Below are 72,089 nucleotides of genomic sequence, written 5' to 3'. Positions count from 1 at the left end.
CTTAAATTTACTGGTGGCCTTTAAATAAGACCAGTTCCATAGTTAACCTTTCTTTTCCCCATCTGGGCTCAGTTATCGTTCAGGTTCAATTTTTTTTTTTTTTTTTTTTTTTTTTTTCAAATTGGTTTTCTCATTCTTGGTCTGTGGCTGGCTTCCCTCTGGGAGGTTGGCGATACCGCCCAGTAACTGGAATGAACTCCTGATTAAAGATTACAGCTAATGACATTTGGGATGGGCACAATGTTGTTATGCTTTCATGTCTCTCTTTTTTTCTTCTAATAGTTTCTTATTAGTTAAAACCTTAAGTAATGCATGTGCATTTCTTGGAAATGTTAAAACATTTCTTTTTATCTGCTCTACTTTAATGCCAGATTGTGTGTAGGCTAGTGACCCAGAAAAGCCATTTACTGATATATGGTGTGTAATTTAGCCAAACTGGTTTGATTACATTACTGGGTATGATTTAAACCCATAGAGGAGTCAACCAGCAATTTGATTGAAGCCACACTCTGCCTTGTCATCCAAAGACCAGAACAGAAGCCTTAATTAACCTTGTTGATTAAGCAAAAATCCAATTTTAGACAGTTACTAGGAGGACTATAACACAAGAGTCAATATGAACTTGAACATTTTTTAAGACAATGATAATCAGGGAAATGTCTATAGTTCCTCTCTTAGTTTTTAGTTGGGTTTGTAATGGCACAGCAAATCATGGTCACTGCCATAGAATCATTTGTAGGATAAGAATGAACTGAAATTCACTGAGTCATGCTTCTAGTGAGAAGGCACATACTTTGGAAAAAAGATTGTGTTTTTTAACCTTGGGGTTTGGGACATTGAGCAAGCATTGGAAGGTAGCTCTCAGAGATTGAAAAGGAGGCTTGAACAAGCCAGAGTTCATTCCAGTGAAATCTTTGGGAGAATGATCTTCTCTGCTAACATTTGTTTTCCAAAGAATTGAAATGATAGTCTAGATCATAAAAATGTCTCATATTAAAATGAAATAATTTATGAAATGATATCTATTTGCAATTGGAAGATATGAAATAGAGGACTTTTTTCATATCTTCCAATCTTCCAACCTTAATTAATTACTTTCCTCTACAATATTTCCTTTTCCTACTAATGCCTTTAGCTTTTCGTCTTTGGACTCTTTTGCAATAACCTTTGCCAACTTGATATTGACAGCTGTGTTTTGGATTTGCCTATTTCAATTTTTATTGGAGGTATTGGTGGAGTGTGATCCTTTGTCAATCACTTGTTAAGAAAATAACCAGATTACTTTGCATATGATATGAAATAGGAGATCAGCTGTTCAATAACAGGATCAACTGTCACCTTTTAGTAAGTACTTTATTCTGAAGGCTTAACTCTAAAATCTTTATTTTTGATAAAAGAAGAATCTTTTCTGCTTGCAGGGACTTTATGAGTTGCTTCACTTGGAACTTTGGTTTGGTTTCGTGATTGGGGGGAGAATAAGATGTGGGGGGAAAGAATTATCTCTGTCTACTTTTTCCTGAAAATGTCTATGTTTTGGTAGATAAAATCTGGAATACTCAAAAAGATAAACTGATTAGTCTCTTACAGAAAGAAGAAAAGGAAATATCAAATGTATTAGTAAGACATATTCCTTGAACCTTTGTGGAAATATACATACTTCATGTTTATTGTATTTAATGCTATAGTATTAAAATAATGGAACATATTGAGATAGCATAAAGAAGCTGGGTCTTAGAAATTTCATGACAACATTTTAATTTAGGCTAATCATTTTAATTTAGTACAATTTAGACTAATAATCTTCATTTAGTTTAATTTAGGCTAATCATTTTGCTTCTTTTCAAATAAAATGTCAGCAGGAAAGATGGCTTTTTCTCCTAAAGATATCACTAAAATAAACTTTTATTTATTCTAGACTTCAACTTGATTGAATTGAGCACCTCCCACCTTGCTTAATCAGGGATTTTTACCAACAATTTCCTTCAAAATAAGAGATTTTCCATAAAGATATTTAGGAAATGCTGAGATTGATGGTTCCCTTGGTTCTGATTTAACATTTATGATCCCATGTTTCTATATAGTAGCTAAAGTCAGAAAACATTTCAAATTGTTTCAGTTTAGTCACCTTTATCTGTTTACAGAATTAAATGGATGTAAGAGAAAGGATTTTAGACATGGGCCTTGGGCTAGCAAAGATGGGAAGAGTCAGCATTCTTCATTTAGCTCCATTTTCTGAATATTGATGTTAAATTATATTATTCCTAATTAGAGAATGACTTACAAATCAGAGTTTGAATAATTATTGATCTCTTATGAGAACAAATAGGTTTTAACTTGTCTTGGAAATTTTCTTGAATATTATTTTAGAGGAATTTTACATATTCAACAAAACCCTAAACTTCCAAAAAAATTTCAGGAATACTAGAGTTTCTTCTCTTAGTGTTCGCTGACTCTGGGAACATAGGTATCATAGGATGAGTTTTCTTTTTAATCCATGTTAAAGCAATCATGAGAATGAGCCATCATGAAGCCTTTTAAAAGCAGGAGAGGTGATGGGTCTCATAAAGGTGAGTGGGTGGAGGAAGGAGCTGAGTAATGCTGACCATAATTCAGTTAGGTTTGTAATCAAGACTCAATAGAGATCAAAAAGGAGGAAATGGGGAGTTAGTCTTCACACAAAGAAAATGTTTCAGAAACAAGGGACAACTGGATGAAATTGAATAGGCTACAGAGAAGGGGTAAGGAAATGGCAAGAGTGGAGACAGATGTAAAGGGTGGAATTCTAAGAAATCAATTACTGGCTTTGTGTTGGTGGGATGTACTTGCTCCCTAATTTTAAGTGAAACATTAAAAACATTTCAATAGTATTGAGTATTGGAGCATCCAAGAAGTTTAATAAGAGATTAAAACAGATTTTTTAAAAAGAAAAGAGTCAGGCACTGTGTTGCACACCTATAATCCTAGCAACTGAGAAGGCTGAGGCAGGAGGATAGTAAGTTCTAAGCTAGCCTCAACAAATTAGTGATACCCTAAACAATTTAGTGAGATCCTGTCTCAAAATAAAAAATAAAAAGGATTTGGGATGTGACTCAGTGGTTATGCACCCCTGGGTTGAATCCTAGTAAAAAAACAAACAACAGCAACTTAAAAACAAAAACCCCAAATAGAACTACTGAGAACTTGTTAATGCTACTTTCCTCCTACTTTTTCGCATTTATACAGCCCCAATCCTTAAGTTCTGAACAATATTAAGTTCTGATTATAAAAATTTCATCTCATTTTCTATAATTGAATAGTTGGATACCTAACTATTCAACTGTGAGTTCCTGAGTATAACTTTATTCTATTAATTTAATTTCACAGATAAATTAAGTAATTATGACAATGCTTTATCTTTATTTCTAAATGTTATTTATATAGACATTTGACTACAGAATATTCAGAACAATTCCTAAGGACATATGAAAAGGAGTCTCCTCACACACAATAATTTAGTACCCTGTTGTTTTTGACCATAGCAAATTTGAAAGAATTTTACACAGCCCATGTAAACTCACCACAGAGCCTGCCATTAACACTTTACTGTGAGGTAGATGTCTCCAGAGGAGGTCTACAGTGTTCCCAGTATGTGATGGAAAAGCATTTCAGCACATGTCCATCAAAGATACAGACAGATTTATTTAGGAAAACAGATACACATTCAAGGGAGAATGTGGGCTATCTTTGGAGTGAGCTGCTTTGGGAAAAGCAGGGAATATTTATTCAAGGGAGACTGTGGACCATCTTGAGAGTGAGAGATGCTTTGGGGGTTGTCAGGCTCTTCTTTAAAGGAAACTTGGTGACAGATAGGCATGGGAAGATGTGGGGATGACATCAATCTGGTGATCACAAGACAGTTTATGGTGGTCTTGTCATTCTCAGGATTCTTAGGCAGAAGTCTTCTCCATTAACTATTTGATCAGATAATGTTGGAAAGTACCCTAGATTATGGGTTTCTTAAATATTGTACCTCTCTGCTTAATCTATTTTTCACATAAGCTAATTAACAGTGCACAATGAAATTTTTATATATAAGTGAATTTATACCAATTTGAAGATTTACAGAGTTCTCAGAAATTTGGGAGGACAGGCCTGGAAAAGCGAACTGGCTTGGAGAGTGACAGACCTGGAAAGATTTACAGAATGTCAGATGAAAATTATAATTACTTATGCTTCCTTTTGTCTCCTATTCTTTTTTTAATTGCACCTTGCTCTCTTAAGCTTGCATTTATCTATCTTTCTATCATCTCTGCTCCTATTAATCCACTTTATTTAAATGTATTTTGAAGTAAATGGTAGATATCAGTAACACCACCCTTTGAATATTTTAGGATTATTAGCTAGCTTTTGATATTATTTCTAGTTTTTTTCTTTTGTGTAGAGTTTATATACAATGAACTACATAAGCATTAATATACATTTGCTGGTTTTTGACAAATGTATCAACTATTAATCCAAACTTGTTTCCAGACATAAATAATTCCCAGAAGCCAGAAAATTTCTTTGTGGCTCTTTCCAGTCAATCTTCACTCCTATCCTCTTTGAGGTACTGATCTTGTTTCTGACATTTTAGAAATTCACTATGGAATTTCATGTGAATGAAATCATACAGAATGCTCTGTCTTATGTATGAGTTAGTCTGCATTCAGTGCATAAATAATTTGTTTTCCTTTATGGCTCAGTAGTGCTGAACTTATCAGTTTGCTCATCCATTCCTTTATTGGTGAATACTTGGTTGTTTCCTGATTTTGGAAATTATCAACACAGCTTCTATGTTCTAAATTTTTGTAAATGTATACTTTCATTTCTTTTAGGTGGATATCAAGAACTGAATTGCTCTTCATAGAGTAGATATAGGCTTAATTTTATAAGAAACTGTGAAACCTTTTCCCAAGTGATTTTAACATTTTGCATTCTTGTCAAAAATGTGAAAGAAGTCCAGGTGATCCAATGACATTTGTCTCCATAGATTCTTTAATTTTGGTCATTCTGGTGAGTGTCTAGTGGTATTTTGCTTTTACTTGTCATTTTCCTAATAATTAAGGAGATTGAACATTTTTTTATGGGTTTGTTGAACATTCCTTGTTCTTACTTTAAATGATTTATGTATTATTGACTTGGAATAGTTATTTATTTACACTGGATGCCCCTCATTTGTCAGATTTATATTTTACAAATATCTTTTCTCAATCAATGAGATGCCTGTTCATTTCCAATTTATTTTGGTATGTAGTATTTACAATAGAAGAGCATTAAATTTATGGACCTTTTAAAGAAATGGTTATTGCTTTCTTTGACCTAAAATACTTACATAAAGAGCCCCGATTCATAAAGAGATTTTCCTACATCTCTGTCTAAAAGTATTCTAGTTTTTGGTTGTCATTGTTTTATAATTGGTTCTAGGATCTATCTTGCATTATTTTTTTGTATGGTGAAGCAGAAACCCTATATTTAACATGTTCATTTTGACTTAGGCTCACAATCTATCTTGCATTATATTATGTAGTACAAAAGCTCACCAGATATTCCTTCCTTAGTGATATGATTTGGTTTTCTTCTACACTTATTATCTCCTTTCATTCTGTAGAGTGTAGACTCCTGTGACCTGCGAGACCAGATGGTTATGCTTAGGAAAATTGTTTATTCATCCCACACATGTTTATTGAGTACCTATGCTGTGTAGTCTGTTGTGACAGATGGTATAGATAAGAAAAGGAATAAGATCCTCTGTGTTTGCCTCAATAGAGCAATGTCTAGTGGAGACACAGATAAATAGACAATTGCAGTAGAATTTCAAAAGAGGTGTCTGTGAGGTGTCATATGAAGAACACTCAATGCAGAGTTTTAGAATCAGAAGGCTTCTTGTAACATATGATTTCAGAGCTTTGACAAGAAGATTAAGTATAACAATTGAAGTGCGCAAAAAGGGGTAAACAAGACTCTTGACTGAAAACTTCATTACAGAGAAAGTGAAGTTAAAATGAATTCATAAAGCTCTATTGTAAGGAAAAAGTTATTTCGTACCGTAAAAGGTATAATCTTTTGAGAATTGAGAATGAAAAAATAATGACTCCATAGTTGACATGTGTGCATATAGATGGCTTCATGAAAGAGGCTGAAGATCATGGGGTTGTTTTAGAGATTTAGTGCATTAATTTTAGAATTTAGGATAGAGTCTGAAATATTGTGCTGATAATAGTTATTTTGTTGAAGACATATGATTTGAATATTTGCACTGAAAATATGTTTTTGGTAATATGTAAGTGTGACAAAACTTTTTAGCTGTTCATGAGATCTGTGGAGTGAAAACTGGACAGAGAATAAGCATTCAGGAAGTATGTAAGAATTGGAGGGCTGGGGTTTTAACTCATGGTAAAGCACTCGTGTAGCATGTGTGAGGCACTGGGTTCAGTTCTTAGCACTGCATATAAATAAATAAATTAAAAGTTTATCAACAACTAAAAAAAATTTTGAAAATAGTTGAATTTGAGTAGGACTAAGAATAAAAAGAGACCAAGTTTCCATACTATGTGTTATGGTTTGAATGTGAGGTGTCTCCCAAAAACTCACATGTGAGACAAGGCAGGAAGTTTCAGAGGAGAAATGATTGGGTTGTAAGAGATTTAATTCAATTGGTGAATTAATTCCTGATGGATTAATTGAAGTGGAGGGTGTGACTGGAGGAGGTAGGAATTGGGGCCTGGCTATGGGTTTATATTTTGTATCTGGAGAGTCAAAATCTCTTTCTTTTTCTGCTTCCTGATGCAGTGTGAGCTGTTTCCCTTTGCTGTATTCTCTCACTGTGATGTTCAGCCTCACCTCAAACCTGGAGGAATGGAGCCAGCCATCTATGGACTAAGACTTCTGAAACTGTGAGCCCTCAAATAAACTTTTCCTCCTCTACAGTTGTGCCTGTCAGGTCTTTTAGTCACAGCAGCAAATAAGCTGCAAATATGGGAAAGGTAAAGATGAGTACAACATCTTGTTTTGGAAAAGCAAGTTAAGCATTTGACTTTCTGTGTTTGTAATAGGAGCCATTGTCAATTGATTTATTTGATTTTGGATCCAAGGAAGGAGGACCAATAAAAAAATACATAGAACCTGTGCAATGCATAAGTTTAGTGGGTGATGAGAGCCACAAAGATACAAGGAGTAATTCTATGCTTAGAAGAACCAAAAGAGTATGATCCAGAAGGAATTGGTCAGTAGTCCTTGATGTCACACAGGTGCTGAAAAAGATGAAAAAAAAAAAAAAAACAAAAAAAAAACCAAAACCAACTAAACTTTATAGTTGTCAGTTTGTCTATACTTCAATGACTGTTAAAAGAGCAGTTTCAGCAGAGTAATGAAGTCAGATTTCAAGGAATTCACAATGGTTTAGGGGTGGAAACTAACACCACAAGTATAGTTTATTTGAAAAAAGTTGGATGGCAAAAATAAAAGTAAGGTAGATGTGATAAAGGTTTAAAGGCTAGCATAAGTGATCTTATAATGTTTAGGTGTAACAATATTTGTGGATTGAGTCGGGAGGAAGAGAGAAATTTATGCAAATAGAAGAGAGACATTTTCTGAGGAAACAGAAGTCTAGAGAAAACAGGAAGAAAAGAAAGCAAAAGCTTAAGTGTGAGCATTGCCACTGGAGGGACATATCATTCTCTGTAACAGGAAGGAGGACGAAAACACAATAGGTGAAGACAAAATTATAAAAACATGCTCTCGACGAGGAAGGAATTTGAAGAAAGACAACTCATAAATTCGGAGGCAAAGCCATCCTGAGGGGAAATGTAATCAGAACTCAGCACTGAGAAAGTGGGACTTGCATTGAAATGAATTCTGTGGTAAATGAATTAGAAGATTTATTTGTTTTTTATTGCTGTGTAGCAATTACCACAAACTTAGTGGATTAAAGCAGCACACATTTATCATGGGTCCAGACCTGGCTTCACAGGACACTATACTCTGGGGCTCAGGAGGCTGTAATCAAGGTGTCTGTTGTGGCATCTTAGGGAAGAATCCGCTTCCCTGGACAGAGCAGTTCACAGGCAGGTTCTTCATCACCTAGAACATTCATCTTCATTCTTTATGTCCTTGCTTTAGCAGTGATAGCTTTTCTCTTTCCTCATATAAGAGCCAAAGTTTTTAGAAAAGTATAAAAATAAATTGAGCTGCCCTGACTTCGCAGGATATGGAGGATATGATCTATCCAGTCAGAATGAAGATGCTCACTGGGCACATTAAAAACCATTGATATGGAAGACTCAGTCCAAGTGCCCGTGACAGCCCACGAAGCCCTTGGGACATGCTAGCCCAACTCTTCCCTTCTGGCCTCATATCTCACATCATTTCCTGCTACAAAATGTAAAAGCTAGAGATTATAAACAACATTTGGAAGCTCACATCATGATTTCCATCACATGGCTTGTTCATTGCTTCCTGTCTGGAATTCTTTACCCAGTTGCCCTTTAACTACTTCAGTGTCAGAACCCATTAATGGCTTCCCTGGAGCCCTGAGGTGGATGAAGGCCCACTTTCCTGTACTTCTGTAGTCTGCTGAGCACTTGACTCTCACAGCTTTCTTAACAACATTTTTAATAATATGACTGAAGTATATATTATTCTGATGTACATGTAAGTATGTTTATAATGATTAAAGATAGAAAAGGATTGATTAAAACTGTAAGTAAAGAAGACATCATGACAAAGGAATTAACGTTTTAAAAATATACCAGTAGAACTTCTAGATAGAAATATAGTGATTGGAAAGAATATTTCATTTATTAAAATTTAGACACAGTTAATGAAATAATTGATAAATTGAGAAAATTGCCAAAGATGCTGCACAATGAAATAGCATTCAAAAATATGGTGAGATTTGAGAGCAGGGGCTGGGATTGTAGCTCAGTGGTAGAGTGTGTGCCTAACATGTGTGAGGCACTGGGTTCTACCCTCAGCACCACATAACAATAAGTGAATAAAATAAAGGCATTATGTCCATTCATAACTAAAAATGTTTGAAAGAAAAAGAGATACTGAGAACAGAAGTAAAAGATTCAGCATTCAACTAATAACAGTGTTGAAGAAATGAGAGATTGGTGAAAAGCAGTATGTGAAAATACTGACTGGTCAAACATAATTTCTCAGATTAAAGAGTTACAGCAGGCAGGATGAAAAAAATCCATCGTAAAACTTTTACTCTTTGTTATGCAACTATACATTATCAAAGATGAATAGAAGACCTTTAAAACAACCGAAAATAAAAGATCTATCACTTTTGAAAGGAACAATGGTTTGCTTGAGATCAAGTTCCACAAAAATAAACTGAAAGACAAAACAATATTTTGAAGATGATAAGAAAATTCTGTATGCAACTGATATTATTACTCAAGAGTTAGGGTGACAAAAAGAACCTTTTGCATTAGAATAAAGCTATGGTATATTCCAAAATTCATGTTGAAATTTAATTTCCATTTCATCATTATTTAAGGGAAGACTTTTAGGAGGTAATTAGGTCATGAGTACAGACCTTGACAGGATTGAGAAGAGTGGGCTAATGATAAAAAGGTGGAATTCAGCCCCCTTCCTTCCTCTCTCTGTCTTACTCATGCTCACTTATCCATTAGCCATTATGACTCAGGAAGGAGACCCTCACTAAGTATGCTCCCTCAAATTTGGAATTCCCTGTCTCTGGAACCATGAACCAAATAAATTTTCATCATTTACAATATACTGAGTGTGTGGTATCCTGTCATAGAGCAGAAAACTAACTAACACAGGGGGATCAGTATTTTTATTATTCAAAGACCCTCTCTGAAGAACAACTTAAGGATTTACATCAGGAAGAGATAAAGAGAATAAAGTAGGAAGATATAAAATACAGAAAGCAATTCTGAGCCAAGATACCGGTAAATAATCATGTAAATCCCAACACATATGAATTGTATAAAATGATAACAACAGAAGTGACCTATCTGGTGGTATTTTAAAAAAATGAAACTAAAATGATGGACATCATTTTTGTGTCATGTAGGAGGAAGTGACCGAAGGCAGCCAATTCCATAGCTCTGGGCCCATGGAGAGGCAGAAATCATGGCAGAAGGTGTGGCGGAGAAAAGTTTTTTGGGACATGGCAGCCAGGCAGTAAAGCAGCTATGATCACTAGGGAAAAATATAAACCCAAAGGCTCAGCTACGGTGACCTATTTCCTCCAACCCTACCCTGCCTGCCTACAGTTACTGCCCACTTACTCTATGCAGTGGATTAATCCACTGATTGGGTTTCAACACTTGTAATGTGATCACTTCACTTCAAAAATTCTTGCATTTTCTCACATGTGAGCTTATAGGGGACATCTCCTATTTGAACCATAAAACTGGGAATATGTAATTTTCAAACTAACTGAGAATATAAAAATTAATAAGGGAAACTCAGTTCAACAGAAGACAGAATAACTAAAAGCAAAAAAAAACATAATAAAATAACAAAATAAAAATAAATGACTGTCAGAAAGTCTGAGTGTATCAAAGATTTCAATAAATGGAAAAGTACTAAATTTCATCAGTTAAAAAGTTTTTGATTGGATTTTAAAGAAATCCTTCCCTCCTTCCTGGACAGTAAAACCAAAAGCCAGTAGATAAAATCAAGAAAGAGAAGAATTTGCAGTGTGCTGTTTATGGAGAGGTAGGGGCAGGGGTAGTATCAGAGTCCAAATAATAAATGGGCCTTCTACAAAGAGTGACAGGGCAGACATGGTGCTGGGTGTGAGAATCTGGGGCAGAAGTATGCCTGCTTTGGTAGCAGGTATGATGGTGATTGCAGCAGGCTAGCATGGAGTGTTGGAACCTGCTGGGTCTGGTGGGGTAGTGGTGATGGCCTGGCATGACTGAACCTGAGCAAGATAAAGAATGTTGAGTGTCTATAAGGAAGGCATGTGAACAGCAGCAATTGACTGGGTAAAAAAAATGTCACAGATAATGTGTTACTATGGACTAAATGTTTGTGTCTTCCTAAAATTTATATATTGGACCTCTAACCTCAGCATGTTGGTATTTGGAGATAAGACCCGTGGCAGGTAATTAGGGGTAGTTGAGGTTATAAGGGTAGGGACCCCATGATGAGACTGGTTCCTTTATAAGAAGAGATACCAGAGTATTATCTATCTATCTATATCATCTATCATCCAAATCCATAAACCAGAAAGAAAGTACTTAGACATCCCAGCTTCTAGAATTGTGAGAAAATGAATTTCTGTTGTTTAAGTAACACATTGTGTGGCATTTTGTTATGGCATCTTAAACAGACTAATGCAATGGGAATTGCATTTCTCACTGTGAGAGGAGATTATAGATTCAAAAGTGGAAAAAAATCCCCTGTGAACTTAATTCTTTGGTGTTAGATTAGAACTGTAGATACTGGTGTTTTCCAATATGAATAGACAGACAAATATGCAAACAGATGTATATGTATATGTTATCTTCAAATGTAGGTTTGTAACATATTTTTGTATATATTCCCTGGTTATGTCCAGTGAGAGGCCTGCATATTCCCAATATCAATAGATCCCTAGTACACCATCTTGCTTTTTAAATATAACTCTCAGCTATTCAGAACTAAGGTTCCCTGGAGAAATGGCTATTTCCAAGACTGGGCAGGCACAATCTCAGATGAGGTTGTACTATTTCACTGTACTAGAGAGTGAAGATATGCTCAGAAAATTGTGCAAACAAAATCAGTTTGACGATGGGCCTGGGGTTGTGGCTCAGTGGTAAAGCACTTGCCTAGGATGTGTGAGGCATTGGCTTCGATTCTCAGCATCACATAAAAATAAATGAATAAAATAAAGGCCTATCAAATTAAAAAAAAATATTTTAATAAAAGCAGTTTGATGAGTCCCCCATTAGCCAAATATTGAAAGTATTTGAGCATCAAAATGAGTAAACATAAGACAAATCAATTTTAGAGAATTATACAAAATAATTGTCTTAATTTTTAAAATGTCAAAGTCATAAATGTCAAGAAAAGTCTGTAGAACTATTTTATACTGAAGGAAAAGAACAGACATTTCTAAATGTAATATGTAGCTGTGAATTATATAATTTTGTTATAAGAAAATTTTTGGTACAACTGCTGAATTCTGAATGGCACTTATAGATTATATCATAGCATGTATGATAGCTAATTTTCTGGTTTCAATGTTAACATTGTGTTTATTCAGGTGAATACTTTTATTCATAGGAATTACATCCTAAAGTATTATGGGGTAATGGGACATGATGTCTACAATTTATTTTCACATGCTTCAGAAAAAAATTCTTCAAGTATAGTTCCAAATTTTCTTTTATAATTTAGAAATATTTCAAAATAAAAATTAGGAAAAACCCAGCTTTATTTTATGGGAGGCTTCCACAAAACAAAAAAAGTTAACATTTGGTGGATTAGATAAAGATTTAGGGGGACAATATTCATCAAAATAAAATTGATGCAGTATTTGTACTGTATGCAATATACTTCATGGAAAAAATTTCCATTAGGGATAAGGTAGACCATATTCACAAGGAATATATAATAATTATGAAGGTACACATGCCTAAAAACAACCACTAAGTACAAGTTAATAGTATGTATGTATTTACTTACTTATCTACTTATTTGTTTACTGTTGTGGTGGTGGGGATTAAACCCAGGGCCTTGTGCATGCTAGGCAAGCACTCTTATCACTGAGCCATTTCCTTAGCTTCAAGCTAATATAATAGTGTTGGAATAAGTTTATAGTTTTCTACTTATACTGACATTTTTAACACAAACCTCGGTATTTGATAGATGAAAATGGTAATTAGTATGATATGGAAGATTTGAGCCATACAATTAACTAACACTAAAAAATGTATACCTACAGAGCTCCCCATTTGCAAATTCGAGTTTACATGTAGAAACTTTATGAAGATTGAGCTCTTGAAGGACACAAAACAGGCTCAGTAAACACAAATGAGTATTATACAATGCTATATTCTACTAATACTATGTAAAATGTAATCAATAACTAAGCCAATTACATACACTAAACAGTTATACAAGTTCATCTTTCACCTATAAATCATTGTAGATATTCAGAAGCAAACAATGTTATTAAAGGAGTGTTCACAGAATAATTTGAAGCATAGGTTAAGAAAAAAATAATTTAATAGTTGTTAAAGCATTTTTTCTTTGTCGCTTTTAATTTTTATTGGGGTATAATTGATATACAAAGTAATGTACATATTAATATGCACAATTTGGTGAATTTGGACATGTGGAAAACCTGTCATGCTGTCACCACAAAGTAATAGACATGCACTATATCTCCAGAGTTGTTTCCTTGTATTCCTTTGTTTTGTTTTTTGCTTTTTTATTTGTTTATTTTGTGATGAGAACACTTAATGTGAGATTACTCTTATCAAATTTTGAAGTGCAAAAATACAGTGTTGCTAACCACAGGCATCATATTGTGTAATAGATTTCAAGAACATATTCATCTTGCTTAACTGAAATGTAATACCAGTTAGAAACAACTCCACATTTCCCACAATACTTCTGATCTGGAAACCTCTGTTTACTCTCTAATTCTGTGAGTATGACTATTGTGGAAACCCCATATATGTGGAAACATGTAGTATTTGTACTTTTGTGACTGGCTTATTTCACTTAGCATAATGTTCTCCATGTCCATCCATCTTGATGCAAAGAACAGAATTTCCTTCTTTTAAAAACTAAGTAATATTCCATTTTCTATCTTTATTCACCATATTTTTTTTATTCATGTGGTGAATAAACTTAAGTTGATTCCATATTTTGGCTACTTCGAACAGTGCTGCAATAATTATGGGTGTACAGATATTTCTTGGAAGTCCTGATTTCAGTATTTTAGTTATATGATAAGAAGTGGAATTGCTGGTTTGTGTAGGGATAAATTAAGTAAAAAAGAATTTTGAGGCAGATTTTGAAAGCAAAATGGGCATAACTTTGCAGAGAAAAGAGTTTTTAAGAAAGTATTATAGCATCGTTTCTAGTTTGTGTAGTTTGTTGTGTACAATTCCTCAATATTATGGTCTTTGAGCTTCTGAATACAGTTCATATATATTGTGATATATAAGTGGAAGGTCTTACTGGGCTCAGTGGTACACACCTGTAATCCCAACAACTCAGAAATCTGAGACAGGAAGAGGTCAACCTCAGCAACTTAGCAAGACCCTGTCTCAAAATAAAAACTAAAAAAGAACTGAGGATGTTACTTAGTGATAAAGCACCCCTGGATTCAATCACCAGAACAGCAACAACAAAAAAAGGTCTCACAAAACAGCATCTATCTTTTCAGCGGTAGCTAATGTCTGATATTTTCTATTTTACTCTATTCCATATAGTTCTTTTACTTCATTTTTAAAAATTATATTTATTTCATGACTACAGTTTGATACTTGGTTTATAAATAAGTATCTCTTATCCATATCTTTTTAGAAGAAAACTCCAGTGAAAACAACTTTTTAAATTTAATGGGATGGGGCCCAAGCAAGTCAAACATTTCTTCTGTTGGAGTGCAGAACAAGAAGTACTAAAAATTTATGTTCTGCAGTCAAGAAGTTCTGATTGTGTTGCATCCAGACTTTTAAAATTGTATCACAAAAAGTTGGTTAGAATAAAGCCGCCAGACTTTCTAGTTTCCTTCCAGTGACCTTTAGTAGGAATAATGACTGAAGGGAATTCTTAAGGATGAGCTCACATGTAAGATGGGAGGAGGTTCTATCTTTTCGAGTGTGAACTTATTAAATCCAGCTGAATTTTTTGGACTATTATCTCTGTTCATTTAAAAAGGGAAATTACCAACAAAATATATATGCAATTAAAGTCTGTGATACCACCACATTTTCTCAATCATTTTAACCTTTAGTATATTCAAGTGATGAAAATAAGAGTTCATAATAATATAAAGTACTTTCTTTTGGAAAGTGAGATGGTTGCGTTTGTTGAGATATAATTAATTTTTTTTACATTTGATATTGAATTTCAAAAGTAATTTTAATATATCTTGAGCTAGAAAGCAGGGTATTCTGCTTTTAAAAACAACTTTATAAATTATAATACAAATATATATTTATATTTAAATATATAAAACAATTGAGTACAAAATAATTCAATTGGGAGGTACTTGTTACAGTTTAAAATATCATTTATAAAAGACTTTATTAGTGCATACATCAGAATTCTTTAGAGAAACAGAACCAAGAGGATATAAAAAGAGATGTATGGTAATAATTGACTCAAGATGTTATTGAAGCTGATAGATTCCATCTCTGTCATCTGCAAGGTGGAGAACCTGGAAGATGGGGGGGTGCAATTTAGTCTGAGTCTGAAGTCTTAAGAACCAGGGAAGACCAAGACTGTAATCCGCAGTATGAGTTCAAATGTCCAAGAATCAGGAGCACTGCAGGAGAAGATGAACATCTGGGCTCAGAGAGAGTGAATTCACTTCTTCTCTTTTTGTTCCATGTAGACCTTCAATGGATAATTGAAAACCCAGTCACATTGGTGAGGATGAATCTTCTTTACTTAGTTACCAAGTCAAATACTAATCTCCAAAACAGTCTCACAGACACAATCCAATATAATGTTTATCAGCTACCTGGGCATCCCTTAGCCCAGTCAATTTGACATATGATTTGATGTATGAAATTATCCATTGCCAACAAAATAATTAGGTGAAGATTTACTTTGAGCATTTTGAAAGGTTAAAATGTATAATTAGTAGGTTCCTTCTATACACTAGGTACCATGCTTGCTAGTTTACACATCTTTTATTTATCTTTGCAGAATTATATATTATAGATAATAATAGATGGGAAAGATGAAGCTTTCATGATTAAGTAGAGATAAATCCATTATGCAAACTCTGACTTCTGTCTCTTTATCTAAAACCTTAGCTCTTAACTTCAAAGTATAATCAGTTTTCAGAAACCCAAATATTATTATTGCAAATAATCCCCAAATGTTACTATCTCAGATATTTTTCTTGGGTCATAAACTCTGCAGATGTAATGATGGTTCTAACTCAAAATGTCCCCACATTAATACTTATCTTCTCACCCCTGTTCACCTCCACTCACGCCCACCCTTCCCTAAACCCCTGCCTGTCTGACTTCCTTGCAATCTCCTGTTTCCTCTTTTTAATGAATAGCTTCCTTTAGTTAACACTCCATCCACATCCACTCATGATCAGTTGTCACTATCTGGTCAATCAGGAGTGTTCTCACCTGTTTATTCATGTGTATGATCATGGTCTCTCACTTATTTGTGACTTTAGTTTCCCTCTGCTCCTATTTTCTCTACTGCAGCCACAGTGATTGCCATGAAATGCAAACTTGATTATATCATTTTTGCTTAGATTCCTTCTACGGCTCCTCATTTTCAGCAGAAAGCCTATGATCCTTGGCCTGACAGGCAAAGCCACTTCTCTATAATCTTGTCTCTTTCTAGTCTCTCAACTCTCTCTGTACCTAGACTTTCCAAATTACGACCAATTTCTTGAGCAGCTACACCCTCAATTACTAATCTTTGTATTGGCTTCTAACTCAGTCTAAAATGCTCCCCTCTATTTTAGGAATTCCTTATTATTTTTTTTCAAACATCCTGGGCTTACAAGTGCAATAGCATATTTTCCCCTACATTATAATAATCTATCTCCTTACAAGCATTGTGCCATGAGCTCCTTTAGAGAAAAATGCCATGTTCCATTCACTGTTGCATCTCTAGGGTTCAGCATTACATTAAAACATACAAAAGGAAAACAATGTATTATGTGAAGCACTATAGTACAGAATATGCCTTATAAGCAAGCTTATTCAGAAACCTAAAGAGTAATGACTGGCTTGATGATTCAAATATCTTCCAAAATGTTCCTGATTTATTATAGGACTCTAAGACAAACACTTATTCTCAAAACCTCCTATGCCTGGGAAAGATTTGACTTAAAATTAGAATAACTGATTATTTTACCTTGTGATGAGAATAAGTTGGAACAGAATAAAGGTCAAAGAAAAATAAATATATTGGACATTCTCTTTACTATTTGTTTTAGTCAGCTTTTTCACTGCTTGTGACCAAAAGCTCAACCAGAACAATTGTAGAGGAGGAAACATTTATTTGGAGGCTTACATTTGGCTCCAGGTGAGACAGGACATCATGGCAGAAAAGTGTGGCAGAGGGAACCAGCTCACACAATGACCAGGAAGCAGAGAGACTCCACTCTCCAGGTACAAGATATACACCCCATAGCCACGCCCCAGTGAACCACTTCGTCAAGCCACACCCCACCTGCCTCTGGTTACCACTCGGTTAATCCCATCAGGGATTAATTAACTGATTAGGTTAAGGCTACAACCCAATCATTTCTCCTCCAAACCTTGTTGCATTGTCTCACATGTGAACTTTTGGGGGACGCCACATCTAAACCATAACAACTATCGTGAAATAATGGAATATTTACAGGATGTGTTTGACAAGACTTCCACCTAGGAAGGTATGAAGTAGTAGAAAGAAGACAAAAACAGGAGCTCTGAAGACATGACATAACTCTTTAGGTCTTAGTCTAACGGATGCAACTTTCATCCGTATCATGGGAATGAAGAGTTTCCCAATCTAACTTTATAAGCTCCTTGTGAGGTTTGGATATGAAAAACTATATGAAACCATTTTGTGAGCCACACAACCATAACAGATATAGATTTGTGAGCACCAGGTTAAAAGATATTTTATGGAGCTCCTCTGGAGCACACATCACTGGGTATTTTGGTCAGTTTTTTCATCACTGTGGTGAGGACCACTAAGAACAACTTAGAGGAGGAAAAGTTTATTTTGGCTCTTGGTTTCAGAAATTCAGTCCATGTTCAGGTGACTCTGGTGGACCTGAGGTGAAGCAGAGCATCAAGACAGAAGAGTGTGGCAGAGAAAAGCAGTATAGGACACGAAAAACAGGAAACAGAGTGAGAGAACGAGAGTGTCTGACCAGGAACAAAATATAAACCTCACAGGTATGCCCCTACCCCATGGCCTGTTGCCTCCAGTCACACGCTACCTGCTTATGGCTACCACCCAGTTAATCCATCATTGGAGTAAACCACTGAATTTCAGAAAACTTTGAGAAGAGGAAGATAAATATTTAATGCTTAATAAAGTTTGGGGATAACCTATAAGTTACTCCAATAGATCATCTATGTTCTTCTTTTCAAATCCTATGTATTTTTATCTTTTACCACTACTTGATTCCTTCTAAAAATGCCATAGACCTTGCTTTATTTTATTAACACTTTTATTTTGGAAAAATTTTAGTTTTACCTAAAATTTGCAAAAACAGTACAGAGAGTTTTTGTATGCCCTTTAACCTGCATTGTGTTTCCCTATGCTAAAAATCTAAATTCATTTATTTGTATTTACAATGAAAGGTATTTTGATCAACTTTTTGGTGGGAATATCAGAGGGAATTTTATGATACCTGTTGGAATAGAATAAAATATTTTAGTTACAATGCCAAAATTAGGAATCACCAAGCCAATCATAGTTTGTAGAGAAAACTTTGACTTTGTAGGGAAAAATACTAGTCTGAGAGTAACCTGTGTGAATATGTCATTTGAAGTAAATCTTATAGATATTTGATTATTCTCCAGAAAATACTGGGGAAAAGGTTAAATAATTATATTCATTTTTGTAGAAAATGATTGAAGCAATTCTATATACATAGAGGTCAAGATTAAAATCAAACAGTATTAAACTATACATGCTTCTTGATGGGAAATTATGTAAATTTGCACAGTGTTTAATTGTAAGAGTCTTCATTTTATTCGAATTGAATACAATTTTTCCCTGTTACCCAGTTTTGCTTACTGTAACTGTTACCCACAGTCATCAGTAGCACAAAAACATTAAATGGAAAATTCCCAAAAGACATTTTATTTTAATTGTGTTTTAATTGTACAGTGTTCTGAGTAGCATGATGAAATCTTGCATTGTCCTGTCCTATCTCACCTACAACATTAATCATCCCTTTGTCCAATGTATCTGTGCTGTATATGTTACCCTGTTGGTCACTTATAGCTATTTTGATTATCAGGATGATGTTCATGATATTGCAATGTTCCTGTTCAAGTAACCTTTATTTTACTTAATAATGGCCTCAAAGTGCTACTTTATTATTAGATATTTTTGTTCATTTCTTATTCTGCCTAATTTACAAATTGAAATTTATCTTAAGTATGTATGTATAGGAAAATACTTGGTAATATAGGGTTTGGTGCTTTCCATGATTTCAGGTATCCACTGGGGGGCTTATGTCACATGGATAAGAAAGGACTACTCCACGTGTAGATTTGTTCTTATATTTTGGAAGAGTTAATTTCTTTGAAATATAATTGTTGGGATTTACTGCGAACTTAAATATTATTTGTGTTTATTTGTAATGAGTAAATGCTTTATCTAGTATAAACAGTGAAGAATCCAAGCAAGAATTATTACTTATAAAGTTTTTCATAGTACACAAAAGAGCAAAATATACTCTTTTATATGAAATAGGTTTATATGGATTTTTCAAGGTTTTCTTTTTTATCATTTAATATACTCCATAAATATTCCTTTTCTTTACTACATTCTTTCTGTGTTATACAAAGTGTATATGATTATCTGTGGATCTAATACTCAAACATTTTAGGTAAGGTTGCATCTGGAGTCAGAATATATAATTTCATGGTGAAGACCTGCTGATCATATTCAATTCCATGGGATTTTTCCTGTCTTGCTAATACACTTAAAATATTAAGATACCACTCAATGGACTATGATTTCCAAGTGGATCTAAGTGTATCACTGTTCTCCGCACCAGCAAACTTTTTTTTTTTTTTAACCAAGATATCTATCTACTCCTCGAGGGAGAACGGCTGCTTGCCCTGGATTCACTGTGTGCTCTTGAGCAAGTCACCTCACATTCTTGAACCTCAGTCAACCCATTTGGAGAATTAGGTGAAAGCTAAGCCTTAGTGAGAAACAGATGCTACATCTGAGATGAGTTTTCTTGTGTAAACAAGTAATTCCAAAGTTTAATACCAAAGAAAGTTGCTGTGTGGATGGCCATGATACATGGCTTACAAGAGGTAGATAATTGAGTTAAGGCTTTAGAATAAATGTTTCCTAACAAAAATCAAGAGCATCATAATATTACATTTGCATTCCTTAAAAATATTTTCACCTAATTTTTATTGCCTCCTACTCTGTTGTTAGATACGTGGTGTTAGGATTTAAGATTTATTTAAGACTTATTTACTGCTTTTTGAAGCATATTATGAATTTAAAATGTCAAATTATACTTTTAACAGGTCAATTAAATTTCAAGGTAGGAGGAAATATAACCCAAAAGAGTTCAGTGATTCCCTAGTGAAAGTCAGTGAAAGTTAAGACTTCTTCTTTTGGGGATGAAAGGTAACAATCAAGAGATTTAAAGACATGTGGTTTTAAAGACGGCAGCTAAGTTTGCATTTTGATTTAAGTCCCAGTAGATTACTTGTCACTTGGGTAAGTCCTCACATTCTAAAACACTTTGCTGCTAACGGGATCAATAATTTAATAAATTGAAAAGAATTCCTCAGAGGAAAGAAACCCCCTCCTGACGGACGCTGGTCTAAGTTGTATGATTGCCTGTTCTCTGCAACTCTGCTGATTGAAATAGCTGTGAACATCAAAGAGCAGTGGTTCCAGAAACTCTCTAGCTTGCCATAGCTCTAAACTTATATTTCCTGTGTTGACTCCATGTATTGCTATCATCGGTGCACATTTCAAAGCTGCAGGTTAAATGTGCTGTGGTTTCCCATTGCGTAACATTTCTGTATTTTAAGCTGGGAATAAGTAACATGTGAATCAGCAAGTTAATGGATACTGTTGAGAATTGTGTCGGCTAGTTTGTGATTCTCTGGTTTGGTTTTTGGCAGCTGTGGTGTTCCTGCTTTTGACATTAGCTAAAGGAGCAGTAGCTTGGCCTTTGAGTGGAAAACAATCCAGGAATTTCAGAGGAGAGGAACTCAGTAACAAGAGGCCTGGAGCTATTCTCTTCTGAAGAGAGATGAAAGCACTCTTGTCCCTGCGCTTTCCTCGGTTGCCTGCACAGAACTCTTTTGACTTCAGTGTGAGAAGAACATATCTGTGGTAGAATTTGGCCCTCGGTTTCTTTAGTAACTGAGCAAAGTCCAACTGAATGAGATGCAAAATAACAATTGCCTAGAGTAGGATCGCCATGGAAAACCAAGAATACAATTGACATAAATCTAAAGTGTTAGGGGGAAAGCAGAAAAGCTGAATTTAGACTTAGTATCTAGAAAACTCATCCAGGGGAATTATCCAGTTCTGCACACATAGAAGCTGGCTGGATGAAAGCAATAGAAGGTACATTATTTTGACATTTAAAATTCTTTTGAATGATTATCTTTTCAAAGAAGCTTATACTGGACTTATCTAGAGCAGCAGTGGAATTATATTTTCCCCTCTAAAATTGTTCTATGAATGGTGTGAACTCTAGAAGCAAAGAATAATAATTCTTCATATATAGATACATGTTATTCATATATATGTATTATAATATGTAAATAACATACCCTCAAATGCACATACAATATCTTTCAGCTTTTGACAAAGAACATTATTTTGATCAGTAAAAAGGAGCAATAGTGCTCATTCCTGAGAGGCTACTTCCTCCTCGAGCGCATCCTGACTCACCTGCTGACCTTGGAACTCTGACATCCTTGCCATTTCCAGGAACTGAAAGTGAGATTGCTGAACACAAAATAGGAGGTACATGTAGGAACTCTTATGAATTGGAAATATATGAAAATAATTCATATATTATTCCACTTCATTATTATTCCACTTCATCTGGCATTGAGTTCAGATTCTACTGTTACTCTATAATGTAAGCATGTTTAAATAAGGAGTTATAACTGTAGGAAAAATTTGGGGAAGATGAATTGATGAGCTAAACTTCATCCCAGGAGGTTACAAGAGGTGGATCAATGGTATAAAATTTCCCCTTTTCAACTTCAGGGTATAAAATTTCTCTTCTGGGACTACTTCCAGTGAGATTGACTTGTATGTTTGAACAGCATGAAACCTGAAAGGTCCAAAAGGTTTGTCAAATATGTGATTCACAAATGTTGTTCATGTAAAAATTTAACAGACAATAAACCCTTAGAGGACACTTGTTCAACAGTCCCCTCTTTTAAGACAGATTAGAAAAAATAAAAATAAAAAAATAGAACACAACAGAAGTTTAATTTTCTACTGGAATCTTTGGCAGAAGTTTAAGGCAATTTAATGTCAGATTTTGAAACATGCCTGCATATTTATAAACCTATTTTTGATGAAAACCTTTTTCTTTCTACACACGTCTCTAAATCAACATTTACTATGTTTGGAGCATATACAATATTCCAGAGTAAAGCAGCATACATTTTAATTTCATAAAATGTAAGTCATAAGAAAATTGCTGATTTTTTAAGAAATCAATGAATTTAATCTGTTAAATTTGTGACTGCAAATGTGGCTGCAAAATTCTATTGCTTTTGCTTATGGTGCACAATACCTAAATAGCTTTGCATTTCTTAACTTTGATTTTTTTTCATACAGAGAGACTTTTATGTGATGAGTTCAAAGCTCCTTGATCAGCATCCTGTCCAAACATTTGTAAGTTGGGGAATTTTAACACAAATGTATGGTATGGCAAGCCAAGATATTTCTCCCTTAAGAAAAAGTAGTCTTTCCAAAGCAAGAACTTATTTTTACTTTTCTCCTTCTCTAACATTAATATTGACCACCTCTATGATTTTCAGAATTAATAAAATATGGAAAAACCATTTTTTCAATGAATAACAGTTTCATCTCTGCACTGAATTGAGAGGGATTTTGCTATTTCCATTCAGAGTTTCAGTGAGTACTTCCTATGCCTTTGAGCGGGTTTGGGGTACAAAGTGACCTCCACTGAAGGCATTATATTTCCATGTCTTGGCTATTGTGAATGGCAGTGCACTGCACATCTCTCTTTAAAATACTGATATTGTGTCCTTTGTATATATACCAAGAAGTGGGGTTGCTGGGTAATAAGGTGGTTTTATTTTGATTTAAAGAATGAGGAAACTCCATACTATTTTTCCTAATAGCCATACCATTTTCTTATACATCCTCACCAGCACTTGTCTTTTGTCTTTGGATGCTAGTCATCCTAATAGATGTGAAGTGATACCTCATTGCAGTTTTGATTTTAATTTCCTGAAGATTAATGATGGTGAGAATTTCTATGTATCCCAGTTGCTGCTTGTATATCTTCTTTCAAAAAATGTCTATTCAGATCATTTTAAAAGTGGATTATTTAGGGTTTTTTTTTTTTTTTGCTGTTGAGTTATATGAGTTCTTGTAATTTTAGATATTAACCTCTTTTTAGTGTATGGTTCGCAAATATTTTCTCCCTATTCTGTATTTTGTTGATTGTTTCCTCAGTTGTACAAAAACTTTTTAGTTTGATGTAGTGCCACTTTTTAAAAGTGAGACATAATATTTGTACATATTTATGGGGTACACTATAAAAATTTGACTCATGTATTCAATGTATAATAATCAAATAATCCTAATAAGTATTTCCATCTCTTCCAACATTAATAATTTCCATGTGTTGGGAATCTTGTACTCTTCCAGTCGTTTTGAAATACATCATAGATTGCTTTAACCCTTCTGTGCTATAGAAAAACCAGAACTAATCCCTCCTGTCTGTGTTGGGTGCCTCTAATTGAACTTCTCTGTCTTCACTCCTCCCTGCCCTTCCAGTCTCTAGTGACCCTTATTCCATTCCATTTTTTTCTATAATACCGACTTATTAATTTCCACAAATGAGTGAGAATGTGTGGTATTTGTATTTGTGTCTGGCTTTTTCACCTAATATAATAAACTCCAGTTCTACCCATGTTGTTGCAAATGACAAGAATTATTATTATTATTTTTTTTGCTGAACAATATAATACACTCACACGCACACACACACTCACATTTCCTTTATTAATTCATGCACTGGTACATATGTAGGTCGATGTGATAGTTTATCTGAATAGGCTGCTGTAAACACAGGAGCAAAAGTATCTTTTTGGTATGATGACTTCATCTTTGGATGTATATCAAGTCCTCTGCTCTTAGTGAGCAGACTATTGCCAAAGTCAATGTCAAGGAACTTTTCTCTATGTTTTCTAGAAATTTTGGGCTCTCAGATCTTACATTCAAGTCTTTTTTTTTTTTTTTTCCATTCTGAGTTAATTTATTAGTTGCTTAAGACAGGGGTCCAGTTTCATTCTTTTTCATGTGGATATTCAGTTTTCCTAATACCATTTGTTGACAAAATTACACTTTCCTCATTGTGTGATCCTAGTGTTCTTGTTAAATATTAGTTGACTGTGTATGAGTGATTCTAGTCTTGGTTCTCTGTTCTGTAACATTGGCCTTTGTGTCTGTAATAAAAATTCTAGAACTATTCTGTCTTGATTACTGTAGCTTTGTAATATATTTTGGGAATCAATAAGTATGGTGCCTCTAGCTTTATTCATTTTGTTCAAGATTTATTTGACTTGCTTATGTTTAAGTAACCTTCATTTTATTTAACAATGGCATCCAAAACACCATTATAATACAATATCAACATAGGACTCAGTAGTACTTGAAGATTCATGTACCCACCAGGTACCTTGGAACATATTTTCTATGGTTGGGAAGGAGGATGTTGTATTTGGAAAACTGGTAAATAAAACAAAGGAGTAAACTTCTGTTCTAATTGTCTTATACAAACTTCCACAGGTTTATCAACTCTTACTGAAAAAAGAAAGATTTTCTCCAATAATGTCTAAGCAACAAAATATTACAGAATAAAGAAGAAAGTATTATAAAATTTTGACATCACTCTTTTGTAACCTCTGAGAGAATAGTGTCTGGGAAATCAGAACCAATGACTGCTAACATGATAACATAGATGACAATCACAAATTATGTGCCTCTTGGTAGAAGAGCACACCACTTGTGAAATATTCTCCACCCAAACCATCAAGCCTCAATGTATTCAAGGTTTTAAATCTAGTTGCTGTTTTACAGGAAATAAAGGGGACAAAGAAGAATATGACACAGCACCAGAGTAATGAAGCCATCGAAATCCACAGTAGGAGGTACCACAGGATTGATAAGTCAGTTTCTTCAACAAATACATTGAATTTGACAAAAGTAAGAGGCAGAAAGAACTTGTAGATTAAAGACACTTAGGAGTCACATTCACCAGTTAGATGACATGAATCTTATTGAGATTTAAATAGTCCATAAAAAATAATATGGCAAATCAGAGACATTTGAATACTTATTAGGTATTTGCTAATATGAAAGATTATTGCTAAAATTTTAAAGTGGAATAATGAATCCATACTAAAATGTATGTGTATGGAATGGTATGAGGTCTAAGAGTTTACTTCAAAGTAATCAAGGGTGGCGAGGATGAGTTGGAACATAATTGACAGTGAATTGACAAATGTTGAAGTTGGGCAAGAAATAACTAGGGCATTGTTTTGCTATTTTCTCATTCTTCTTGTGTGCTTTAAATTTTTAAATTTTTCCTGACTGAAAGGTTGTTGGAAACCTACTCCATTATAATTTTTACCAAAACTGTAGGAAACTCTGATAGTTAAAAATAGTCTGCTCACTGTTACGAACTTGAGCTCAGCATCGGATTACCTGTGCTTGAATTCTCTTTCCTTCATTCATTACTTGAGGGACTTTGGACAGATTGTCTAACCTTTTGTCACCTCAATTTATAGTCATGCCCTGCATAACAACATTTCAACAAATGATGAATGACAGTAGTCCCATAAACTTATGCTAGAAAAAAAAAATTCCTATCACTTAATATTTAACTGAAACTTTTCTGTGTTTAGATATGTTTAGATACACAAATGCTTGCCATTGTGTTAGAATTACCTACAGTATTCAGTACAGCAACACACTGTGTGTTTATAGTCTAGGGAAATAGGCTCTACAATGCAGCCTGGTGTAGGGGACTGTATATCACTTAGGTTTGTGTAAGTACATTCTATGATGTTCGCACAATGATGAAATCACCTAACAATGTACTTCTCAGAACATATCATCAATATTTCAGCAACATGTGACTGTACTTACCTATAAAACGAGAGTATTGATACTGTAGAAAGTATAGGGCTGTTATACAAAATTTAAGTAAAAAAAGTAATTAGCACAACGTGAGGCACACAGTGATCATGATCACTATCATTACTGTCTTAATTGATGTTATCATATATGTCTAGTTGAATACACAGATAAATGTCTGAGAGGTTTATGTAAACTTGTAATATTGCTTACCTCTAAGGCGAAGAGTTGAAGTAGAGTGAGAAAGGGAAAAAGTTATATTCCTTTCAACCTATATATTTGGCCTTATAATGCAAATATTATTGAAATGCTAGCACAATAATTTTAAAATTGCTAGATATTGTCATTGCAAGAAGTATTTCCTGAGCAATTACCTTTTAAATGGTCCAGTACCTTTCTTGATACCCAACAACTGTCCAAAGCTCAGTAATGAATAAAACATTTTTTTCATTATCAAAAAACCTTAATCTGGACTAGAGTTGTGGCTCCAGTGGTAGAGCATTCGCCTAGCATGTGTGAGGCACTGGGTTTGATTCTCAGCACCACATATAGATAAATGAATAAAATAAAGGTTCATCAACAACTAAAAAAATTAAAAAGACTAAATCTGGGGCCGGAGTTGTAGCTCAGTGGTAGAGCGCTTGCCTGGCATGTGTGAGGCCTTGGGTTCGTTACTTGGTACTGCATATAAAAAATAAATAAATAAATAAATAAATATCCACTGAAAACTAAAAAAAATATTTTTTTAAAAAGCCTAAATCTAATAGAGGGACAGGTACAAAAATAGTTAAGATGTAACAGGACTAGATATGTGTTCAAACAATTTCTAAACATAGCAATACCAGGGTATTGCTGCACCAAGTTCTACTTTCAGAAAACTACCAACTTAAGTTTATGAAAAATGTTTATAAGGTACAGAAGTACCTAAGTTATAAAATAAAGAGCATGAGCTAATAGGACATCCTTTTGTGAATGAAGGTTGCTGCTACCTTATTATGAAAACACAAATTGCCACCATCTTATTATAACTGTGAATTTATTTGAGTAAAAATCAGGGTAATGTCAGCTTGTCTTGGATATTTCTAAGAGATGCTACTTATTAGGCATGTCCTATGAAAATTTTCTTAGAATGCCCTAGCATGAACCCTATATAGCATTGTGAGGTTTCAATATATGATCATACCACAAAATGATGCTTTGTTCAATAATGTTTTGTATATATCATAATGGTCCCATAGATTATAATGGAGTTGAAAGGATCCTGCAATTTAGTGATGTTGTATATGTCATATGTTGTTGTACACTGCATTGTTCGTGTTTGTGGTGATTCTGGTATTAGTCAACCCAGCGCACTGTCACTTGTATTAAAGTATAGCACACGCAATTATGTATAATAAAGAATACTCGATAAGAGGTGACTGGTATTGGAGTATGTATTTACTATACTATATTTTTATCATTAGAATATTCTTGTGCTTATTTTTTAAAAAGCTAATTGTAGCACAGCCACAGGTAGGTCATTCAGGAGGTATCCCACTGTTATCATGGAGTGTGTTATTGCCCTCAGGACCTTCTGGTGGGACAGATTGGAAGTGGAAGACAGTGATATAAAAAATCCTGACACTGTGTGGGCCAACCCTAATGTATGTCTTTGTGTCTTAGTTTTTAACAAAAATATTTAAGAAATAAAATAATCAAAAAATAGAAAAAATAGTTTACAGAATAGGGAATTAAATAAATATTTTTGCATAATTATAGGATATATTTTCAGTTGTGTTACCACAAGAGTCAAAAAGTTAAAAATTAAAATTTTATAAAGTAAAAAAGTTATAGTAACTTTTATTATTGAAGAAAATTTTAAATGTTTAGGGTAGCTTACGTATACAGTGTTTGCAAAGTTTGTAGTAACATATAGCAACTTCCCAGGCCTTCAAGTTCACTTACCACTCACTCACTGACTCACCCAGAGCAACTTCCAGTCCTGAAGACTCCATGCATAGATATACCGCACATAGGTACATTTTTGATCTTTTGTATTGCATTTTTCCTATACTCTTTCTATGTTTAGAAAAACAAATTCTTATCATGGCGTTACACTTGTCTATATATTCAGTACAGTCTCTTGCAGTACATGTTTGTGGCTTCGACCTAGGGACATTGTAGGCTGAATCATCTGGTAGGTCAGTACGCTCTAATAGTTCACACAGTGATGAAATCATCAAACAACGTATTTCTCAGTGTGTGCTTGCTATTAGGCAGCTCACCACTGATTTTATATTACCACATTTTACTAAAAGAAAGTTAAGATTTAAATACCACTGTCATTGCTCCTATTGTCACATTTAAATTAAAACTGGCAAGGGTCAATTTGCAGCCAGTATGCATTCCATCCTGTGGATCTGGATGTACCAGAGAGAACTCCTGCATTCCCTATTCCCAAATGGGGCACCATCATAACTTTCAAACCTGGCTCTAGTAGTCCCTGCTTCATAGGGGTTGAGGTGTGGGTTATAGGACATAATGTCTGGGAAGAACTAAGCCTAGTGGCTTACCTGACTCATCAGTGCTTAGTGATGTCAGCAATCATGCAATCATGTCAATGCTGACTCTACCTCCTTTGAATAGGAATTCTTTTTTTTTTTTTTCTTTTTGGCACCAGGGATTAAACCCAGTGACTTTACCACAGAGCCACATCCCCAGTCCTTTTTATTATTTTATTTTGAGACAGGGTCTCCTAAGTTGCTTAGAGCAAATTGCTGAGACTGGCCTTAAACGTGTGATCCTCCTGCCACAGCCTCCCTCCGCACTACTGGGATTACAGGCGTGCTCCACCACACCTGACTTGAATTCTTTGAGGACAGTGATGGCGCCATGTGTGTTTCTATATCCTTGGAACCCAGTTCTATGAGAATATGAATTGAGTACTTATTTCCACATACAGTGTTCAAAAGTACTGTCACTTCACCCTCATGGAAGAATTCCACAGACTATGGGAAATCCTGGGTCCTGGCAACCATGCTCTTTCCTCCTTGCACAGTTGAATTCAGCTGAAAAAGCATTGTCCTCCCTCACTGGAGACTTTACTAAAAGTACTTCTACTGCATTTATAAGGGGGATTGAAATTAAGCAAAATGTAGCATGCATCAAGGGACCGTTTTTCCTGAAGGATAATAAAGGTAAAGTAAGTCAAAGAACCACTTTAAATACATGCTTGTCTTTCTCTTAAAATGCTCAGTCTTTTGTCTGAGGAATATTCAAAAAGAAATGATTCACTGCAGGGAGGTCAGCCTGGTCTTTATCGACTTCCTAAACAACTGACTTATTTCAGATAAAAGGCAGGGGTTTTCTTTAAAAACATAAAATGTCAGGCATTAACAGGGTTTTTATTATTTATTTTCGGAGCTCTGTTATGGTTGATGCTGTCTCATTTTTTCCATTATAAATCCCTTCTTCTCAAGGGGCTGAAACTCCCCCAATAAAAAAGAATGGCTTCAGGCAAACACTTGAAGCATTTGCTCTCAGCTTAAGAGGACTTTTGTTTTTCCAGGTCTTGAAAATAAAAATCCATTAAATTCTTTTAAAATTATAGGAGTGTTAAAGTGAAAAAAAAAAAAAAAAAAAACCCACACAGGAATTACTGCTTTCATATGTGCATTCTTATTACCTACGTTCTGAATTATTTTTTAAAACAGAAATTTTGCAGACTCCTTCTGCTTGCATAAGCAGCCCCTGTATTACATGAGATAATTCAGTGTTGCTCATCTGTGCTGAGACCATTGGTATCCTCAGAGATGCTTGTTGGGGATCTGGGCTTGGTGGGTAGTTTGTACGAGGTCATTTTTCTCTCCTGATGGATGATCCAGTATGTTCCAGAAGAAGCCAGTGAAACACTACAGTGAATGGTCATCCCGAAGTCAATGGAGCGGTGAAGGAGCGGTGAACAACAAAACATGTCACCCTGCAGATGGAGGCACCATAGAAACAACTTCAAAATGCCCCTCCTTAATTTGCTCCCACAGTGCTAGTGGCTATTGTGGGCTTCTGGGTCACAGACCAAAGACAAGTTCGGGCTAAAGATGAGGACGTGCACACATTTCAGAGGCTCCCTACAAGTCTGAGGTATACCCATGGCAAAAGGTGGACACTGGTTATACCAGAGTAGCCTTAGGTTCAAGAAGTGGTTGGGGAAGCCCTCTGTGGTCTGGTAACACCTGAGGGGCTCAGTATATCTAATATTCTTTTCTTTACCCTTTGTTCTCTATTCAGGACTATTTCATAGTGAATTCTTTCTGTAAATTTATTTTTTGGTATTGGGGATTGAACCCAGGGGTCCCACTAAGTTGTTGAGGCTGGCTTTGAACTTGCAATCCTCCTGTCACAGTCTCCTAAGACTCTGGGATTACAGCCATGTTCAGACTCAGGGATACTTTAAAAAGATTTCCAGAAGGTCAAAGTCCCTGGAATTCTCTCTCTCTCTCTCTCTCTCTCTCTCTCTCACACACACACACACACACACATACACACACACAATTTCTTCTTGTTACTTCCATCCAAAAGGTAACCAAAAAGAGAATATTTCCTTTAGAATATGTTGCAGTTGTCTGGAAAGATTCCTTCTAATGATACATTGGAGACAGAATTATAAAGTGGTGACAATGAATAGTTTTGCAAAATTTGTTCATATAGAAAAAGGAAATTAGATTCCTGTGTCATACTATACAAAGACACAGGTGAGTTTTAGAAGAAAATATAGGGAGGCACTCTCAATGAGGAAAAAACACTCCTAATCTATGAAGTAAACATTGGCAAATATGACTACATCAAAGTGAAAAGGTTTTAAATAAACATAAACCTCATAAACAAAGTTAAAAGATAAACAATAGTTATTTGAACTGGATATAATCAGCAAGATATTATTACATAGGAAATATAAAGAATCCTTACAAATCAACAGAAAACCAATAAACGAAACAATTGAAACAATATGTGAAGGATATACTATTGAATTCATAGAAGAGGAACAAACAATAAACTTAAGAAAAAAATGTGCTACTTTACAATCACTGAGTATAAATAAAAACAAAAGAGAAATACGATCCTACAATCATTAGATTGAAAAATGTCATATCATCAAACGTAGCTAGGATGCAAAGAAGTGGAAACTTTCATATGCTATTAATGGAGGTGTCAAAAAACTTGGAGAGATTTTGACAATGTCTATTGAGGCTGAATATATGCATATGTTTCAATAGCAACAAAATTTCACTTCTGCATACATATATATATTTTGAGAAACTTTTGCATATGTGCATAAGTAAATATTTCCATGAATATTTATTTAAACAATTTTTGTGGTGGTAAACAATTGGAATCAATCTAAATGTTCACTTGCAGATGGATGGGTAAAATTTATTGAGATACAGTCATATTGTGGAATACTCTACAGATGTTAAAAGAAATAAAATAAATACTTTTCAACAAGGATAAAATTTTAAAACATAAAGCACAAAAAGCAAGTTGTAGAAATTTATGATATATATGTATATTTATTACATGTGTATATATATATATATATATCCATGACATTTATACATGACTTAAAACAAAAATAAAAGCTATATACTGTATAATTATAATTCTGGGTTACCTGGATTAGTAACTATAGGTTTTTTACTTGCTAAAATAAAAATATATGGGAGTAAATACATAGGAAAATAAAAAACACATGGGAATGATTAATACTGAATTATAAAGGTTATCTATGGGGAATGGTGAAGGAGAATGAGGTAAAGATCACAGGACCTACCTTTGTATTTGTCCTTCATTATGTCCTAAAAGTAAAGATGTGGGGAAGAGTAAGGGCTAGTGTTAAGTGTGGTACAGCTGGTGGTGGACGTGTGGAGGGGGCTCCACAGGATGGCCCATTCCCTGGCTCTTACTCATCTGGATCATCCACAGTGCACTTTCTCCTCTCCTCAGGAGTCCAGTTTTGTCTAATCCACTTACAAATCCTGCTTAACTTTCAAACATTTGGAAACACTCCATTTATTCTATATGGATTTGAACTTGTTGATTTGTTATTATTTAAGCGTTTTAGTCAAAGATGGATGGAGTTAGAAAGATCCACTCTTCTTTAAAATTTTTATTTATTTTTATTTTTACAGACTGCGTTTTGATTCATTGTACACAAAGGGGGTACAACTTTTCAGCTCTCTGATTGTACATGATGTAGATTCACATCATTTGTGTAATCATACATGTACATAAGGTAATGATGCCTGTCTCATTCTATCATCTTTCCTTCCCCTGTCCCCCCTCCCCATTTCCCTCTTCACAATCCAAACTTCCTCCATTCTTCTCTTACCCACTTCCTCCTCCCTGTTATGTATCATCATCCACTAATCAGTGAAAACTTTTGGCGTTGATTTTTTGGGATTGGCTTCTTTCACTTATCATGATATTCTCCAACTTCATCCATTTACCTGCAAATGTCATAATTTTATTCTTCTTTATGGCTGAATAGTTGGATATATATACATTGGGTATATATAACAGAAAGATCCACTATTTTTTATTTTTTTGTAAACAAATGGTGTACAACTTATTTCTCTGGTTGCACATGAAGTAGAGGCATACCATTTGTGTAATCATACATTTATATAGGGTAATAATGTTTGATTAATTCTGTTATTTTTCCTTCACCCCATGCCTCCCACACCTTTTTTTCCTGTATAGTCCATCCTTCCTCCATTCTTGCCTCCCTCCCACTCCCCCCCTTATGTATCATCATCTGCTTATCAACAAGATCATTTGTCCTTTGGTTTTTTGGGATTAGCTATCTCACTTAGCATGATATTTCCAACTTCATCCATTTGCCTGCAAATGCCATAGTTTTATTCTTCTTTAAGGCTTAGTAATATTCCATTGTGTGTGTGTATATATCTATATATATATATCACAGTTTCTTTATTCGTTCATCTGTTGAAGGGCATCTAGGTTGGTTCCACAATCTAGCTATTGTGAATTGAGCAGCTATGAACATTGATGTGGCTGTGTCTCTGTAGTATGCTGATTTTAAGTCCTTTGGATATAGGCTGAGGAGTGGGATAGCTGGGTCAAATGGTCATTCCAAGTTCTCTAAGGAATCTCCACACTGCTTTCCAGAGTGGCTGCACTAATTTGCAACCACACCAGCAATGTATGGGTGTACCTTTTTGCCCACATCCTCGCCAACACCTATTGTTGCTTGTATTCTTGATAATCGCCATTCTAATTGGAGTGAGAAGGAATCTTAGGGTAGTTTTGATTTGCATTTCTCTTCTTACTAAAGATGTTGAACATTTTTTCATGTATCTGTTGATTGCTTGTACATCTTCTTCTGTGAAGTGTCTGTTCATTTCCTTAGCCCATTTGTTGATTGGGTTATTTGTATTCTTGGTGTAAAGTTTTTTGAGTTCTTTATAGATTCTGGAGATTAGGGCTCTATCTGAAGTATGAGTGGCAAAGATTTTGTCCAATCTGTAGTCTCTTTCTTCACAATTGTTGATAGTTTCCTTTGCTGAGAGAAAGCTTTTTAGTTTGAATCTATCCCAGTTATTGATTCTTGCTTTTATTTCTTGTGCTTTGGGAGTCATGTTAAGGAAGTCTGATCCTAAGCTGATATGATGAAGATTTGGATCTATGTTTTCTTCTATAAGGTGCAGGGTCTCTGGTCTGATTCCAAGGTCCTTGATCCATTTTGAGTCGAGTTTTGTGCAGGGTGAGAGATAGGGGTTTAGTTTCATTCTGCTGCATATGGATTTCCAGTTTTTCCAGCACCATTTATTGAACAGGCTGTCTTTTCTTCATTGCATATCTTTGGCCCCTTTGTCTAGTATGAGAAAATTGTATTTATTTGGGTTTGTGTCTGTATCCTCTATTCCGTACCATTGATCTACCTGTCTATTTTGGTGCCAACACCATGCTGTTTCTGTTACTATTGCTTTGTAGTATAGTTGAAGTTCTGGTATTGTGATACCCCCTGCTTTACTCTTCCTGCTAAGGATTGCTTTAGCTATTCTGGGTTTCTTATTCTTCCAGATGAATTTCATGATTGCTTGCTCTATTTCTGTAAGGTATGTCATTGGGAATTTAATTGGAATTGCATTGAATCTGTATAGCTCTTTTGGTAGTATGGCCATTTTGATAGTATTAATTCTGCCTATCCAAGAACATGGGAGATCTTTCCATCTTCTAAGGTTTTCTTTAATTTCTTTCCTTAGTGTTCTGTAGTTCTCATTGTAGAGGTCTTTCACCTCTTTTGTTAGATTGATTCCCAAGTATTTTTTTTTTTTTTGAAGCTATTGTGCATGGGGTTGTTTTCATAAATTCTTTTTCTGAGGAGTCATCACTTATGAATAAAAATGCATTAGATTTATGAGCATTGATTTTATATCCTGCTACTTTACTGAATTCATTTATGAGTTCTAGAAGTTTTCTGGTGAAATTTCCTGGCTCCTCTAAATGTAGACTCATGTCATCAGTAAATGGGGATAGCTTGGGTTCTTCTTTTCCTATTCGTATCTCTTTAATTTCTTTGGTCTGTCTAATTGCTCTGGCTAGAGTTTCAAGGACAATGTTGAATAGAAGTGGTGAAAGAGGGCATCCCTGCCTTGTTCCAGTTTTTAGGGGGAATGCTTTCAGTTTTTCACCATTTAGAATGATATTGGCCATGGGCTTAGCGTAGACGGCCTTTACAATGTTATGGAATGTTCATACTATCCCTATTTTCTCTAGTGTTTTGAGCATGAAGGGATGCTGTATTTTATCAAATGCTTTTTCTGCATGTATTGAAATAGTCATGTGATTCTTACTTTAAGTCTGTTGATATGCTGAATTAAATTTAATGATTTCCAGGTGTTAAACCAACCTTGAATCCCTGGGATAAAACCCACTTGATCATGGTGCAATATATTTTTAATATGTTTTTGTATGCAATTTCCTAAAATTTTGTTGAGAATTTTTGCATCAATGTTCATTAGGGCTATTGGTCTGAAATTTTCTTTCCTCGATGTGTCTCTGTCTGGTTTAGATATCAGGGTGATATTGGCTTCATAGAATGAGTTTGGGAGGGTTCCCTCCTCTTCTATTTCATGGAATACTTGAGGAGTATAGGAATAAGCTCTTCTTTAAAGATTTTGTAGAACTCAGCTGAGAATCCACCTGGTCCCGGCCTTTTCTTTGTTGGTAGGCTTTTGATGACTTCTTCTATTTCATTACTTGAAATTGATTTATTCAAATTGTGTATGTCCTCCTGATTCAGTTTGGGTGAATCATATGTCTCTATAAACCTGTTGATGTCTTTGAGATTTTCTATTTTGTTGGAGTATAGATTTTCAAAATAGCTTCTAATTATGTTTTGTATTTTAATACTGTTATGATATTTCCTTTTAATCCTGAATTTTAGTAATTTGAGTTTTCTCTCTCCTTCTGTTTGTTAGTGTGGCTAAGGGTTTATCAATTTTGTTTATTTTTTCAAAGAACCAACCTTTTATTTTGTCAATTTTTTGATTTTTTTCTTTTGTTTCAATTTCATTGATTTCAGCTCTGATTTTAACTATTTCCTATCTTCTACTATTTTTGGTGTTTTATCTGTTCTTCTTTTTCTAGGGCTTTGAGCTATAGTGTTAGGTTGTTTATTTGTTGATTTTTTTCTTCTTTTATTGAATGTGCTCCATGAAATAAATTTTCCTCTAAGTACTGCTTTCAGAGTGTCCCAGAAGTTTTGATATGTTGTTTCTTTGTTCTCGTTTACCTCTAAGAATCTTTTTATATTCCCCTGATGTCTTCTGTTATCCATTCATCATATAATAGCATTTTATTTAATCTCCAGGTGTTGGAGTAGTTTCTGTTTTTTATTCTGTCATTTATTTCTAATTTCAGTCCATTAGGATCTGATAGACTACAAGGTAGTGTCTATCTTCTTGTATTTGCTAATAGTAGCTTTGTGGCATAAAATATGGTCTATTTTAGAGAAGGATCCATGTGCTGCTGAGAAGAAAGTGTATTCACTCTTTGTTGGATGGAATATTCTATATATGTCCATTAAGTCTAACTTATCAGTTGTGTTATTGAGATCTATGGTTTCTTTGTTCAATTTTTATTTGGAAGATCTGTCCAGTGGTGAGAGAGGTGTGTTAAAGTCACCTAGTATTATTGTGCTGTGGTCTATTTGGTTCCTGGAATTGAGAAGGATTTGTTTGACATACATGGGTGAGCCACTGTTTGGGGCATAGATATTTATGATTGTTATGTCTTGCTGATTTATGCTTCCCTTAAGCAGTATGAAATGTCCTTCTTTATCCCTAGTGACTAACTTTGGCTTGAAGTCTCCACATTATCTGATATGAGGATGGATATTTCAACTTTTTTGCTGAGTCTGTGTGCATGGTATGTTTTTTTCCCATCCTTTCACCTTTAGTTTGTGGGTATCTCTTTCTATGAGATGAGTCTCTTGAAGGCAACATATTGTTGGCTCTTTCTTTTTAATCCAATCTGCCAGTCTATGTCTTTTGATTGATGAGTTCAGGCCACATCCAGGGTCATTATAGAGACATGATTTGTATTCCTGGTCATTTGGCTTATTTTTGTTTTTTAACATGACTTGCTTTCTCCTTTATTTGGCTATTCCTTTAGTGTATTTCCTGCCTTTGCTGATTTATATCATTGTTTTTCATCTCTTCCTCATGGAATATTTTGATGAGAATGTTCTGTAATGCCAGCTTTCTATTTGTAAGTTCTTTTAGCTTTTGTTTATCATGGAAGGATTTTATTTCATTTTCAAATCTGAAGGTAAGTTTTGCTGGGCATAAGATTCTTGATTGGCATCCATTTTCTTTCAGATTTTGGAAAATGTTGTTGCAGGCTCTTCTAGCTTTTAGGGTCTGGGTTGAAAAATCTGATTATATCCATATTGGTTTCTCCCTGAATGTAATTTGACTTTTTTCTCTCACAGCCTTTAAACTTCTATCTTTATTTTGTGTGTTAGATATTTTCATTATAATGTGCCTTGGTGTGGATCTATTGTAATTTTGTATATTTGGAGTCCTATAAGCCTCTTGTACTTGATTTTCCATTTCATTCTTCAGATTTCATTCTTCAGAAAATATCAGATAATTTTCTGATATTATTTCATTGAATAGATTGTTCATTCCTTTGGTTTGCTTCTCTGTGCCTTCCTCAATCCCAATAATTCTTAAATTTGGCCTTTTCATGATATCCCATAATTCTTGGAGATTCTGTTCATGATTTCTTACCATCTTCTCTGTTTGTTCAACTTTATTTTCAAGGTTAAATATTTTGTCTTCAATGTCTGAGGTTGTGTCTTCCAGGTTTGCTATCCTATTTGTTATGCTTTCTATGGAGTTTTTAAATTTGGTTTATTGTTTCCTTCATTTCAAGGATTTCTTTTTTTTTTTTTTCAGAATCTCTATTTCTCTGTTGAAATGATCTTTTGCTTCCTGCATTTGCTCTTTTAACCTTTGATTGGTGCGATCATTTAATGCTTGCATTTGCTCTCTTATCTCATTTTTTGCTTCTCTGATCATTTTAATATGTACATTCTGAACTCCCTTTCTGACATTTCTTCTTCCATACTCTCATTGGATTTTATTGATGTAGTATCTAGGTTTGTTTGGGACATTTTCTTCCCTTGTTTTCTCATATTGCTCAAGTATCTTCCCCACTAGTAATGAAACTCTGAGATATTGCAGTTTCCCCCTATTGACTTATAGCATCCCAGTAGGTTTCTCCCTGTTGACTATAGCATCCCAATAGCCTGAAGTCTTGGAGGAACTTGATAATGCAGTGAATCATAAAGGAACTGCCCCTCTAGGAGTGGTGGCCTACAAGTGGAGTATATTCCCTGCTAGTGGGCAGAGGCACCTCCATGTGTTGACTGATGGTCAGCTGAAGGGACACTAGACTGTGGACTGGATCCTGGCTGGTCTGGGCCTGAGTGTCTGGTTCTACCACCCATGCGGGGAAGCCTCACCGAGCTGTGAAGACTCACCCGGCTGCTCTGAGTTGGTCCTGAGTCTCTCAGTATCTCCTCTTCTTGAATCCTGAGTCCTGGAACGACATGGAATGCAGTCACCCTCTAGTCCACCATCTTGAAACTCAGAAAGATCCACTCTTGACTGTTAATAAAATGTGAAGGGATGGAGACTTTGTAAGTATCAGGGATCTGTACATTAGCCACCAAATCAGACAGTAGCTGTGTTCAAAAGAAGGAAGTCCTTTCCTTTATATCACAAGTTCATCACATTTTTCAACAAGTGCTATACACATTAGCCAATGAAAATGACTGAATAGATGTCTGCAGAAGATGAATTTTGAGAGGAAAAATCTTGAGTCTGGGAGTGCAAAATGCTAGAACAGGAAGAACTCAGGTCAGGTGTGAGGTCATAGAATTAGGAAAAGAAGGTCGACCAAGGTTGACATGTGAGCAAGAAGGGTCCTGACATGGCTCTGGGAACGGAGGCTGACAGTATTTTAGGAAAAGCAGAAGGACAACACAGAAAGGCAACATTCTCTAATATCAGTCAGCTCTGCATTTTCACCCTTTATTCAGCCCCCAACCAACCATTAAGCAAGAAAAGTGGGTACACCAAGGGAAGGGGTGCTAGGGATGAGGTCCCCTGAATCCTGCCATCATACTCGTGAGCCTTGTGCTATGTCCCTTGACTTGAGTCTAATTTTTTGGTATTGTCTTTATCTGCCATGTTTTGGTTTGCATTATTAAATATATTCTTGGCTTTGAATGACCCAATTTAAAAGTTTGGTTTAAAAGTGTTGTCAGATATCACTCTCTTTTTTCTTTTCTCATGACTTGAAAGTGTTTTTTCCAAGAAAACTCACTGACTATAGCTGACCATAAATGATCCTTAAGTTCTTTATATTAAGCAATGGAAGGTCTCAGAGGGTACCATTTTTGAACTGTGCTGAGGGCATCAGTTGGCTTGGGTCCAGCCTTAAACTTATCCATTAATTCATATCATGTGTTTGAAAACCTCCCATCTGCCACACCTTGTGTCAACACTGGGAATGCATGATGAAAATGATTCAATCCTACTTCCCTCCAAAATGTGTAATACTCAATAGGTCAGGCTAATAAATAAAGGAGTAATCACAGCAGTATCCATAATGTGACAATTTGCTTAATCAATACTCCATCTTGTGTCAGACTATGTGTCGTGGTAACATTGACATAAATGTCTTCTTTTCACTAGACACAGTTGATTTTACAGCAACTCAGAAAGTGAAACCTAATTTTGTTTTAACTGAGAAAAAAACAAAACCTAAAATATACACACTAGGCCACAATAATTTACAAACATATACATTTCAACTTTTCTATTTGGAGTAGCAATTGTCAAACCATAATTGTCTAATTCCATCTTCTGTTGTATGTATGCATCCTCCTTGCAACCAAAGGTAATTATCTCTGAGTACATGAACCTAAAATTTAGATTAGGACTGCCTGAAACCACTGTGGAAATGCCGAAACCACAACACAAGAAGGAATGAGTACAATACCAGTGCGGGTTGCTTAGCATAAACATCAAGATCTGTTCAGAAACAACATGAATTAACAGTTATAACCAAGATCTGTTATAACTTTGCTACAATGGATAGAAGCCCATTAATCCTCATTTAATCTTATTGGTTAAAAGAAACTATGGCATTTCCTGTCTTTTAGGATAGGCTAGGTTATGGGGGATAGAGGAGGCATATTTTTTACAACTCTGGGAAGCATATACGTATGTCTATTTCTATATCTACTGTCTGCTTCATCCAGAGACACAAAAGCTTGAGATAGAAATGAAAGATCAATGTGATACTTTAAATCGTTCAAAATGTTTTCATTTATCATGATAAATAAAGGTGAATCCGACTCTATGGAAGGAAGGAAAATGGGTTTCAGAGATTATTTGCCCAATATCATGCTACTCTTCAGTGACAGAGTGGGGAATGTCCTTTACTGGTTTTTCAGGTGCACCTAAGGAAACTCATGCCAAGAAAAATGAGCCCCAGAGACAGGGTTGAAGGTTATCCAGTCAGGGTCCAGTCAAGAACATAGAAGCAACAGAAGAAATATAGTGTAGGGAATTAAATGTAGAAAATTATCTTCAGGTTAGAAAAGCTTGAAAGAGCAACCTGGAAAAGTTGAAACTATCTCAAGATAAACAACAGGAAGTCACCATGACCTATAGGGTTAGAGGTCACATGATGGAAATCGAAAGCTTTTAGAAGGAGCTGGGGGACAGAAACCTGGACTACTGAAGATGCACCTGGAAGGCAGAGTGGGCAAAACACCCAGGATTTCCTTTATAGTAAGTAACCCACAAGAGGAGCCCTGGGGGAAGCCAATTTTCAAGACAGCCTGAGAAACACAGTGGTAGTCTATGCCCCTTGGAAAACAGAGCAGAGAACGACATGGGTAGAGAAGAATCCAAGGATAATGACCAGCTTGTCTTTTTCAACTAGAATATCTTTGGTTTAATGTCATGTATTTTGTCTCCTAGTGATGTTTCACCTGAAGAGGAATTTTATATGTCAAAAGACAAAATGTTAAAATTCACTACACTAGACCCATATACTTTAAGAGGACCTTCTATACATTTCATTGCTGCTTGTAAAGTAATATGTTGCCTCTTTGAAGGTAAAAATAATCATCTCTATTTTTAAAATGTGGAAATTGAATGTCAGAATAACTAAGACTTTCCTCAATAAGATATGACTAAAAGGTACCACAGCAAGGCCCAGGAGTCTGGGTCTTGGGCTTCTAATTTGGATATTAGTGCATAGTTGCCAAATTGGTATTGAGGCATCATGGGGTACCATAGCAGGTGTATAGGAACATAACCAAATATTTAAAAATTTTTTTCTTTCTTTTCATTGTAAACAAATGGGATACATGTTGTTTCTCTGTTTGTACATGGAGTAAAGGCATACCATTTGTGTAATCATAAATTTACATAGGATAATGTTGTTTGATTCATTCTGTTATTTTTTCCCTTCCCCCCACCCCTCCCACCCCTCTTTTCCCTCTATACAGTCCTTCCTTCCTCCATTTTTGTCCCTGTCCCTAACCCTAACCCTAACCCTAACCCTAACCCTAACCCTAACACCTAGATGTCCTTCAATTGATGAATGCATAAAGAAACTGTGGTGCATATACATATATATACAATGGAATATTAAAATTTTAAGGAAAACAAAATGATGTCTTTCAGATGCTAAATGAACTACAAACAGTTTTAACATTGTATTTCTGTGTTGCATTTAATCCCATCATATCTTTACACAGCTAGGTTTTCTATTATAAAAAGCAGGAAATGCATGAACATCATTGAGGAACAAGAAAGGAAGGCAGCAGAGTTGCCACAGCTGTTAAGAAATTTCGTTATGCTCAACAGGCACTAAATTTTGAGGCCATAGACTTACAAGTAACTAGCTTTACTTAATTAGTGGCACTGGTAGGTATTTCTTTTTGACTGGGGTGTGCTGTGAAAATGTTACTGTGGCATTAAGAACATTGTAAACTGAGAAAGCAGCTCTGCTTTGGGGACATTGTCCCATGAATACTAAAGGTAGTGAACTGAAAAAGTTGAGACTGGATGGGGCTGTTAGGTGGGGAAGAACTCACAATTTTTTGCATTGGTCTTCCAAAATTCTGCACCCTGTAGCAACCATGGGCTACAGGGACATGTAGCCTTGACGAAAAGTCAAGGTTATCTTTAAAAAGAAAAGAAAGTTGTGGACATCCTGAGACTGTTCTTAACCTGCGTATCAGTAAGTGGAAAATCTGGTAGATAACTTGATGTATTTCAAACTGCTACAGCCCCCTGCCAGATGAGCATGGCACATCATCTCTAACACGTTCTATCAGTGCTTGCTGTTATCTCAGCCCTTGTCATGTGCTCTCTTGGGAAGCTTAACTCTGGCGGTAAGGTTGCCATCCCTTTAATTGTCATTCTGATGTTCATTTTTACCTCCTTCCAAAATTTAATTCTCAAAGCAATTTTTATATCTTGAACACTTCCTCCTTATCTCTGTATAGACCTCTAAAATGTTCCTTTATATGAAGACTGCACCTGACAATAAATTCTCCAAGAAACGTAGACATCTTAAAGATCAAAGAAAAAAGGGATTGAAATTTGTAAGTGATGTTATTTTAAACAAAAATGGGTGAAAGTGACATCCTATGACATTATGGAGTGCTATGATAGTTTTGCATTAGGAACTCCAGAAATAAAAGTCTTAAGATCAAGAGATGAGGGAAAAATTCAAGAGATGAGACAGAAATCTGAAATAAAAAAGCCCCATCAATTTCTTTCTTTTTGGTTTTGGTACTGGCAATTGAACCAAGGGAGTGCTCTATCTCTGAGTTACATCCCCAGTACTTTTGTTTTTAATGTTATATTTGAGAAAGGGTCTCACTAAGTTGCTGAGACTGATGTTGAACTTGCAATCCTCCTGCCTAAGCCTTCCAAGGCTCTGGGATTACAAATATGTGCCACCATGCCTGGCAAAAATCAGTTTTGGTGCTCTGTAAAACAGTTCTCTTATTATGTGCTAGGATGGAATTCGTCAGTATAATTTCAATAAAAATCTCTAAATATTTTAAATGTACTTACAGGGATTATACAATTTAATGTGCGAAGGTTCTTAACTCTTGATAATGAATCAAAATCGTTCCTGGTCATTAAAAGAATATTACAAATGTCAGTGCCCTTTTCCAGAACTACTGAAACACCAGGGCCAGGGCTCTTGCATCCACGTATAAAAACACAATTCATGTGCATCCATTGAATTAGATTATTGAATTAGATGCAGTCTGTTTTAGGACCAGAGTTCAGCAGCATTGGTGTAAACTGGGATCTTGTTAGACAGGCAGATTCTCAGAACCCATCCCAGAAGTACTGCATTAACATCCGCAATTCAGCAATATTCCTAGTGATTTGTATTCAAGATCCAAGAGCACTGGTCTAGAGAGACAAACACCAGACTAGGCTACAGACCACTTATATGCTATGTTTTGGTCACTTTTACAAGACATATATCCTCGGTGAGTGTATTCCTTACAGCTAAAGAAAAAGATATAATTAGACCTATCCAACTTACTACAGGACTTTTGTAAGGATATTAAATGCATTATGGAAAATACATAGAAGTACTTCAAAAGATTAAAAGCACCCTGTTTATGTAAACTATTCCTCTAATGTGGTCAATAGAACCACAGACTTGTAGAGTCACTTGACTCTTCAGTTTATTCCACCTCTATGTTTTGAGCCACATCCTTGATTGCTGCATGGTTCACCCCCACTTACATTTCTTTAGCCTCCTACTATAAATGCCCAAAGGTAGCACCACATTATTTTTATTCTCAGAACTTTTAAGTCATAGAGAAGTAAGAAATACAAGTAAAAGAATAGCTTAGTGAATATCCATAGAGTGCACAGTAATATACTATACACACTAATATAATTCCATATTTGGAAATTTAGGATTTCAATAAAACCAGCTTGATTTTATGAGTTCTGCAGTTTTCTTTCCTTGTGGTTCATTAGTGTTTGATTCATGTTTTCTTGATTAACATGCAATTGCATGATGAGCTGATCTGTGCCACCAATGCAAATTTAGTACCAGAACTCCATCATTAATACCTGGGGAAATGTAGACTATAATAGTATTATCTTTAAAGCTCTCCTGGGCCCCATGCTCTGCCTTCTTTTCTCCATATCTGATATCTGTTGCTCTTTTGGACTCCACAACATTTTCTTGATGTTCTTTTTGGTGTGTTATAATTATACAAAGTAGTGGAATTTATTGTGATATATTCATACATGCTCATAACATAATTTGGTCAATTCCATGGCCCAGTACCTCTCTTTTTTCCTCTTCTATTCACTCTTCCTGATCCCCATCCTCTACCCTAATGGTCTTCCCCCTATTTTCATGAGATCTCCCCACCACTTTTTCCCTCTTTTCTTTTCTTTTTTTTTCTCTCTAGTTTCCACATAGGAGAAGAAACATAATGACCCTTGACTGAGTCTGGTTTATTTCACTTAAAATGATGTTCTCAAGTTCCATCCTTTTTCTAACAAATGACATAATTTCATTCTTCTTTATGGTTGCATAAAGAGGAATGCCCAGAAATATACTCCATAGTGTATGTGTAACACATTTCCTTTATCCCTTCATTCATTGATGGACATCTAGGCTGGTTTTGTAATTTGGTTACTATGGTCTGTACTGCTATAAACATGGGTATTCATGTATCACTATAGTATGCTGACTTAATTCTTTAGGATAAATACCAAAAAGTGGTTTACCTGCGTCATATGGTAGTTCCATTACTAGTCTTTAGAGCAATTTCCATATTGATTTCCTTAGATGTGCTACTAATTTACAATCCCACTAACAGAGTAAAAGGGTCTCTTTTCCCCATATCCTTTTACTATTTATTATTATTTTTACTCTTCATTATTGCTATTGAAGCAATAATGCTTCAGCATTATTTATTATTGTTTGCAGTCTTCATTTATTGATTGGGTTGTTTTTTGATGTTACGCATTTTGAGTTCTTTTTTCTGGACATTAGTCCTTTGTCCAGGGAATAGCTGGCAAAGTTCCTCTCCCATTCTGTAGGTTCTCTCCTCAACAGTCTTAGTTGTTTCCTTTGCCATGCGGAAGCTTTATAATTTGATACAATCCCATTTATTAATTACTGGTATTATTTCCTAGATTTAGGAGTCCTATTGAGGAAGTTGTTGTCTGGGCCTAACTTTTTGTGTCACACTTTAACCCTGGCCTCTTCACTACCAATTTTCTGCTACTCTTACCCCTAAACCATAAATATGTTCTTCTGGCATTCCTCAATAGAAGTCTGGATTCACCTCTAACTTCACTCCTTTTTTCTGACTCTGAGCCAGCTCTGTTCTGTTCCAAGGCACTGTCTTGTCTCTTCCATGATATCTGTGTGTGGATAAAAGAATTTCCTGCTTGTTCTTGGTGTGGTGTTAGATACTTCTCAGTATCTTGCCATGGCTGAATTGAGAACTCTAACAGAGGTTACTTCTTCTCCCTTTCCTTCTCCTCCTCCCCTCTTTTCTCTCCCTGCTTCCCAACCGTCCCTCCTCTCCTCCTTCCAGTCTCCTTCATCTTCTCCCACACTTTGTTTTCTTTTTTACATTTCTACCACCTGAAGCTATATAATACATTCATTGCTTCTCACAACCCTATTTACCCATGCTGTGGTTTCTCCTGCCTTCAGCTCCTTCTCTTTTAGGTCTTATTTTTATTTTCCTGGGCTCAGTTCCCATCTTTTGTGCTTAGATCCATTGTGCCTCTATTCCATATGATGTCTGTCTCTAATTTAAGAATGTGTATTCTCTGGCCATCTGTCACTAAGAGCAGAGCTTAAGGTAATACAATTGTTGGACCTCACCATTCGCTTGTTTCTTAGTCTTGTTTTTCTGTTTGGTGGGGGACACTATTTAATTTAATCCAAAGATATCATTCTGGGAGGATGCTGTCTTAGAGGGCCACTAGAAAGTTAGTGCTGAGGAGACAAAACCAACCCAAGCTCCATAATATTTCCTTTGATGTCTTCTTGTCGAAAATGAAGACCAATGATTCAATCACCTATTAGGACTTTGAGAACAGCAAACATGCCTTTTGTTAATACATCTTTATGGTTTCTATTACATGTGATATACACATATGGCATTTCTAACAGGTGTTATTTATATTTCTTTTGTTGAACCTGATTTTTAAATATTTATTATTTTAAAATGTTTTTATGTTAGTGTCCATGAGCAGATATTTCTTAAGCAAAGTACTCTTTGGAGTCTTTTTATATGCTAAATTTGTAGTATCAAATTAGAATTGAGTTCAAAGGCATCAGACTTAGGTTTCCTTGCATTTTAATAGATTAAAACAGTAATATCATAACCCATCAATTTTTGTAGATTAAAGCCTTAGTGATCACCCATCTCCAAATCTCTATATTTTATAAATGGGAAGACAATAGCCTAAGAAGTTTGGAGAATGTAACATAAATGGATCTTATAGCACCCTGGGGGCAACATCAGGTTAAAAACCAAAATCTCTTCACCCAGTCTGGGGGTTCTTCCCCATAGTTAAAGAAATTGAACCTTTTAAAATTTTCCTTTTACCTTATTAATATTCTCATGGAGGCTGACATCCAATTGCAAGCCTTCTAATAGGTTTTATTAAGATTAATATAAACTCAGTTATGGATTACAAATTTTCCGATTTAACTACATAGCCACAGGCTGATAGCATCCAGTGTCCGTTTAGAATTTGGTAGGAACTTATTATTAGTGTCATTTTAATTTAATTGCTAGTGGCAAAATTTCATGAGACCTGTCTTATGTATGTTTTTCCACATCTTCTTAGTGTTTATAGCAAGCAGAAAATGCAACCATCAATTAGGAAGAGATATCTATTATTGAAAGAAAAATTAAATAACTGAGTATAAGAAAGGTGGATATTTTAGGATCCCATATAAATTTGGTCACTTGAATTGAACTTCATTTAGTATGAGTAGTTTTGGGTAGAAACTCTGTTCAGTATTCCCAGTAATATTTAAAAACTGGAACTTGCGCTAACTAGTCATGCACTAAAATTCTTACTGTTGACAACCTTGCAGACTGCCTTTCATGGCTATTAGCAGTAGTTCTGTCATTATGTTTTGTCTTCACCCTCAGACTAGATTTTTGTAACTCATGTCAATGATTTTTATCTTCTTATACAACTCTGGCAAAGTCTCCTCCCATGATTTTTAAATGGGGTAACTTATAAACCTATAGAATATTGGGGAAATAATTGAATTTGACTTATGAACTAGGAAATAAGGGACACTGTGGCTTCCTTTTTCCTTCTTGAATCATTTGATTTTGAGAAAGCCAGCTGGCAAGTTGTAAAGATAGTGAAGACGTCTCCCTACGGAGAAGTCTATATGATGAGGACCTGAGGCTTCCTGCCAGGGGACAACTGAGACTTTGTGAAAATAGGAATAAGAGCAAACAGTACTGAAGCACATCCTCCAGCCCCCACTAAGACCTTAGAAATTATTGTAGCCCTGGAAGTCACCTTGAAGGTCATGTCATGAATTCCTGGTTCACAGAAAGTGAGACAATAACTCTATATCATTTTAAGCAGTCAACTAACTTGTTACATAGAAACATATAACTACTGCACAGAATAGATACTGTATCATTAGTGGGGAGTTCTCTGATCTGGATGACACTAAACAAATACATAAGTCTTCAATCAAACTGCTAAAGAAATTAGGATTGGCTATGCATATTTGTTTCTATTTTTACATACTTTAAATAAAATCACTTTCCTGTCATTTTGCATTTGAAAAAAATTAAATTAAAAATTTAAAAAGATAATGCTATAAAATTGAATAGAGGAGAAATTTGAAATCACAAATGTAGAACTTTCATTTGAATACTATTAAATTAATAATTTCACATTAATAGAAATCATTATTATATCTCTCAGTAACCATAGAAATCACTAATCTCTGTTTGGGTTGGTAATTTTCAAGATATATTAAAGAAACCAAGGAAACAGTTTAAAGAGCCACTTGCCAATATTTTCCAGTTCTGTGTAAAGTTAACTGAACATATAAAACATATTTTCTCCTGCTGCTGACTTTTTATTGTCTTGGGACTGTAGTAAATGTGAGACTGCCATGCTAAAGGCTATAATTTTGTGCAGGAAACCACAATATGGTCTGGGAATAAGCCACAAGGACTAAGATGAAAAGATAAAGTTAGCAAAAAATCTTTTGACATTCCTATCAAAGTTTAGTCTCTGGAAGAAAAATCGCATTTATTCCTTAGATGATGAAATCAATATCAGAGGAAATGCTCACTTTGTTGTAGAGTCAAACAATAGTTCTACCTTATGTGTGTTATTTAGGGAGAAAAAAATTAAAATGGAGTCATTAATATTTTTAGAGTGAAACTATTTAGTTTTAAAATGAAGTAGCCCTATCTATAAGAGAGGATTTAATTTTTTTTTCAATTTTCTTTGAGTTTAAACATCTCTACTGTGTCCCCCTTTCCACCACCCACAAAACCAATTGCTCTGTTTATCCTCATTTCATTATCCTTTATGACATTTTGAGGAGTAAAATTAATTGGGGCAAATAGTAGATGACCATTACTATGGAAAGATTCTAGCATTTCTCTGATGTACCCTGCAGGGTCTTGAAGGTAGTCCTGGAATGGTTTTCCTGTTTTAAACCTTTCTAAAGTGAGATCCATGGGATCCAGAAAGAGCATAAGATGCCCAAGAGTTCCTGTAAGTTGTTGCATTTTAATTTAAAATGCTTAAGTTGGCATGAGGAGTTTAAAATATGAACCTGAAAGGAGTGAATTTATCAAATTTAACTCAGCGTATTGGAGCTCTTTGAGAAACTATGCTATGCTTTTTGTCTCAATTGTATCTTTGCCCAGTATTAACCCCGAGTCAGAGTGGGGAAATGTGCCCTGTCTACACTCTGGCTGAGAACTTGCTCCTCATACTCTACAAGCCCTGACTTGGGACATTTACAAGAACACCACCGACACTTTCACCTGGAGAATTTAGTGGAAAAATTCCAGGGGAAAAAAAAACCAAATATGACTAGTTCCTGTCAAAAACCTCCCCTGCACATCGCAGAACATATTAAGGTGAAATAAATGGGCACGAAGAGTCTAAGTTATAATAAAAACAAGATATCCATCTTTCCTCAAATATTTATTGTACATATTACAGACATGCAGCTCATGCAACATAAAGAAAAGAAATTTTAAGACTCATTTAAAATAGATAATTTGATGAGTATGCAGGATATTAAGGTAGTTTTGTTTATTTTTTCCCAAAGGAGACTTCAGTCTTTTAAAATTATTCAAAAACAGGACTCCAGATTACCGAAGGCATTAAAGACAGAAATTTTCATTTCAATCTATGGATCCATAGTTATTTGAGCAAGACTGCGACTGAATGATGATTTGATCAACCTTTTGAAAATTCACTTTCTTGTTCTGCCTTTGTGCAGAACAACATTCGTTCTACACAGAGAAACAGTGAGCAGTACCTTCAGCAGATGGAAATCCAAAGCTCTGTTTTCCACAGACACATAAAATTAGTTGAGAGTAGCCAATATTCTAGCCTATAGTGAGGTCTGTGTGTGTGTGTGTGCTTTATCAGCTTCCATTACTATATCCCGTCTGCAAACCAGGTGCACAAAACATCGCAAGGAAGTAGAGTCTGGTTGCTGATAATTAATGGAGTTGTTTGGTGAATGAAAGTCAAAGCTGTAACAATATATTTTCCTGGAGAGTGTTACAAAAGCTTTCCTGAAGCTAAAACAGGATCTTGCAAATGAAAGCTTACAATCTAAGTGAACACGTAAATTTTTATGCTCATTAAAATTCAATGTCTAACCATCAAACTTAAAGAAGAGGGGAGGGATAAAAGATTTTTATAGGGCATATAAAATGTTCCTTATAAAGAAAACAGGGCAAAGCTACTTCTGCTGATGAACTGTGAAAATAATGGCCCAGAAAACATTTTACAATCTATAAGGGCTAAAATTAAAATTATGTTGTGGCTCTTTTCTCTAAATGTATGTCCTCTAGATAAATTTGGTTCATAGTTGCCACTGAAATATAAAATATGTACTTTATGTTCACCCATATTTGAAATTATTTTCCCTAAATACATTCATGATTTAAATCATGTTTTATGATGGAGATGTGAGTACTCATTTGGAAAAAATAAAATGCTAAGTATTAGGAGTTGATGATTATCAATTAGCTGATCACTTATGTTGGGTATCTATAAATAAATCATTTTTGTTTTATAAAATTGGGTATATGTCAAGACAAACCAAAGTTTCTCAAAGACCTACAGACCATATATTTATATAATAATGCTAAGCCTCCATTGTAATAAATGAGTCAAAGATTATTGAAGGATAATACTCCCACTGATGCAAGAGAGTCATCCTATTTGGAATCAAAGTGAAATTGCTAAAAAGGAAATTAAAGTAAAAACAAAACAGCAACAAGGATAAAACAAACTGAAACCTCCCTTACCTACTAGAAACGTTTCACCTTTTTCTAGCTTTAAATGTCTAGTCAAATCTCCAGCTGTTTTGAAACAGGAATAATTTAATCAATTAGCAAGTGCCTGTCAACATCTACCAGCTTTTTAACCTTGATTTGTAACAGAATCATCTGGGCAGTTTATAAACAGGCCCCAGAACCTGCTGTTGACCTGGTCTGAGATTTATATTGTTTGGGAGAGAGTTATAAAGAGATAAAACACCTATGTGAAACATCTAATTCTTTTCTTAGAGTAGAGAGCTGGGTGGGTGATATTACTATATAATTTAGGAGATCGAACCTATTAGTAGATACCATAGCAAGTAATTAATGACAATTCTATTCTTTTCTGATTATAAATGTATCTTCTATTATTTTTGCATTAAAACAGCAAACAAATTATTAAAATTCATTCAAAGAGAGATGTCATATCACTTGTCTAGACTTGTAGCCTTTTCTTGCTGGTAGTTGCACTTTGAATCTGATGGGTCTTTGAAATATTTTTTAAAAGAATGCATTTTTCAATTATTATAGTATGCAATAAGAAAAAAAATCAAACACTGTACCTGCAAATTATGACACAAAACCAATAGCACATGCATAAAGTTTATTACAGAATTGTTTGTAATTTCCATGTTTTGGAATAATCTACTGCCTTTTCATAGAAGATAAATTAAATCAATTATAATATAACCAAGAAATATAATCAGAGTACATCTATGAAAAAAATGACTGATTTCCTTCACAATTCTCTTAATTTAGAAAGACAAGTGCAGAAGAATGTTTTCAGTAGGTTACTCTCCATGTAAAAAAAATCTAAAAAAAAAATCATGAATCTACATTATATTTGTTCAAAACAAATACATAAATCTAAATCAGGAACTAAGGAATTGTTTAACTACAGGAGATACATGGGAAAGAAGAGGAAAGCAGGGGAGAATGGGAATGAATAGAGATGACATCCTATCCCAATCTCTTTCTCTTTCTTTGAATACTGGACTGCATGTTTTTTAGATCATTACTTTGTAATAACAGTAGTTTCTCTATGTATAGATCCTTAAACAGTCAAGTTTTTAAAAAATCTCATTCTATATAGTCTTTTGGATTTTCTTATTTTATCAACATGTTTTTCTATAACTCATCCATGTTTTTAAATTTAATATTGATGTTGAAGGATATTTCTGTTTTCATTGATTTACAGTTATAAATAATGCTGATTGCTTAGAATATTCTTATACATGTTTTCTGTTGTATTTGTCTTCTGGTGTACATAGGCAAAATTTCTCTGGGAACTGAATTGATGTTGTTCTAAGGCATATGATTATTTCCTCTATAAGGTAATGCCTAATATTTCCTAAAATGATCAAATGAACTTACTTTTACTCTTTCACACCAGTTGTACATGTGTTCCTGTTGATCTACATTACCCTGTAATACTTGGCAATATCAGATTTATTAATTTTTGACAAGGTAATTGAAAATACAAACTTCCAGTGTGTGGAAGAGGAGTGAATATTTCTTGATTTATTTTATGAAGCCAGCATCACACTTTTAAGGAAACCAGAGATACTACAAGAAAATAAAACCATAGATTGAGATTTCTCATAAACATAGATGTGAAAATCCTCAATAAAACATTATGATATTAAATTCAGTAATATTTAATATGTTATGGCACCAAAATTGAGTTTATCCTGAGAAGGCAGTACTGGTTCAACATTCAAATTCAGTGTAAGTTAGTAAGTTGGTAAACTAAGAAAGCCATATGATTGTATTTAGATAGAAGAAGACAAAGTTTAATATTAACTCATGACAAAAATTCTTAACAAATGAGGAACAATGGGGAATTCAATTCAATAAGAGGATGTACGGAAATACAACTAACATAACACTTAATTATGAAGACTAAATTTTCTTCCCCTATGACTGAGAAAAAAGAAAGTATGGTCTTCTTCTTCATTACCCCTACCTAATATCACATTGAAGATCCTAACCAGTGCACTAAGGCAAAAATTAATGAATAAGTTATACAACTGATGATGGTACCAGAACTCAGCAGTTCCTATGCACAACACATTGGACTAGAACCCTTTATCTTCAACAATACACTGAAATAGTTAGGGTGGAGTTAGAATAATTTGTGAACAGAAAATCCATTCAATTTGCACCATGGCATCATATCACTCAAAAGCACATACTTAATGAAGTTACGAGGAAGGAACAGAAAATGAAAGATATGCTTAATCAAACTGTTGAGGGTGACAATTGAAAATACCTTCAGTACTTTTGGAACCTAACATCTCACTACGCATTTCATAAAAAAACAACAAAAAAACCAAAACAAAACAAAACAAAAAAAAACCTGTCTTCCGAAATTGCTTGAGGGGTTAATTTATTAATAGATAATAACTTATAAGTAAAGTTTTGATGTGGTCTAGATATGGTTCAGCTTTTGTTGACTATTTACTTAAATGTATTTTCTTTAAACCACTGACTTGATACTTGGTGGTTCTCTATCTCTTTAATATAGATTTTTTAGTCTATGTTTTGCAAGGCGCATCATAGCATTGCCATATTTGTAAGCTACCAAGGAGTTTCTCTCAGCTGCCTTGATGATAAATGTACCATTATATGTGTCTCCACAAGAGCTATAAGACATTGAAATTTTTTCTCGGCCACAAGTCCTCAAGGCCCTCAAAAGAGGAAGTAATTATTTTCAAACTACCACAATGACCTAAGTAGAAACATCTGGTATTTCTATATCCACTACTATAGTAGAAAGGTAGCTACACTAAAAGCCATCCAATTGTTGTTTGAATAGTAATTTTAGAGGACTATTATATATTCCATAATGATGTGATTTGTATTGATTTCTGTATGGATTTCCTTACATACATTATTTATTTATTCACCTTTCCATTTTTTTCAGGAGAAATTAGTATATGTCAGTCTATGACACATAAATACTTATGTAGGAAGCACAGTAAAACAGGTGGAGATTATATGGAATTATTTCCAAGAATGAGTCAATCCAGAATCAACAAAAATTCAAATCCACAGGCAGTGCAATATTCAAAATACTTAGGTTAACTTCCATCAACTACAGTAGCGTTACCTTTCCATTCAGCTTCAGAATGGAGGCATTCAGTGGCTTTGTATTTCATGGCCCATTTTATTCCTTACTTCTTTGTTTTAGAAAAGAAAGTCAAATCAAGTAAACAAAATATTTGAAATATAAAATGCTGCCAGGAAGATAAAAGGACATGCAGCTTCTTATTGCTGTTAAAATAACTCAAAAATATAGTTGAGCTAGAAGTAAGATTTACCTTGAATATTTGTAATAGATTGTAAATTTAGCCACTGGAGGGGCAGCATCAGTCCAGAAACAAAGGAAGGATTCAGAAAGTGAAGGCTAGGAAGTTCATGTAAGCAACGGTTGGTATTCATGTTCTGGAGAATTCTGTTTATCCAAAGGAAAAACAAGGTCAAAAAGCCCAGAAACATTTTGTGGGTAGCTTGTATAGTTCAAAACCAGTTTATTTGCTCTAGTGGCTCTTTTTAAGTAAAATCTCATGTTTTTCCAGTCATAGTAGCCACACCGTTGTTCAGAGGAGTACACTTTCTGTATTACAATATTAATAAATGGGAGTGAATAGTTACCACAAAAGTAAGAAGAAAAGAAACTTAAAACGAACACATTTCTTTTATATGAATGATGCCATTGGAAAAAGAATTTTATAAAATTAGAGGCAAGACTTAGTACACATAAATTGCATCTATTAGTTTTTACAAGGTTGTTTTGAACTCACAATTTAAGTTTTGGGATCTAGTTAGCAGAGTGCATTATTAAAAGCCTACAATCTAGTGATCTCAATTCAGATAAAACCAATAGAAATATATGTAAACCCTTAACAGTGTCTTAGAATTGAATTTAGATATTTGAATCACCCTAGTAGATATGGGAAAAAGATCACTTTGATATTATTACTTCAAAATGAAGGCCTTTGTGTGGTCAAAGTGGATATATTTAAACTCTGAGAAGTCTTGTAATAGCTATGAGAACATATTCCTGTTGAGTTAATTGTACCTCCAGTAAAAGACTATTTGAATCAGCTTGAGCTGTGTCCTAGATCTCTCATAACAAGTAGACATTCTGCATTTTTTACGGCACAGAATATGAGATCACTATATCAAATTGTAAGATTTTGTTGACTATGAGAAGAGATTTTAGGATGTTGAAACATCTTAATGAGAGCATTTAAGTTTAGCTAATTAAGTATTTCTTTTACCTTGTTCCAGGGGTTAAACTAAGGAATAAAGGGAAAAGTCAGAGAAAAGATGCTGATGGGAGAGGCAGCATACTGTGGGGTGGTCTGATGGATTTCAGATTCCAGAAGTATAAGCTGTAAAGTAATGCAGTCAGTACAATGAAGTGTGGATTCCAGTAGTATAAATTCTTTTTTCTCCACTTTTTTTTTTCATATGTTTGTTGATTACTTGTAGATCTTCTTCTGTGAAGTGTCTGTTCATTTCCTTAGCGCATTTGTTGATTGGGTTATTTGTATTCTTCAGGTAGAGTTTTTTGAGTTCTTTATATATTCTGGAGATTAGGGCTCTATCTGAAGTATGAGTGGCAAAGATTTTCTCCCACTCTGTAGGCTCTTTCTTCGCATTGCTGATAGTTTCCTCTGCTGAGAGAAAGCTTTTTAGTTTGAATCTATCCCAGTTATTGATTTTTGCTTTTATTTCTTGTGCTATGGGAGTCGTGTTGAGGAAGTCTGGTCCTAAGCCGACATGTTGAAGATCTGGACCTACTTTTTCTTCTATAAGATTCCGAGGTCCTCGATCCATTTTGAGTTTAGTTTTGTGCACAGTGAGAGATATAGGTTTAGTTTCATTCTGTTGCATATGGATTTCCAATTCTCCCAGCACCATTTGTTGAAGAGGCTATCTTTTCTCCATTGCATATTTTTGGCCCCTTTGTCTAGTATGAGAAAATTGTATTTATTTGGGTTTGTGTCCGTGTCTGCTATTCTGTACCACTGATCTACTTGTCCATTTTGGTACCAATACCATGCCATTTTGTTACTATTGCTTTGTAGTATAGTTGAAGTTCTGGTATTGCGATACCCCCAGCTTCATTTTTCCTGCGAAGGATTGCTTTAGCTATTCTGGGTTTCTTATTCTTCCAGATGAATTTCATGATTGCTTGCTCTATTTCTGTGAGGTATGTCATTGGGATTTTAATTGGAATTGCATTGAATCTGTATAGCACTTTTGGTAGTATGGCCATTTTGACAATATTAATTCTGCCTATCTAAGAACATGGGAGATCTTTCCATCTTCTAAGGTTTTCCTTAATTTCTTTCTTTAGTATTCTGTAGTTCTCATTGTAGAGGTCTTTCACCTCTTTTGTGAGATTGATTCCCAAGTATTTTTTTTTTTTGATGCTATTGTGAATGGGGTAGTTTTCCTAATTTTTCTTTCCAAAGATTCATCACTTAGGTATAGAAATGCATTAGATTTATGAGCATTGATCTTATATTCTGCTACTTTACTGAATTCACTTGTGAGTTCTAAAAGTTTTCTGGTGCAATTTCCTGATTCCTCTAAGTATATAACCATATTATCAGCAAATAGGGATAGTTTGAATTCTTCTTTTCCTACTCATATCCCTTTAATTTCTTTGGTCTGTCTAATTGCTCTGGCTAGAGTTTCAAGGATGATATTGAATAGAAGTGGTGAAAGGGGGCATCCCTGCCTTGTTCCAGTTTTTAGGAGGAATGCTTTCAGTTTTTCACCATTTAGAATGATATTAGCCATGAGCTTAGTATAGAGGGCCTTTACAATGTTAAGAAATGTTCCCACTATCCCTATTTTTTTCTAGTGTTTTGAGCATGAATGGGTGCTGTATTTTATCAAATGCTTTTTCTGCATCTATTGAAATAATCATGTAATTCTTGACTTTAAGTCTATTGATATGGTGAATTACATTTATTGATTTCCTGATGTTGAACCAACCTTGCATCCCTGGGATGAAACCCACTTGATCATGGTACACTATCTTTTTAATATGTTTTGTATACAATTTGCTAAAATCTTGTTGAGATTTTTGCATCAATGTTCATTAAGGATATTGGTCTGAAATTTTCTTTCCTTGATGTGTCTCTGTCTGCTTTAAGTATCAGGGTAATATTGGCTTCATAGGATAAGTTTGGGAGGGTTCCCTCCTCTTCCATTTTTGGAATACTTTGAGAGGTATTAGAATGAGCTCTTCTTTAAAGGTTTTGTAGAATTCGGCTGAGAACCCATCTAGTCCTGGACTTTTCTTTGTTGGTAGGCTTTTGATGATTTCTTCTATTTCATTATTTGAAATTGATATATTTAAATTGCGTATGTCCTCCTGATTCAGTTTGAGTGAATCATATGTCTCTATAAACCTGTTAATGTCTTTGAGATTTTCTATTTTGTTGGAGTATAGATTTTCAAAATAGCTTCTAATTATGTTTTGTATTTCAATCGTGTCTGTTGTCATATTTCCTTGTTCATTCTGAATTTTAGTGATTTGGGTTTTCTCTCATCTTCTCTTTGTTAGTGTGGCTAAGGGTTTATCAATTTTGTTTATTTTTTCAAAGAACCAACTATTTATTTTGTCAATTTTTTGTATTGTTTCTTTTGTTTCAATTTCATTGATTTCAGCTCTGAGTTTAACTATTTCCTGTCTTCTACTACTTTTGGTGTTGGTCTGTTCTTCTTTTTCTAGGGCTTTGAGCTGTAGTGTTAAGTCGTTTATTTGTTGATTTCTACTTCTTTTGTTGAATGCCCCCCATGAAATAAATCTTCCTCTAAGTACTGCTTTCATAGTGTCCCAGAGATTTTGATATGATGTTTCTTTGTTCTCATTTACCTCTATGAATTTTTAAATTTCCTTCCTATTATCTTCTGTTATCCATTCATCATATAATAGCATATTGTTTAATCTCCAGGTATTGGAATAGTGTCTGTTTTTTACTCTTCCATTTATTTCTAATTTCAATCCATTATGATCTCATAGAATACAAGGTAGTGTCTCTATCTTCTTGTATTTGCTAACATAAGTTTGTGGCATAATACATGGTCTATTTTAGAGAATGATTCATGTGCTCCTGAGAAGAAAGTGTATTCGCTCTTGGTTGGATGGTATATTCTATAAATGTCTGTTAAGTCTAAATTATTGATTGTGTTATTGAGATCTATGGTTTCTTTGTTCAATTTTTGTTTGGAAGATCTGTCCAGTGGTGAGAGAGGTGTGTTAACATCACCTAGTATTATTGTGTTATGGTCTATTTGGTTTCTGAAATTGAGAAGGATTTGTTTGACATACATGGATGAGCCACTGTTTGGGGCATGGGTATTTATGATTGTTATGTCTTGCTGATTTATGCTTTCCTTAAGCAGTATGAAATGTCCTTTATCTCTTCTGACTAGTTTTGGCTTGAAGTCTACATTATCTGAAATGAGGATGGATACTCCAGCTTTTTTGCTGAGTCCATGTGCATGGTATGTTTTTTCCCATCCTTTCACCTTTAGTCTATGGGTATCTCTTTCTATGAGGTGAGTCTCTTGCAGGCAACATATTGTTGGATTTTTCTTTTTAATCCAATCTGCCAGTCTATGCCTTTTGATTGATGAGTTCAGGCCATTAATATTCAGGGTTATTATTGTGATATGATTTGTATTCCCGGTCATTTGGCTTATTTATTTATTTATTCATATATTTATTTATTTGACACGACATGGTTCCTCCTTTATTTGACAATTCCTTTAGGATAGTTCCTCTCTTTGCTGATTTGCTTCTTTGTTTTTCATCTCTTCCTCATGGAATATTTTGCTGAGAATATTCTGTAATGCTGGCTTTCTTTTGTAAATTCTTTTAGCTTTTGTTTATCATGGAAGGATTTTATTTCATTTTCAAATCTGAAGGTAAGTTTTGCTGGGCATAAGATTCTTGGTTGGCATCGATTTACTTTCAGGGCTTGAAAAATGTTGTTCCAGGCCCTTCTTGCTTTTAGGGTCTGGATTGAAAATTCTGCTGATATTCTTATTGGTCTCCCCCTGAATGTAATTTGATTCTTTTCTCTTGCGGCCTTTAAAATTCTGTCTTTATTTTGTATGTCAGGTATTTTCATAATAATGTGCCTTGGTATGGGTCTGTTTTAATTTTGTATATTTGGAGTCCTATGAGCCTCTTGTACCTTGTTTTCTATTTCATTCTTCAGATTTGGGAAATTTTCTGATATTATTTCATTGAATAGATTGTTCATTCCTTTGGTTTGTTTCTCTAAGCCTTCCTCATTCCCAATAATTCTTAAATTTGGCCTTTTCATGATATCCCATAATTCTTGGAGATTCTGTTCATGATTTCTTACCATCTTCTCTGTTTGTTCAACTTTATTTTCAAGATTAAATATTTTGTCTTCAATATCTGAGGTTCTGTCTTCCAGGTGTTCTATCCTATTGGTTATGCTTTCTATGGAGTTCTTAATTTGGTTTATTATTTCCTTCATTTCAAGGATTTCTGTTTGCTTTTTTTTTTTTCAGTATCTCTAACTCTTTATTGGAATGATCTTTTGCTTCCTGTATTTGCTCTTTTAACTGTCGATTGGTGCAATCATTCAATGCCTGCATTTGCTCTTTCATCTCATCATTCAATTGCTTGCATTTGCTCTTTCATCTCATTGTTTGCTTCTCTGATCATTTTAATTATGTACATTCTGAACTCCTTTTCTGTCATTTCTTCTGCCTTGCTGACATTGGGTTTTATTGATGTAACATCTAGATTTATTTTGGGCATTTTCTTCCCTTGTTTTCTAATATTGTTCAGGTATCAGTGAACCACTGAGATATTGCAGATTTCCTCTATTGACTTACAGTGTCCCTGAAGATTTGTAGTATATCCCCTCTCAGCCTTCAGTAGCCTGAAGTCTTGGAGGAAGTTGATAATGCGGTGCTCCACAAGGAAGCTGCCTCTCTAGGGGTGGTGGCCTTCAGGTGGGGTATATTCCCTGCTAGTGGGCAGAGGTGCCTCCACTTGTTGACCAATGGTCATCCAAAGAGGAACTAGGCTGCGGGCTGAGGCAAGGCCTATTTGGGCCTGTGTCTCTGGTTTTACCGTCCTTGTGGGAAACCTCACCCAGCAGGGAATACTCACCCGGTGGGGAAGTCTCGCTGGTCAGTTCCCTCCTAGAGGTTCCCCTCAATCTACAACTACCACCTGGGCTGGGCTGCCTTCCTCTGCAATGTTCCCAGGGGCCCAGACCTACCTCCTGTGCCTGGGAGCCTCCCACTTTGCAGACAAGTCTCCTTAGGTTGCCCCTCTTCGGAAAAGCTTCCCGCAGTCCTGGAACCTTCGCTTGGCCCCTCAGGTTGTCTCTGTGCGGCTCTTCCACCAAGAAGCCGCCTAGGTCCTGGGACCCTGCTGTGCACCTAATCACCTGGCTATGCAGCCCCTCCTCTGAGCAGCTACCTGGAGCTCTGTACCGTCGCTCTGAGTCCCAGCGACCTGCCGCACGCCTCCTCCTCTGGGCAACTGCCCAGTGTTCTGTGCGGTTGCTCTGAGTCCAAGTGACCTGCCTCGCACCTCTTCCTCCTCCAGGCAGTTGCCTGGAGTTCCGGTGCACTTGCTCTGAGTCCAAGCAACTTACTGCGCACCTCCTCCCAACAGCCGCCCGTAGCACTGGTGCAGTCCCTCCGAGCCCAAGCAACCCGCCGCGCTATTCCTCCTCCTCCTCCGGGCAGCTCCCCGTTTTCAGGAGCGGTCGCTCTGAGTCCAAACAGCTCGCCACTCACCTCCTCCTCTGGGCAGCTGCCTGGAGCTCCAGTGGGGAGCTCCAGTGGGTTGCTCCGAGTTCCAGCGTAGTGCTGAGCGACCCTCCTCTACAATGTTCCCAGTTGTCCGAGTTCACTGCTCTAGTGGGGGGAGGGATGTCTCGTTGGGCAACTCTACTTCACAAAGTTCCCTGCATTCCAGGACTACTGCCCCATCCGGGATGCCTCCCCAACGGGAGAGACTCACCCGGCGGTCCCAAGTCTCTCAATATCTCCTCTTCTTGAATCCTGAGTCCTGGAGCAACTTGAAATGCAGCCATCCTCTAATCTGCCATCTTGAAAGTCCCCATCTACTCTATTTCTACTGAATTAATCACACTAAAAGTCATTGTACATCGACATTTTCCAAATATCATACTTGGTTTTCAACGTTTTTAATAATATAAGATTAACAAATTCATGATTCAATTGGATTTGTATAATACTATTTGATAATTTATTTGTTAAATCAAGAAAAAAGTTACTGAGGACAGACTTTGTGTGAAGAATGAGCCATAACATAAAATACACACCTTTATTTATAATCATGTAAATAAAAGTTAAAGTAACAACAGATTACCATTTTACAATACCAGGTTGTTAAAAATATTGTTTTAAATTATTGAAAACACAAGTGTTGGCAAGGATGTGCTGTAATGGGGACACTGTGGGAGTATGACCATTACTATCAACATTAAAAATGACTTTGTAACAGCTTGCAAAGTAATAAATGTACTCATCTCTGTAATTCCTCTCCTAAGCGTGTGAGTTGCAGGTGTTCATAGCATCAGAAACCAAAACACAACAATCAACAAACAAACAAGACTTACATCTTTTAATAGTAGAGTAAATAAACAATTAGTAGTATCTTTAGGAAATTAGGTGACAATGAAAATGAATTAACTCCAGTCAAATTTAACATGGGTGCATTTTAAATTCACTCTTAGGAAAATAGTTACAGAAAATGTATATAATCTGATCACTTTATATATACATGAATTCAAAAGCAAGTCAAAAATGAGTTTCCTGGGGATATGTCCATTTGGGTTGAAACTATTAGAAAAAAATGGGGAATTTACTATCACAATTCTCAATTTCCTTAGTATCTCATTCCTCCTCCTTTTGCTGACACTATTATACTGTGTATCTTTCCTTTCCATCATCTAAAATCCATAATGCTGAAATCTTATCCATTTGACAATAGCCAAATCAGAATGTTCTTTCTCTATGATTCCCTTTCTTTCCTGCAATATGGCTTTAGTATGTTATTTATCACATTATACATTGTACAATTTATTTAACCAGTTTTTATTATTACCTTTTATTGCATCCATTTCACAGATGGATCATAGATCTTTAACCTTTTTCAGGCTCACAGATCTTAGCAAAATGCTTAGTATCCAGAAATACTCACAACTTTTCTATTGTAAATTGAATTGTATCTCAACAAAAAGTCAACCTGTTTTAAAACCCTTAGCAAACCCCATAATGAGGTTATAGGGTAAAACACTTTACTGTGTATTTTCCAATTTTGAACAAAATATAACTGCTTTAGAGACAAACTTATGAGAAAGAACTCACTGTGCTTGAGTGTACACAAGCTTGACTTCTTGTAAATAGTAAATGGGTATTATTTTCAGTGAAGTAATGCAACAAGAGAAACAAGAGAAACTTTTTCAAACATTTTCAAATCACACTTACCACACAATGAATGTATTTTTAAAAAATCTTTACTCTTGAGATCTTTGATAAAACTTTCCTTTGAAGGAATAGAAGAAATAATGAGTTTATTTTTTTCATAAACTTTTTCATTACGTTGTAAGTGAAGAGCTTGTTCTGAACATGGAAGGGTTGGTTCTGCTGTTTTCTGGTTATTTATACTTGTTTTTTGGCATTGGGGATTGAACCCAATTACTTTTTATTTTATTCTATTTATTTTAAGAAGGGGTCTCACTAAGTTGCTTAGGGCCTTGCTAAATGACTGAGGCTGACTTTGAACTTGCAATCCTCCTGCCTCAGCCTCCCAGTCAGTGAGATTACTGGTGAGCTATACTGTGCCGGGCTCTAATTGTTGATTCTTGCTTATTTTGATGATGTTTTTATTCTGAATATTTATAGAAACCTCTTAACACTTCTTGTTCATCTTGTTAGAGTTACTTGAATTGAAATTAAATAATACAAACCTGAAAATCCCCTGGACTGGCCCCTGTAAGCTCCACCGTATGCTAATGTGCTAAAAGCAAATAAATTGGGAGGATCACATGATTCGCTTTCCTCTTCCCACAAAGCACCTTTCCTATCATGATCACTCATGATTGTAAGACAAAAGGTCAACAGTGTCTTTATGTTTGTGAGATATCAAGAAAGATTCATTTCTGCTTTGCTGCTTTGATTCAAACATAACAAACTTTTCATGCAGCACTCAGATTAGTTTGTGGCTTTTTACACTCCTCTTTTGAGACCCATTGAATTAATCAGAAGTGGGGAGATGAAGAATCTCCAAAGAAATGCTTCAAAGTTGTCATAAACAAATTGCTTTCTCTTCACCACCCCTGGTAGTCCTCTACCATGACAGTAAGCAATGATGGCTCTTCACTTTGTTAGAAAGAAAGGGAAAGTTCTTTTTTTTAAATTTTTTTATTTGTTCTAATTAGTTATACATGACAGTAGAAGGCATTTATGTATTTTGATAAATTGTACATAAATGGAGTATAATTTCTTATTTTTCTAATTATACATATTGTAGAATCCCATTGGTCATGCAGTCATATATTACGAGAGATAATAATGTCTGTTTCTCTTTACTATCCTTCCTATCCCCATACCCCTTCCCCTCCCTTCACTCACCTCTACCTAATCTAAAGTAACCCTAATCTTCCCTAGTGCTCCCCGTCTCTTATTGTGAATTAGCATCCACATATCAGAAGAAAACATTTGGCCTTTTGTCTTTTGGGTTTGGCTTATTTTGCTTATCATGATATTCTTCATCTCCATCCATTTACCAGCAAATGCCATAATTTCATTCTTCTTTAAAGTTGAGTAATATTCCATCACATATATATAACATTTTCTTTATGCATTCATCTGTCGAAGGTCACCTAGGTTGGTTCCATAATTTAGCTATTGAGTTGAGTTGCTATAAACATTGATGTGGCTGCATAACTGTAGTACGCTGATTTTAAGTCCTTTGGGTGTAAACTGAGGATTGGGATAGCTGGGTCAAATGGTGGTTCCATTCCAAGTTTCCTGAGGAATCTCCATACTGCTCTCTGTAATGGTTGTACCAGTTTGCATTCCACCAGCAATGTATGAGTACATTTTCCCTCACATCTTTACCAACATTTATTGCTGCTTGTATTCTTGATAATTACTATTCTGATTGGAGTGAGATGAAATCTTAGAATAGCTTTGATTTGCATTTTGATAATTGCTAGAGATGTTGAGGGCAGTTCTTTTTGAATGGGCATAAATGTAAAGATAATTGAGGGGTCAAAATATAAGACTATCAAGCATCAGTACTTCTCCAAACAGGACATTCTTTTTCTGAGTTTTCTTCAACTCCATTTCTCCTTCCCCCACTTCTTAAATCATAGAATATTTCTTAAAAAAAATTAAAACATGTTTATGCTATAATCCCAACCTATGAGATGAACCATCTGAAAAGAGGGGAGTTATAAGGTCAGAAAAATGAAAGTAATATGCCGTAGAATTATGGATTATATTTTATAAACTTTGGTAATTAATGATTAATTTAGAAAAACTAGAAAACCAGAGTGCTTCAGGTTAAATATGAGTTTATATTGAGCCATGTGTTTCATCATTTCTAAAAAGACACATATACCTGAAAAATTTAGGGTACAAATCAAGTTTCCATCTGAATCAAATATTAGTAAGGAATCTTTTAGATTTTTTTTTTCTCACAGTGCAACGTTTTTGCATTTATTGAGCTTTCTCCATAGACCAAGAACTGTGATAGACTTGCTTGTATACTTAAAATCTTTATAAAAATCTTAAAGGATGAATTATAATTGCTATTTTACCATAAACAAACTGACCTTCAATTCAGTTAATAAATGACTGACCCAGATTTGAATGCAGGTGTGTCTGAGTCCAATGTTTATATTTTCTCAACAACAGTGAGATTGTTTTTGATAGACCTGTGAAATCAACTGTAAAAAAAGCAAATTTTATTACTTTAATATGGATGCAGGAGAAATACTTAGAAAAAGCAATAAATAATTATAATTTTCATCATTGTACATTATACCCATATTACTGGAAGGAATGGAAGATAAACCTCATTCTCAAACTCCTAGGACCTGCATACCAAGTAACATGTAACATATTTTCTACAGGTGTTTATATTTTGTTTTCTTCAGTGTTTCAAAACTATTGTGTGTATGTGTTAGTGTGTGTACCATCATGTATATTTATTCTTGAATCAGCAATTCTACCTAGGTGGCAATAAATCTGTTGCATATTTCATGCTCAATTAAAACGAAATCTTACAAGATTTCCATGTATTATGGAAAGATTGCCATCTGTCCTCTATTTAATTAGGTCCATCCTGATTATGTTAAATGTGTTCTGGCTCCCGTTAAAATTCTCTAAATATACATGAAGGAGAAATTGTTAAAAATGAGTTGTCACCAAGAAAGGAGAGATTTAAACAAAGAAAGAAATCCTAAAAAAAAAAAAAAAATGTTTAACAAAAAGAAATATCTCAAACCTGAATGCTTAGATTGAATTAAATAATAACTTTTTCCCTTCAACTCTCATGACTAATCCCCACCAAAATGCAAATGCAACTTGAAACCAATCATTTTGGAAGCTTCAGGAGTTTGGTTAATTTTTTCTTCCTGTTACTTTTCATTTTGGAACACCTTTAGGCTTTTGGGACCTGATTGGAGCCAGGAGGGGAAATGCCAAAATACTATAGGGAAGGCTTGATTTTGGGGTAATTTAGACCTGATTTGAGGAAGAAAAATGTTGCTATAAATGTGCTATGTTAAAAAAAAAAAAATCTCTTCTTGTGATAGTTCCAGTGAGTTGAAAAGATGTAAGAATTGCAGACAATAAAACAAAATTTAGATAATAGTGCAAACGTAGGGAGTTGTTAGAGGGTCATGGGGGTGAGGGGTAGTGTATTCAGTTCTGGTCCTGAGGACTGGGTTCTCTCCTCTGCTTTGCCATCAATTCTGGTTATTTTAAAAATCTTTACCCTGAATTTTCCTACTTTGAAAATATATGACAGCAAGATCTGATTGTACCAAATCATCAGGAATATAACAAGCAATCTAAAACACACAAAAATCCTTTTTTTCATTCATTTATGCATTCACTCAACAGGTATTTGCTTGCTGACAACATGCCAGCAGCTATTCTAAGTTCTGACCATACAACAGTGAACAAAAAATATCTGCCCTATAGGATCTTAAATTCCAAGAATAAAAAAACAAATACACATGTATTTTGTTAGATTGTATTAAGTGACATACAGAAAAGTGAATCCATGTAAGAATATATTTTTTATAGAAAGTTCAGAAAAGGTCTTTCCAAAATTGGCATTTAAGGAGAGAACTGATAAATAAGTAAAACATACAGAGATTCTAGGGAGAGTACCACAAGGTAGGACCAGTATAAGCAGAAGTCCTGAAGTATCCTTGAGCTGGTGGGTTTGAGAAGCAATGAGAACAATGTAGTGAACAATGTGGCTGGAGAAAGGTGGGCATGGAGGAGACTGACCAAAGGCACATACAGAATATTAGCAAGAAACATATACCTCTGAGCCTAGAGTTCATGCTCATGTGTGAGAGAAGTAATGAGCAGCACGTACTGAGAAGCTGCTATTTGACCATGATAAAGGAATACACTGTGCTACCAGAGTTTAGAGTTGCAGTATATTTTTCATCAAATTTGTCAAGGCAACTAGTACAAATGTAATCCATGCTGGGGATAGAACCCAGGGCCTTGTGCTTACAAGGAAAGCACTCTACTAACTGAGCTATATCCCCAGTCCCAAATGTAGTCTTTAAAAAGCCAATCTATCTGTACAAAAGAGATAGAAAGTTTGTTTAAATAAGAGAAGGAGATCACTGGAAAAAATTTAACTTTCCCCTAATTACACTATGCATTTGAAACAAGTCAGTTAAAATCCCAAAATGATGCTTCCTCCCTCCTCTTCTTCTTCTTGGCTTTCTCTTCTTTCCCTTTTTCTTGACTTTACTTCTTGCCCCTCCTCTTGCCTTTGTTCACTCACTTCTCTCAGGTTACACCCTGTATAATTTCAGTTGTGTAACATTCTTGAAATGACAAAGGAATATAGAACAGAGAAAAGATGAGCACTGTCAGGTGGACAGGAAGTGGGTGTGGCTGACAGAGCAGTGAGAGGAATTCTCATGGAGGTGCAAACGTTTTTGTATCTTGTGTCTAATAATTTCTACACCCTGTTTGGGAAACAGTGCTATAGTTTTCCAAGACTTCATCTTTGGGAGAAATTATGTAAATAGTACATAGCATCTATGTTATTTCCTTCAACAATAGACAAGTCTGCACGTATCTCAGAATAAAAGTTTAGTTTAAAATATGGAATACTGCCTTACTAAAGGACACCCTTCACTCACAGCACACTATTCCATCATCGTTCTTTAAAACTTGTCTTGCTGCACAGTATTTTCAGGCATGTTTATTTCTGATATATTAAAGTAACCTTAACAATGATTTAAATTGATCAGTTCTCTCTTCAGCAAAGAATCTATAATACTGTAGTGAGTGAGTTTTGTGAATTGAGAATGATGAGTATGGCCAGCTAAGAGCAGAAAAATCACTGAGATATACAAAAAACAAGTTTTTAGGAGAGCAACGTAAGCTGATTTGAAAACTCATATAGAATAGAAAAGGGCCAGGAAGCATTTGGAACATATCGAGTAATGACAAAGTCCACTTGACTACCTTCCTTTTTCCTCTTTCTGCCAAGGTGCCAATGGTTTATGAGATCTTTTTGTATTATCCCATTTTGGTATTATCAGAATTTCTAATTTTCTCTCATCAGATAGGTAGGAGACAATGTCTTATTTTTTTTTTTTCATTTTTCTGGAAATTTGTAGAAGTTCTTGGGATATCCTAACACTAAAATTTCTCAATCTTGTAAACTGAAAATATCATTTTCTAATCCGAAATTTATATGAGTTTCTATACTATAAGATTTTGTCTTTATTTTATTAAAGTTTTGTTAAAACTTGCCTGAAACTATTTGGCATTTTGAACTTTCAGTTATTAAAACTGTGTGTGCAAGAATAGACCAAAAGTTTTAATATAAGAGACTAAAGCATCAAAAAATAGTCCCATATACATATTGGAATTTGGTTTATGAGTAAATGACTTAATGTCCTCACTTGCCTGGGACAGTTCCTGCTTACTTCTGCTGTCAAAGCATAATTATTAAAAGTAACCCTATTCAATATTGAAAGCCTTTTGGTTTAAAGAAAAAAACATGCATGCTCATTTTATACATGATAGAATTGTACTTAGAAATAAATAGGTATACCATTGACTACCCATACTGAAAAGAATAAAATTTTATCCATATCCTAAACCATAATAAGAACAAATTCCATAGGAGTTGAAAGTCTAAACGTGAAAAGAAATCTTCAAAGCCCTCAGAAATAATTACAAGAGAAAAGCCTAACACAAGATGAGGACAATTCTTTTAAATGGCATGAAAACACAAGCCATGTTAAAATTTAAGTTTTATTTTTTGGAGACACTTTGGCGAGCAACTTGATGATACATGGAAAATATAAAAGATGTTCAAATTCTAGAGTCTATCTTTAGTTACACATTAAGGAGACCTTTGATCTTGCACACAAAGGGACTTATACAAGTTATTTACTGCCTTGGCATCCATGAAAATTTACGAACAATTTACACATGCATCAGTTTGAGAGAGAAGAAATAAATTGTGGTATTTTATTTAAGCAGAATGCAATGCATCAGTTAAAACAAATGGACCAAATAAAAATTTGCACAAAATCATAGGGGAGGCAGGCCTTTTCTCTTGAAATTGACTGGGTCACCTGTTCCTTGTGTTCTGCATACTAAGAATGCCAAAGGCAAGTGCACATTTCTTTAAAGACTATTTTTGTGACATTAGAAAATGGGAATCACTAGATACTTTTATATTTTAAGATTTCTTAGCAAACTCAAAATTAAAAAAAAAAAATCCTGTCTAGAGAATATTGTGTTTAATCATCAACAGATATTTGAAATATACCAAAGAGTGATTTTAGAAAAAGTCTAAAGACACAGTTTAAAACTTCAGTCACTTTCAGTATTATCTTATTTTGTACTAAATTCAGACATGTTCATATAAAATTTTGTTAGTTCATAGAAGATTTTAGGATCCTCAGAAAATGAATATTACAAATGTAAGGTAAAATAAACATATGTAACTTTCAGTTCTTTTGGGTTAAGCTATTATTTACAAACTGTTATTGACTACCTGTAACATTTGTTTTAATCCGAGTTTCCTTATGTTTGTTGATGACTTTTGGTTATTGAATATTGATCTCTGACTCATGGGGTTTAGGTATCTTTACTGAGCTTGAAGAGTGTTTCTGTTTTTCATTTTTGGCTTCACTACTGACTACCAATACCGTGGTGTTAAATAGCTATGGAGAAGTAAAAGAGATATTTGTCCTAAAGTAGATGATTTGCTCCCTTAGATGATATTGGTGTTGAGGAACCAATTCATAAACTAAGACTGAGGGATCATAAAAACTATCCAAGGTGCTGGGAATTGCATGGTGCTCGAGTTCTTTGGTAAGATTTGATTTTACTTCTTTATCCCTGAGTTGAACATCTTCGTATTTCCCATTTCTCTTCTTTTTGTCAGTGTGTCTGCTCTACAGATGGCAAAATAATTAACATCAAAGTGTTGGGGCAAGGACGTTGGTGATGAGGTCTTAGCCACCTAATCAAGGACCTGTTTCACTGCACTCTGTATTTTCATTAGAAGTTGAATTGTACTGTTGATGATATAAGTTGCCCTATTTGGGACTATTAGAGTAAAAAACTTTTCCTTAAAAATGTCTTTCAGGGATTGAGGGTAAAGCTCCAGGGTAGAGTGCTTGCTTGCCTAGAATCTCCAAGGCCCTGGTTCAATACCCAGTATGCAAAAAGAAAAAAAAAAAGTGTTTCATAAAAGTAATTATAATTTGCTTTTCATTCTGGATTTCTTCAAAGGCATCCAGGGCGTGTTCATTAGAACATAAATGGGCAAATTCTAACATGCTAAATAACAATGACGAGTGCTTTTTGAGTTGGGAGAAGTGGTGCACTTCATTTCCTTGACTAGTTTAGCTGTGCAGTAATTGTTAGGGAAACATCTGGTTACTGTCACATACTTCAGCATCCGATCTCATTGCATGACATTTTGTTCTGTGACATTTAGTTCCCACTTGGGACTTGGAATTGGAAACCTAAAATTAAGTTCCATTTCCAACATAATAATAGGGAATTGTCCTGGATAATGATGTTTGAGGTTCCCAGTGATGGAATTTCAACAGAGCACATTGAAAAATAATAGCCAATTGTTATCAATGATTTTCTATATAAAAATGCAAATACGTAGATAGGTCCCAGAAGCTATTTGGAAGACAATTGTGGAACTTTTCTTGGTTTGGAGAATATTGCCCTTTACCTCTTGGAGATAAGGTAAATTCAAATGAACTCTCTTAGAGTGGAGTTTATATGTCTTTATACCTTTTATTTTCCCTAAAACACTTATTTCCTGTAAGGATATACTTAAGAATGTTCTTTTTGGAGTCTCTGAGTATACATTTCCAAACTTCAGATTTCTGCATTATAACTGCTTATTATTTGCCCTCTCTGCTCGTTCTTCAATAAAATAAAAAGGGAAAGAAACATAGGATTGTCCTTTTGCTTCCGCCTACTCTTGGCACATAGCTGATTCCCCCCATGCCTCTACTTCATATCAGAACTAGATTGGTAAATCTATTCTTACTCTCTCCTCGGTTGTTACCTCTCTCCAAGCTAGTACTGAAAAAACAGTACTTTCCTCATCAATTGGCTCCAAGAAAGTGTTGTGTATTTTCAGGTTTCTTAGGTGCTGTTATTAAACCCACATGCAATGTAAGTTAAAATTGAGAAGATCGCCATGTAGAAGAGAAGGCCACCTGTTACAACTTTCTCCAACAGTCCCAAAGTTCCTTTTTTTGAAGTTTCATCCCCAGGGCAACAGTGTTTGGAGATGGGACCAAGTACCATGTATGTAGTTCCCGAGAGCTCCACTCACGAATGATGATTATAAGAGGTCTTGAAACTGCAAGTTAGATCCATTGTCCTCTTTTGCTTTCCCTTTTGCAAGGGAAATGACAAATGACAGTGCAAGAAACTTTCCCCCTACCCCTATGTATGCTCTTTGACCTTGAACTTTCTACTCTCCAGATATGTAAAAAAAAATTTCCCTCCCTTGGAAATTACCCAGTTTAGGTATTTGATTGTAACAGCACAAAATAGACTAAGATATACCCACATTAAAAATAAACAAACTATACTTACAGGACAGTTGCAGAGGAAATGGACTCTGATGAAGAGCTACATTGTTTTAGAAAGTTCTTTTGCTGCTGTTACTAAAGGATCCAACCAAATCAATTGCAAGGAAGGAAAGGTTATTTAGGGGCTCACAGTTTCAAAGGTCTTAGTCCATAGAAGGCTGGCTCTGTTCCTTGGGGGTTCAAGGAGAGGCAGAACACCATGGCGGAAGAGTGTGGCAGAGGAAAGCAACTCACACAGTGATCAGGGAGCAGAGACAGAGAGAGAGAGGCTCCACTCACCAGATACAAATATGTACCCTAATGTCACCCCTCAATTCCCACCTCCTCCAGTCACACCCTTCTACTTCAGTTACCACTCAGTTAATCCCTAACAGGGGATTAATCACTGATTGGGTTAAGGCTCTCACAACCCAATCATTTCTCCTCTGAACCTTCTTGCATTGTCTCACACTGGAGCTTTATGGGACACCTCACATCCAAATCATAACAAACATGTAGGAAGTTTTCTGGGGCAGTGGGCTTGAGAACCTCTGTGAGGGCTGAAAGAGGCAGAGTTGATGAAAAAGGAAATGTTGACATGGCACCAAGTGCCCACAAATGTTTCAGCTGATCCCATGGTGGAATGATCCTAATGCAATGTCCCCAGTTAAGCAAGGGAGCAAGGTTTGTGTACCTCACATGGAGCCTTCTTTGAAAGCAGCTGCTACAGTGAAGAGATGCAAATTGTCCTCAGCAGCTGGGAATAACTGCTGGGGTCATGGAAAGAGGACACATAACTTTTCTAGAAGTTCTCACACTACCAGCACATACCTTTCCTTTCAAGGGGACATTTTATTTTATTTATTTATTTTTGATTTTTTTGTAGTTGTAGATAGCATATCTTTATTTTATTTGCTTATTTATATGTGGTGCTGAGGATCAAACCCAGTGCCTCTCACTTGCTAGGCAAGCACTCTGCCACTGAGCTAGAACCCCAGCCCTCAAGGGGACATTTAAAAAAATCAGCCCATTTTAGTTCTTTAACCAGATTTCCCAATGACTACATCACTTCCATATCTGAAGCTAAAAGCTGTGTCCTTGCTTAGTATTTTCTACCATGTCTTTGTCTCCTGTGTTCTAACACATTAGGAAGTCCATCTTCCCCTGAGGAAAAAGTGTGATTCAGGAACAAAGTATCTCCTAACAAGCTGGCCCAGTGCCCAGTAATCCATGGTGCT

At 35.1% G+C, this 72,089-nt stretch overlaps 1 long non-coding RNA gene across 1 annotated transcript; it reads right to left on the bottom strand.

Annotated features, from left to right (window-relative positions):
- Window positions 1-37,916: 37,916 nt before the first annotated feature.
- On the bottom strand, window positions 37,917-71,118 carry LOC306664648. The gene is made up of 3 exons (XR_013764769.1): window positions 70,877-71,118; window positions 64,351-64,464; window positions 37,917-38,382 (listed from the first exon to the last, which is right to left on the bottom strand). It is a non-coding gene; the product is annotated as an uncharacterized lncRNA (long non-coding RNA).
- Window positions 71,119-72,089: the final 971 nt, after the last annotated feature.

Source organism: Sciurus vulgaris (assembly GCF_902686455.1).
Source record: "Sciurus vulgaris genome assembly, chromosome: 6".
Taxonomy (NCBI): domain Eukaryota; kingdom Metazoa; phylum Chordata; class Mammalia; order Rodentia; family Sciuridae; genus Sciurus; species Sciurus vulgaris.
Note: the sequence above shows the minus strand (reverse complement) of the source record. Positions and strands in the feature narration are given on the sequence as shown.